This window comes from Salvelinus fontinalis, chromosome 4 (genome assembly GCF_029448725.1).
Source record: "Salvelinus fontinalis isolate EN_2023a chromosome 4, ASM2944872v1, whole genome shotgun sequence".
NCBI lineage: Eukaryota > Metazoa > Chordata > Actinopteri > Salmoniformes > Salmonidae > Salvelinus > Salvelinus fontinalis.
Genome location: NC_074668.1, coordinates 71,056,507 through 71,112,676, shown reverse-complemented (window position 1 = coordinate 71,112,676; position 56,170 = coordinate 71,056,507). Strand labels below are relative to the sequence as shown.

The window sequence follows — 56,170 nt, the reverse complement described above, 5'->3', positions numbered from 1 at the left end:
AAATACCATGCTGTTTAAGAATAGTGCACAACAAAACACTTATCACGGCAACTGGGTTGATACATTCACCTCTGAAGGTAAATAATGTACTTACATTCAGTAATTTTTTATTTTTTTATTTTACCGTTATTTTACCAGGTAAGTTGACTGAGAACACGTTCTCATTTGCAGCAACGACCTGGGGAATAGTTACAGGGGAGAGGAGGGGGATGAATGAGCCAATTGTAAACTGGGGATTATTAGGTGACCATGATGGTTTGAGGCCAATCTAGATGTGTGAAAGGTAGTGTATGATCCATGTATGACATTCCTGGGAGTGTGTAAACAAACATATTTTTTTAGTAACATGACATAAAAAATGCTATGTACTTGAAATGTATAAATTTACCAATTTGGCACATTTGGGCAGACTTAATGCAAAATATTGTGTAGTGAGGTAATTCCTAACTGGATCAATCTGAAACTTTGCATACACTCCTGCCATCTTGTGGATAAAATCTAAATTACATCTAGGCTCCTCTTAATGTATGGCCTTTCTCTTGCATTTCAAAGAAGACAAAAAACATGCGTTTTTATCTTTTACCAGATCTGTGTTATTCTCCTACATTCATTTCACAGTTCCACAAACTTCAGTGTTTCTTTTCAAATGGTATAAAGAATTTGCATATCCTTACTTCAGGTCCTGAGCAACAGGCAGTTAGATTTGGGTATGTCATTTCAGGCCAAAATGTTTTAAAAAACGGGTCCGATCCTTAAGAGGATTTATTAAACATATTATTGGACATGGTTTATATAGGCCTATTTCATACGTTCTGATATGTTTTAGATGTTTATTAAATCTTTGTCTATCCTAAGCGAGGACAGTATTTCTTGGCATGATCATCCATAAAAAGTTCATTTTTGAATGTTCAGTTTTATAACCCCAATTCTATATTTTTGTTCACCCACACTAATTGTCTCTGGCGCATTTGACCTCAAGAGAAGAGGCTCGCATTACAGACACTGCGCTAAAAGTGTTTAATCCTTTATTAGGAATTAGAATACACATTTTAATAGGATCTCTGAGTTAATGAACACCACGTATTTATATTTCATAACCGGCAGCAGTTTGCTTGCTAAATCCGTTCTGTGCATTTCACAGCTCTTCGTTAGCACCTATTTTTTAATCAAGCTACTTTTAGCTCATGGATAAAGTTTCAGGTGGACACGGGAGCGGTGATGGACGCGAAGGGGCAGGTAGAGATGTTCGCTTAGCACGCTATGTAAGTGGACCACTACTTGGCAAAGCGTAAAAGGAATCTGAAGTAGGGAAGCAAGAACGGATACAGGGGAGACGACAAAATTGCTTTGACAAAGACCGGTGTTTGATTTTGGTTACAGGAATGTCAAAAAACTAAGGATGATTGGCATAACTATTGCATTTCCAGTGAGCCTGGATAATAGGCCTAAAAGTGAATCTTTTTCTGAATCCACTGGATAGTTAGCATTTTTGTGGACTTCTCAAGCTACTTTTCCTCTATACTTCGAGAATGCTGCTAAGAATGCAAATATTTTTTGCTCTAAGCATCCTAGGTAAGTAAGTTAGGCTACTTGCATTCTGCTAACTTTTATACGATTACAATTATAAAGCGAATTTACATATGTTTGAGGCATGCTATGTATTTGTTTTTTAGTGTTAATGTTTTTATTCTTCAGCTTGAATGTAGGATACTAGTTGGTGTATTTTATTCTATTATAGGGATGGTTTGCGACGCCGCAAGACCAGTGCGCTCATTGTCACGCGCTGTATCAAGAAAAGGTCCCGCAGACGCCAGCAAGTTTGACAGAAACATAGAAGAATTGATAGAGCGAATACACGATTTATCCAACGAAAATCACAACGTTGATGCCAATGCCAGGGGCGGCATCAGCGCAGACGAAATTTTAGAGGACCCAAATGTCAGGACAGGTGGCACCGTGTTAGAGGGCATTGACGTGAGCGCTTATTATGGTGTCCTGGGCAAGGTATTTGCCATGTATAGACCACTAATAGAAGATGGGTTTATAGAAAACCTCCCTAAAACGTTTGTGTGCATTTTGTCTGGGAGAACGGACTGTGGCTTGGAGGCAGAATTGACAAAGACTGTATCACTTGAGCTTGGCAAACCGCTACTGTCGCTTCTATCATCTGTCAAATCTCAGACATGCACAAGAAGCAGTACAAGTTCAGAACCATCACTTTTTCAAAGATCCTACCTCAGAGTAGACGATTCCACGGTAGAACAATTCAGTGCTTTTCAGGAGATAATGACTGCTTTGTCACGTCTTTCCTTATCTGATAAAGTTATGTCTGCTTGGACTGGTCTAATAGACATGACATTTCCTGCGATAGTGACACATGGTTCAGAATTCATATTGACGTTTCTCCAAACCCCAATGGATTATGTAAAAATAGCACTGCAATTTGGAATTGCAATGCCCGCTCTGGACCAAAATGAACAATGTCAGCAAGGTTTGTCAGTTTTTTGTTTTCTACTTGCACTTTCTTTATGTTAAGTTATGAATGTAATGTATACCGTTTTTAGGCACTGTTTGTATTGTACATTTGCAGTATTTTATGTAATGTGTATTTAATGCCCTGTCTTTTTTGTATAGGGGATCTAAAGCAGCTCCTGATGTGGTAAGCTGACAATGATGTGTGGAACCTTTCCTCTGTGAAACCTTTCATATGATACCCTGAGATAAACATCATGGAAATGTTATGATGGATTCATTCTTATATTTCTTTCCACTGACAGAGGAATATGACCTCCCATATCCTTTCTAACTGACTGTTTTATTCAGGGGTATACGTCACAATGTGAGCTGGTCCTTTGGTGACTCCATCTTGGATATGTTCCTGGCTCCAGAATCAACGCTGTGCAGCTACCCAGGCCCAGACTGCCAGAGCCTCCCCACAGTCTCCTTCAGCCGTACCCTCAAAGCGGTAGAGGACAACCCCACTGCCCTGCTGAGGTGTGACCACGACAACCTAGCCCGTTTCAACGACACCCTGTGCGCTGACATCATCACAGTGGGCCTACAGAGCTCCTCAACACTTTCCACTTTCTGCAACGCTCTGAGCATCCTGAACCCCACTGAGGTGGAACAGGTGTGGAGTAACACCTGTCATGTTATCCAGGCTCTACTGTTGCCCATCCTGGAGGACAGGTCTGACTGCAGTGGGGACATCCCGGCCCCGCCTCCCCCAGGCCCACGGGTCTCAAGATCGCTCAGCCTCAGCCAGTTGCTGTGCAACTACGGCAACTGGACCAATGCTAGTGACGTGGACGCAGGCCTGGTGACACTGTGTAGTGAAAATGACAGGCAAGAATTCATCCTAGCGGTGTGCAGCAATATCCAGCTAATGCAGGCATTGATGAACAACAATCCTAACAATAGCTGGCTGTGGAATTTCTGTGTGAACTCCTCTGATGGATACATGGTGAGTCAGTTCTGTAGGTATCAGACCTGGACGGCGGAGACAGTCGACCCAACCATGGTGGCCGTCTGCTGGGACCAGGACAAGGAGAGGCTGATGATCCTCCTCTGTCAGAACCTGGACTTGTTCACTGTTGTGTTTTCCCATGTTGACAACAACTGGCTGCAGCTGAACTGTACAGAGGCCCCGACACAGCCAGATATAAACTCTCTGGTGGCGGCTTCCTGCCAGTACTCAGAATGGCAAAACGTGATGGAAATCACCATAGAGATGATATCCATGTGCATCCAGAATGATGACAAGGGTTTTGTACTGGAGGTGTGCGCCAATGCCACATTTCTGAATGAACTGCTTCATAATAGTGCTACTGTATGGGTTGGAGAATACTGCACTGTCTCCCTTAACTCAACACCCACCAACCCGCCTGTGGTGTTCAGCATCCCAGACTGGTGCAACTATGATAAGTGGAGCAAGGTGCTGGTGGACCCGTCAATGGTGGAGCTCTGCTGGCGACACGACCAGATGAGTTTTAATAAGAACGTGTGCTGCAACATGCCCCTGTTTGAGAAGCTCACTTTAGAGCCCCAGAACGAGTGGCTCATGTCGGTCTGTGTCGACAAAGATACCAAGGACATCCTGTCCCAGGTGTGCCAATACTCTGACTGGAACAAGCCCATCATTGTAGACATGACTGACCTGGCTCTCTGTGCTGAGCTGGACTCTCTGAACTTCACTCAGAAGGTGTGCACCAACACCACTGTGCTCCAGAACCTGCTAGCCAACCCTGACAATACATGGCTGTTGGCGTATTGTGCGAACCACACTGGCCCCGGCAGTGGAGGGGGACAGGGAGGAGGCCTGTTGGGGTTTAAGCCAGTAGAACAATGCCAGTACCACAGCTGGGCAGCGGCACTTCCTGACACCTCTCTCCTGAACCTGTGCTGGGACTACGACCAGGCCAACTTTGTTTCATCCATCTGCACCAACACTGGCCTCCTCTCCCTGCTCACCAAGGAGCCCTACAGCCTATGGGTGGGCACGCTCTGTACCACCTACACCAACTACACCAAAGGAAACAGCCAGGGCAAAACCAACAGCACCTCCACAGACTCCCAGCCCTGCCTGGTCAGAGACATTGTGAGGAGGCTGAACTGGACTTGTAGTGCAGACTTCAGCCCAGCCTGTCAGCCAGGCTCCAGTCAGACGCAGGCTCTGCAGCTGCTTTTGCGCTGCGGGGTGAAGGTCCTGCAGCATCGCTTGGAGGGGCTCCTGACCACACACATGGCCTCTGTGGTGGACCAGGCCACCAGTGTGACCGTGGTGCTGTTGGTGGCCCTGGAGGAGAGCCAGATGATGTCCCTACGTGTGACTGAAAACATCCGCTTCAATGTGCTGAAGTCTGTGGTGCTCTATCTAGAGAAGGAGACCAACTTTGACAACAAGAGGGTCCTGCTGCAGTGCTTTGGGGTAGGTGGGCTGGGCAGACTTGATCTGCAGATAAAGAATTCCAACATTGCGTGTATTGTAAACTGCTACATTGAACAGTCCTGAATGAATGGTGGTCATCTATACATTTCCCTCAGGTCACAAACCTGTTTTCTGCTGTTTTGGCTTTTTAACTGATTCATGTCTAAGGACATTTATATCGGACCCATTCTAGTTTAGTGGAAATGTCATATGACTAACTTAGAATCCGTTTTTTTCTTTTTTTTGAGGTAACTAATCATCTATATCAATTACCATGAGGGCTATTGTTGTGTCAACAGACGGTGTACACAGTTTCACACATGTCATTGATAGTGGACATTAAATCTCTTCCCCTGGATGAGATTAACTGACATTGATGTGATTGAATGACAATCCAACGCTAATCTCTAATCACTTGTGTTTATTATTGTTGATACTGTGTTGTTGCTGTTGTCCATCTTGATATTTTTTTTCTTTAACCATTCAAATGATAAGCTTGAAGATTTGTTTGTCCGTAACAGAAAGTACTGACCAGTTTGATGCAAACAGGAAGACATGGGAACAGTGATGGATTTTTCCTCATCAAGGTGACAGAAGTAGGACTGATACTTATTTGGTCCTTTTACATTTGTGACTGGTGATATAGTAACTAACAAATACACTCCCCTACGTATTTATTTGGACAGGGAAGCTAAAATGTTTAATTGTGCTCTATACTCCAGCATTTTGGATTTGAGATCAAATGTTTAATATGAGGCGACAGTACATAATGTCCCCTTTTTATTTTAGGTATTTTCATACATACTGTTTTACCGTTCAGAAATAAAAGCACTTGATGTATCTAGTTCCTCATTTGATGACAAAAGTTTAGTGTTTGGTCCCATATTCCTAGCACGCAATGCGTAGCATCATGGTAGAATCCACATTAATGCAGAAGTGTAGAGAAACATATATTCTTATTGACAATAAAGCGGACTCCAAAATGACACAATAAATTATTTACCACTCATTTCTATTGGGCACAACATAATCTGAAACACGACCAAAACAAAATGCAGATGCACCCAACAAGTGTGTAAAGTCAAAAGCTTGATGTTGTCATAGCGTGGAAAAATATGGCACCAAATGCTAAACTTTTGTCAAAATGTAATATGACCCCACCATCGAAAGGTGAGACTCTCACGAACACATGTTTTGCTCTACGACGCCCACAAGCTTCACATCACTCGTCTAAAGGTAACCCGGTACCAGTTTAAAAATGAATGATAATAATTTCCTGAGCTTTCTTATATCTCTCAGATATAGGACAAACACTTCAAAATATACTTCCTTTTGATAAACTATTTGACTCTGTTTTGCGGGGTATGAATATGTTATTCAATGTGTTTCTATGGGCTAATAGCAAAATGTAATGTTTCATCAAATGTTTTTTCAATATTTTTTGGGATACCTACAGGGGTTCTAAAATTCTAAATCAAATAGCTCAATGATCCTTGGTATGAACATCTTAAAAGAATTCCATAAATTAGCTTTGTAGACACCCAGCCCCAAGCACTTAGACCATAAGTGAATTTGTCCAAATACTTATGACACCTTCAAATGGGGGGACTAGATACAGAGTGCTTTCATTTCTAAACAGTAAAACAGATATGTATGAAAATACCCTCAAATAAAAGGTGACATTCTGTACTGACGCCTCATAAAATATCTAAAATGCTTGAGTATAGAGCCAAAGTAGAAAAAAATAAATACTGTCCAAATAAATAAGTAGGGGAGTGTAACTCTTAAGACATGTCTAGAGATGTCTCAAGGCGTGGTGATGGCTAGGTATGAGTTTTTGTAATGTAGAGATTTTAAGTTCATTTATAATTTATTGTTACTTGATGACAGTTTTTGTTATGATATTCTTGTCTGGTTAATGGGTGCTTGGTTTTAGTATGTGGTGTGATTCTGTTACAGGAGTATTTCCGTATCCCTCTGGCCAATCTGAGGGCAGTGCTGAGTGCAGTGGACATCACCACAGTCAGACAGATACTGCAGTACTTCAGCAGGAACCAGGGAACATTGCAGGTAATATAACACACTTCATATCAGTTGTCCTCTTAGACAGGTCTTCCATGGAAAATACTAAGATCACTTGACCTCAATGGGACAACCTGGTTGAATACATTTGATAAAATAATTAAGTAAAATGTAGCGAAACCGCTCTATGTTCACACAAGATAATCACTTAATCCCGCTCTCTGTCCTAGTTTACAGATGACTACCTAGGCACCATGGTATCTGTGCTTTTCCAGACCCACTTGGTCAGGGACGGGAGCCTCTTTCCTGAACTGGTACCCCTACTTGCCCTGGTCAATCCTGCAGACATCCAGTCACTGCCCCCCTTACAGACCAACCTCATTGTGTAAGTTAAGCAGGCTTCTGATACAAGTCATCATGAGTCATGATGTCCTTGTGTGTTGGTCTCTGCATTATAGATGTACGTATAGTACTGCATGGCTATAGAATCAAAGGTAATGGACTTAGGCAGTTAATTACCCCCTCTATTCAGACACAAACATACTCACAATATTGGAGTCTTTATCTATTTAAACTACTGCTTTGGCCTTAATTTAAATTGGGTCATTTGAGTCTCTGAAAGAGATGTGCTTTCTTAGTCATGTTTGGATCTCTGCTTTTTGTTCAGGTTAACAAGTATGACCTACATTCCTCTATGCTCTCTGTCTCTCTATCTTCAGGAGAAATACCATCAACAGCAACATCAGGAGCCTGTCGGTAGAGCAGCGCAGGGCCTTTGGGAGGTGGTACAGCCGAGCCCTCAGCTCCCTCAACATGACAGCCGGCGGCCCCTCCTTCATCAGGGACACTGGTAACCTGATCGTCTACCTGCCCTTTCACAGCTTCCAGCACCTCTCACCTGCTCAGGTAACAGACACGACACCTCTCTGTGAAACCAGAGCCTCCCCAGCCACAGCCAGGCAGTTGTCAGTGGTCTCCATTGTGTCAGTGGTTGTGGCCGTAGCCAATGTTCAATAAGTAAACATCGGAATGCATCAATTAAGAATGGCTATGTGAAGCATAGTGAGTGATCTTTCAATGCTTAAAATGTGAATATGATCGTTGCATGTAAAGTCAGGTCCAAAAGGATTAGCGCCCTTGATAAAGATGGGCAAAAAAGACTGTATAAATTAAATAATACAAATACTGAGTTATATTGTATACAGAATTTGTATTTATTTTATACTAATACAATTGCTCAAAGAAAGAGATTTTGTTTAATAAGTAATATTTTTCTTTCTCAAAAATAGAGATCAAAATTATTGGCACCCCTGTTTTCAGAACCTTTCAATGCCTAACCTTGGATAATGGCATTGAGCCTTTTTTCTCAAATATTTTATGAGATAGAAGAACACATTGGGAGGTGATCTTAGACCATTCCTCCATACAGAATCTTTCCAGATCTTTGATATCCTTTGTTTTCAATTATGGACTGCCCTCTTCAATTCAAACCTCAGGTTTTCAATGGGGTTCATCAGGAGACTGAGATGGCCATTGCAAAATGTTGATTTTGTGGTCAATTAACCATTTCTTTGTGGATTTTGATGTGTGCTTTGGGTTATTGTCTTGCTCACATATCCACTTGTGGCCAAGTTTAAACCTCCTGGCAGAGGTAACTAGGTTTTTGGCTTAGATGTCCTGGTCACTGGCCTCCCGCAGCTCCTGCAATAATTGGAGGAAATTAGCTTTAAAAATGCAAAATAGCATGATATTAGCTATTAAACTGCAACAAAAAAAATCTAATGTGCCCCATGGCAAAATGTGTTGAATTGGAGGAAGTTAGCTGTTTTCCCTCATAACAAATCCTCAGACCTTGCTGAGCACCCCGCAAAACTGCGGTACGACACTGGTTCTGGTACTGGGTTAAGTTTAGGTTTAGTTTATTAAGTCGTTTACCTTAAAGTAAAAAAAAAAGGTGTGAAAACGTGATCCGTGTTAGTTCCTGATAGTTGCTGGTTGAAAATGGGGTTACATTTGACCCCCCTTTTTGAGAAACAAATATAGTACTATTATAAACAATCTATTTCTCTGAGCAATTGTACTAGTATAAAATAAAATATATATACACTACCGTTCAAAAGTTTGGGGTCACTTAGAAATGTTCTTGTTTTCCATGAAAACATACATTCAATTAGTTGCAAAATGAATAGGAAATATAGTCAAGACGTTGACAAGTTACAATTAATGATTTTTAATTGAAATAATAATTGTGTCCTTCAAACTTTGCTTTTGTCAAAGAATCCTCCTTTTGCAGCAATTACAGCCTTGCAGACCTTTGGCATTCTAGTTGTCAATTTGTTGAGGTAATCTGAAGAGATTTTACCCCATGCTTCCTGAAGCACCTCCCACAAATAGGATTGGCTTGATGGGCACTTCTTACGTACCATATGGTCAAGCTGCTCCCACAACAGCTCAATAGGGTTGAGATCAGGTGACTGTGCTGGCCACTCCATTATAGACAGAATATCAGCTGACTGCTTCTTCCCTAAATAGTTTTTGCGTAGTTTGGAGCTGTACTTTGGGTCATTGTCCTGTTGTAGGAGGAAATTGGCTCCAATTAAGCGCCGTCCACAGGGTATGGCATGGCGTTGCAAAATGGAGTGATAGCCTTCCTTCTTCAAGATCCCTTTTACCCTGTACAAATCTCCCACTTTACCACCATCCCCAGACCATCACATTACCTCCACCATGCTTGACAGATGGTGTCAAGCACTCCCCCAGCATCTTTTAATTTTTTCTGCATCTCACAAATGTTCTTCTCTGTGATCTGAACACCTCACACTTAGATTAGTCTGTCCTTAACACTTTTATCAAATCTTCCTCTGTCCAGTGTCTATGTTCTTTTGCCCATCTTAATATTTTCTTTTTATTGGCCAGTCTGAGATGTGGCTTTTTCTTTGCAACTCTGCCTAGAAGGCCAGCATCCCGGAGTCGCCTCTTCACTGTTGACGTTGAGACTGGGGTTTTGCTGGTACTATTTAATGAAGCTGACAGTTGAGGACTTGTGAGGCGTCTGTTTCTCAAACTAGACACTCCAATGTACTTGTCCTCTTGCTCAGTTGTGCACCAGGGCCTCCCACTCCTCTTTTTATTATGGTTAGTGCCAGTTTGAGCTGTTTTGTGAAGGTAGTAGTACACAGCGTTGTACGAGATCTTCCGTTTTTTGGCAATTTCTCGCATGGAATAGCCTTAATGTCTCAGAACAAGAATAGACTGACAAGTTTCAGAAGAAAGTTATTTGTTTCTGGCCATTTTGAGCCTGTAATCGAACCCACAAATGCTGATGCTCGAGATACTCAACTAGTCTAAGGAAGGCCAGTTTTATTTATTCTTTAATCAGAACAACAGTTTTCAGCTGTGCTAACATAATTGCAAAAGGGTTTTCTAATGATCAATTAGCCTTTTAAAATGATAATTAGATTATCTTGGATTAGCTAACACAACGTGCCATTGGAACACAGGAGTGATGGTTGCTGATAATGGGCCTCTGTACACCTATGTAAATATTCCATAAAAAATATGCCATCTCCAGCTACAATAGTCATTTACAACATTAACAATGTCTACACTGTATTTCTGATCAACAAAAAACTTTCAAAAACAAGATTTCTAAGTGATCCCAAACTTTTGAATGGTAGTGTGTATATATATATATATATATATATATATATATATATATATATACACACACAAACTTTTTTTAATGCAATAAAGCTCTTTTTTAAAATTATTGTTTATTTTATCAAGTATTTGTTGCTCATCAAGGGTGACAATAATTTTGTACCTGACTGTATGTGTAAGGGGATGAGGTTGTACTGTGCAAAATTGTATGTCTATACAGTACAAAACAGTATATGTTTAGGCCAATAGGTTTTCATTGTCTAAATTTAAAACGGTATACAGTACGTTTTAACCATTGTGCACTGTCATTTTTAACCAGAGTTGTGTGGTGTTTCTTCTCTCCTAGCTGTTGGCTGGAATGGATGTGTTGCTGATGAACACCCTAAGCCACCTACAACAGCAGTTTGTGGCTGAAAGCCTCATAAGGACCTTCAGAAATCTAACAGTGGAACAATTCAGGAGGTCAGTGTCACAATATTTGATCGATGGTTGGTCATGTATCCTGTCTTACAGAAACATTCGGTTTCAAACATTAATCTGATTTGAGTGTATGCGTTTTCAATAAATTACTTTCCGTAGTCCTATGAAACGCAGCATTCTGGTAGACACTGAAGTAACCAACTGTTTGGGATCCAAACGTATTGTTGGATATACTTGAGTAATTATCATCTTTGTATCCCTAGGCTTGGCAACCTGACGTGTCTGTCAGACCCAAAGGACCTGCAGGTGTACAGAAACACAGAGGCCTTCTCTGTGATTCAGGACAACATTAGGGCATGTGTTGCCCAGGGCCTCAGGGGCCCCAGTGACATGGTAAGTGGAGCTGTCACAGACAGAACTACTTTCTTTTTCACCGTAAAGTTGAAGGTGAAACTCATATGGGTATGAGTGAAGTAGACTAATCTATGGGTTTAATTTCTTGTTTGCACTTTGTCTTGATTCCTGTGTAAATACACTGCTCAAAAAAATAAAGGGAACACTAAAATAACACATCCTAGATCTGAATGAATGAAATATTCTTATTAAGTACTTTTTTGTTTACATAGTTGAATGTGCTGACAACAAAATCACACAAAAATGATCAATGGAAATCAAATTTATCAACCCATGGAGGTCTGGATTTGGAGTCACACTCAAAATTTAAAGTGGAAAACCACACTACAGGCTGATCCAACTTTGATGTAATGTCCTTAAAACAAGTCAAAATGAGGCCCAGTAGTGTGTGTGGCCTCCACGTGCCTGTATGACCTCCCTACAACGCCTGGGCATGCTCCTGATGAGGTGGCGGATGGTCTCCTGAGGGATCTCCTCCCAGACCTTGACTAAAGCATCCGCCAACTCCTGGACAGTCTGTGGTGCAACGTGGCTTTGGTGGATGGAGCGAGACATGATGTCCCAGATGTGCTCAATTGGATTCAGGTCTGGGGAACGGGCGGGCCAGTCCATAGCATCAATGCCTTCCTCTTGCAGGAACTGCTGACACACTCCAGCCACATGAGGTCTAGCATTGTCTTGCATTAGGAGGAACCCAGGGCCAACCGCACCAGCATATGGTCTCACAAGGGGTCTGAGGATCTCATCTCGGTACCTAATGGCAGTCAGGCTACCTCTGGCGAGCACATGGAGGGCTGTGCGTCCCCACAAAGAAATGCCACCCCACACCATGACTGACCCACCGCCAAACCGGTCATGCTGGAGGATGTTGCAGGCAGCAAAACGTTCTCCACGGCGCCTCCAGACTCTGTCACATCTGTCACGTGCTCAGTGTGAACCTGCTTTCATCTGTGAAGAGCACAGGGCGCCAGTGGCGAATTTGCCAATCTTGGTGTTCTCTGGCAAATGCCAAACGTCCTGTATGGTGTTGGGTTGTAAGCACAACCCCCACCTGTGGACGTCGGGCCCTCATACCACCCTCATGGAGTCTGTTTCTGACCGTTTGAGCAGACACATGCACATTTGTGGCCTGCTGGAGGTCATTTTGCAGGGCTCTGGCAGTGCACCTCCTGATCCTCCTTGCACAAAGGCGGAGGTAGCGGTCCTGCTGCTGGGTTGTTGCCATCCTACGGCCTCCTCCACGTCTCCTGATGTACTGGCCTGTCTCCTGGTAGCGCCTCCATGCTCTGGACACTATGTTGACAGACACAGCAAACCTTCTTGCCACAGCTCGCATTGATGTGCCATCCTGGATGAGCTGCACTACCTGAGCCACTTGTGTGGGTTGTAGACTCCGTCTCATGCTACCACTAGAGTGAAAGCACCGCCAGCATTCAAAAGTGACCAAAACATCAGCCAGGAAGCATAGGAACTGAGAAGGGGTCTGTGGTCACCACCTGCAGAACCACTCTTTTATTGGGGGTGTCTTGCTAACTGCCTATAATTTCCACCTGTTGTCTATTCCATTTGCACAACAGCATGTGCAATTTATTGTCAATCAGTGTTGCTTCCTAAGTGGAGAGTTTGATTTCACAGAAGTGTGATTGACTTGGAGTTACATTGTGTTGTTTAAGTGTTCCCTTTATTTTTTTGAGCAGTCTATGTGTGTGTGTTATGCTTGTGACCATCCCTCTTCAGATCTCCAGCTTGTTCCTGAATGGGAGTGAGCTTCAGTCTCCTGGCTCTCTCTCCGCCGGCCGAGTGTTACAGCTGGCTTCCTTCTTGCCCTGGCTGGGTGTGGACTTCCTGCAGAAGCTCAGCCAATCCCAGCTCAGCCCTGCGCTGACAGCCCTGGTCTCTGTGCCCTTCACTCCTGCACAGGTAGAAGATCATCATCAGCCGTCCAAGCATCCTCTCATCAGAGAGAGAGCTCTAATGGAGCACCTTCTGTTTGGTTTTCATACCTGATTGGGTTTTCTCAGTGCTGCACGGCTCCAGTAACAGAGGGTGGGGATGATTATGGGGTTAGAATGGGGGTTGGTTAGTAGGGGCTTTGTGACAGCTGACAAGCGGACAGTTTTCAGCAGTCTGACCCCAGGTGAGGTGAGGGGGGTTCTGGAGGTGCCTTGACCCTTTGATTACAGAAGCACAACCAGCCCCACATTTTCAATGTGTGCCTCACGGCTGCTGCCTTTCATGTGCCATAAGGGGCCTTAGTCAATGGAATGGTAGGGTGGGGAAACAAAAGCAGAAAATAAAGCATTTGTTTTTGTCTTGAGCCCAGTGGGCTTTTCTTCATTTTCCCAAGTAGTTTCCATTTTCATAATACAGATGTTAATAAAACAGAGTTAAGACCAGTCATAATGATTTGTTCCATCTTCTTTTTGTGATGTTGTTCTAGGCCAGTGTAATTGTGGACAAAGTGTCTCTAAACAACAGTGTAAGTATTATTTCAGTTTTTGAAGCACATGCCTTTCTGTTGCAGAAAGGGATTGTAAACAGGGTTGCGTATTGTCTCAGATATGGTATGCTAGATGTTTGAGAGTGTCTCTGTTTCAGTCTAATGCTTCTGTGCATAGTAATGGTCCATTCTGAGCCAGCTGGCCCAAAGCCTAGTGCAGCCTGGCCAGGGGTGACTCAAGGACAAATACTATCACCATGGCAAACCACACAACCCTGTCAAGATGTGTGTTTCCTACTTCATTATACACCAGATGACACTCTCTTCCTGTATTATCTTAGTATCTAATGGCTGTATAGTGTTACAAAGAACAAGAACAATTTGTTAAAGGTATCTTTTGTATCTAGTTTCATTTAACAGATGATTTTTGCATTATTAAGTGTTTGAATGATGAGTTAGAAATAGACTATCCCTCTTTCTTTCTCCATATCTTCCTCCACCCCCCCCACTCTTTCATATCCCCAACCTTCCCCTCTCTCTCTCTCTCTCGCTCCTGCTCCCTCCCTCTCCCTCTGTCCCTCCTTGTGTCCCTTCTAGCTGGCTCTGCCGGGGCAGCTGCAGAAGCTGGGCTCTCTGGTGAGTGGGGTGAAGGTTGAGACTCTGTGGAACTTGCCCTCTGACATCCTGCTGTCCTCTCTGCCTGACATCGCCCTGCACACGCCCGGCCTCAACCCCTCACAGGCCAACACCATCACCACTAAACTATGGGTACGGCCTTAGAGGGACTCACCAACACTGACACCCATCCTCACAAACAGCGACATGCTCACTCATACTAAATGAAGACAATCGACAAGGTACACAGTAACATGGCTTCGGCCGAACGCTGCTACTCTTGGCTCAGTGGGAGGTATGTTTACAAGGCTCTGTGAGTATGCATGTATGACCATAACCATTGGAGAGGGAACAGAGTGGAGGAGAGCAAGGTGGAGTGTGGAGGGGGACCGCAGCTGGCATGCTCAGGTGTACCCAGGCTCCTTGCCCTGCCTGGCAGTCAGATGGGGTGATGTGGCCCTGTGCCAGCTGGAGCTGTATGCTCCATAAGGACCAGAACCAGGGATAGACTGACACACTGGGCAGGCTCAGTATTGGGCTGTTTCTTAGAGAGGAGGTGCCAACTATGCATGAATTAGGTCACTCTGACACATTTGTAATTACTCCTCTTTTGTTTGCCTGAGTTATTTTTTATGGTTTGTGAACATGTATTTACATTCCACCAACATATTGTGTGTAACGCTCAGAAGCCCATTTAGTCACCATTGAAATCCACTTTATAGCTGCGTGTTTATCTTTTGAATTGGTGTTGTTTAGTCACTATACTCTATGTCTGTGTTGTGTTGACCTTTGTCCAGGACTCACCAGAGGTGACTGGCTGGTTGGATAAGGTGGAGCCTCTGCTCCCCAGCACCCCTCTACTCAGTGTGCTGACCAGGGCTAGTCTGCTGTTGGCCAACAGGACCTTGGCAGGAAGACAGGCCTGGAACACTCAGCAGGTAACATCTATGAGCTGACTCATGTCCTCTCTGCTCCAGCAATACCTGTTACCTGCAAGTCATTTTCAAGGGGATACAATTCATGCATATCAGTATAGGAGCATCTACCTATCCCTAAATACTTAGTGATTTTATTCACCCAATGATATTTAGAGATTTGAAAAGGATTTCTGAGTGTGTGGCTAAAGATGTCAGCATGTTACGCAATGTGGGTCTCTCCTCTGTCATGCAGAGGTGTGTATGACACGGTCTTGATTAGATGTTAAATAATTAACCGTCAGTGGAGAGGTCGGCCTGTTGTATAACCCCTGCCCTGACTGTTTAAATAGGCTATTCTATGTTCTGAACACACACAGCGTATCTGTGACTGTCAACACACACACACACACACACACACACACACACACCAGGTCCCAGCTATCACAATGAGGTGGTGTCTCAGACGCACTGATGGCCCTCTCCCTCCTGCTAGCCTAGTGCTGGTCTGGTCTGTTTCACCACACTGGCCAGGAAAGCTGCCCTATAATCCCCTGTCTGCTGCTACTAATGGGCCTGAGGGCGGCCTGCCAGCACCATTAAATCACAGCTCGCAAATCCTGCATGTTAATGCGCACTATGTGAAGTGGCAAAGCACAACAACACTGTGCTACTGAATTTACTACACACCGCAAAACTGTATTCCAAAACTGCCAATCACCTCTATAGCACTGTGGGGTATTCTCTCTCTGGCTGTCTCTACGTGTGTTGGGAGATGGTTTGTGATCAATACTAATGATCGCTTCTGGTTTCTTTTCCCAGGCTAAAACTCTTTTTAAAGAAGCAGTGAAGACCATGCCCAATCTTTCCACTGAGACGTTTCTGTGAGTTCATATCTATGTCAACATGGCTGCAGTGGATTTATTACTAACCTCTTGTGAATGTGCTCCCATTCATATTTGTAATCTATTTTGTCTCTCTGGTTATACAGTGCCCTTGGAAGCATTGCTCGAGGTGTAAGCTGCACAGCCCTGCGACAGCTCTTCCGGGACAAGCCAACATTTTCCTCAATGCGGAGTGTCCTTGCATTCATGAATAAGCAGTCTGTTCCTCTCCATTCCTCACTGGTAGATGAGCAAATACTTAACCATATTCCTTTGAGCCAGTAAATTGAGTTAATAGTGGAACCATGCCATATGTCAGGTATAAAGATAGCTGTTATATAAGCGTAATTGACGACCCTCATGCTTTTGTCTTGACTTACAGAAAAAGTGCATCATCGAGGAGCTGTACTACTTTGACTTCTTCTCTGAGCTGCTGGGAGAGTTTGGCGCGCAGATCGCTCTGGCCCTGCCGTGAGTCGGTCTTACTGCCATTAATCCTCACTACAGATGGTTTGAACATCAACAATGCATCACTGTCAACGTTGTGTGTGTGTCCCTGTGTGCGTGTGTTCCTGTGTGTCCCCGTGTGTGTGTGTCACTGTGTGTGTGTGTGTGTGTGTGTGCGTGTGCGTGTGCGTGTGCGTGTGCGTGTGCGTGTGCGTGTGTGTGTTTGCATGCTTGTGAGTGTATGCATTTGTAGGGTGAGCACTATTAAGAAGTTCCCTGCCGACATGATGGACACTCTCAGGAAGATAATTGTGAAGGACTCCCATCACTTCCTGCTCCTACCCAGTACAAAACAGGATATTCTGGTGGACAAGATGGTGCAGAGACTTGTCAGTACCCTCTCCTGTACCCCATTACTGCTAACACATTCAGCATGGGGTTTAACTTTGGTGTCTTCGTTTTTAAATCTTTATGTTGAAAATTATTTACAGGTATAAGTTGAAAATGTTCTCCCCCAGGGCATGTACACGGGGGAGTTCACTGAGGATGAGTTCCGTTCACTGGGCATCATGGCGACCTATGTAGTGGATGAGGTGTTTGTGCAGGTGGTGCGGAGCTTCTTTGTGGAGAGCCTGGAGTTCCTCCGGGAGTTCTGCTATAACAGCAGCAAGAGGGACATCGTCGCACAGATCCTACAGGAGCCAGGCACTTTCGGGTACTGTAGCATCCTCTTAAACAACCACCCCACATTACAGCACACACCCCATTTAACCTTTCATTATAACTCCTCTGCCTCCTCCCGTCACATGAGAAATGAGCCTTTCTGTGTGCTCTTAGCCCCGTTCAGAACTGGACCCCTGAGACACTCAATCAAGTGGACAGATTCTTATTCTTCCTTCCCAAAGAGACGCTGCAGCAGATTCCCCAGGTACGTTTCCTGCTCTACTTTTCCCTCAGTCTTTAACACATCCATTTCCATTATTTATTCAAGGTTAGTTCCTTTGCAATTGATTTGACCATTGTCATGATTCATTTATTTGGGTGTCCTTAAAGTTATTGAGAGGTGTTACAATTGCTACACGACACCAGGAATCAGGAAAGGATGGATTTGTAAAAGAATCCTGCAGGTGTCCACTGACAGGACTCCTAGAGGTGTCAGGTGCTATGCTGCCCTGGCCTGTTGGCCCCTAGTCAGGCTGTGTGTGTATGTCCTCAGGCCCTGATGACCCCGGGGCGTATAGAGAGGCTGTTTCTGAGTCAGCACCGGTGGGAGTCGGGTGCTGTTGGGGCCCTCTGCATTCAGGGCCGGGACCAGGTTGAACAGACACAGCTGTTTGAGAGGCAGCAGTTTGTTCTTCAGAACTTCCTGGGTTTTCTCAAAGTGGGGCAGGTCAAACGTGAGTGCCACTCTGTCTCACATTGAGACTTCTGTCTTACTCCCCAACCTTACTGCCAAAACAGATGAACATAAGACTCTTTTGTGAAATGTTTACATACATTTCCCTCTGTACAGTATTACCATCTGTTTTTGTCCATTTGTCTCTGCCCAGCTCCTGCATTGATGCCCACATGTGAAAAGCTGCATGCAACACAGCCTTCAGCCTGGAGCACAGACAGCTTGACAGGCATGTCGCCTGCCGCCTTCAGCTGTAGTCTAGAGCTCTTTGGCCAGGACCCCTTCTTTTCATCATACCAACAGAAACTACTCCTCCAGAAAACTAAAGAGGTACATATTTTAACAAGAAACATCACTGTAGTTCCTATGTAGAAATCACCTTCTACCATATGCAAAATGGGTCCAGTGTCTGATTGATCCGTCTTCTGTTGCTGCTCTGGTTGCATTAACTAACAGAGGCTGTGTCTTTGTTCTTTTTCTCTGTGTTGTCTGTAGATCTATGGAGCAGCCCGCTCCTTCTCCTCGTCTGTGATTACACAGCTGGGTCGTATAGCCTCCCAGCTTTCAGTGGCAGAGCTGAGTGTGATCCGGCTGTCTGAGCTGAGCACCATCTCTGCACTGGGGGCAGTCAGCACCTGGAGCAGCAGACAGGTAGCTAACAATCAGTCTGACAATCTGGTTCAATGTTTTTTGTTTCTATGTGTGTAGTCTGTGTAGTCCTGATGTTTTTGAATGTCGGTAACACTTTACTTGACACCTGGTGTCATAACATGTTAAGAACAAAAATAGGATGACAGGTTTGTGAATCCTGAGCGGTCATAATCATGTCATAATATGTCATAACGGCTGACATAACTTGTCATAACAATGTCATGACCCATATATTTACACCTGTTGTGACATATATTGCATTATTTTATGGCTGGTTATGACACCTTCATAAGAGTGTCAAACCCCATATTTACTCAAATTAGTTTTTTCCCTGCCAAGAAGTTTTATTTCAGGTTGAAAGTTTTTCTTAAATCCTTTGTTGTTGCAATGAATTCTTTACGGTCATGTTTTTTTTTCATATTTGAAATAACTTGTAGAATATGGACTTTATGACACTGTCAAGAAGCATTATGACCGTCCATAATCATATAAGGCAAATAGGCCTATCACGTACATGCCTTTATATCAGTCATCAGTAAAAAAAGAGGGTGTCTTGTCCTCCTCCTGAAATCTGCTCCTGCGTTCATCCCAGTCATCTGCAACAGAGCATTGGGGTAGGTGCATGTCTGACATCAATGTGTGCGTAATTAGAATGATAATTTAATATGGTCAATTTTGATTTAAAAAAATATATAACATAAACATACTGTTGACATGTAGGTTATGGTGTAATGGAATGTGTTGCCTTGTGTGGTAGGTTTTGTGCATTTTGACACTCTTATGTAGGTGTCATAACCAGCCATAAAATAACGCAATGTATGTCACAACAGGTCTAAATATGTCATGACAGTGTTATGACTATATTATGACAGGTTATGTCAGCTGTTATGACACACAGTATTACTGCATTGTTATGACCGTATCATAACGCTTTATGACAGTAAGTGTCAAGTAAAGTGTTATCTGAATGTCTTACCTGCTTTGGTGTGCCCTTGTGTGTTTGTGGTGCCTTTTGCAATCCTTGTCTCTCCTGTCCCAGCTGGCTGTGCTGTCCTCCTCTGTGCTCAACTCCACCCAGCTGGGTCCTAGTCAGCTGGACTCCAGCACCCTGGTGGCTATGGGACACATACTGTGTGGGATCAAGGACTCAGACATGCGCTCCCTGAATGCAGTGGAGTTCAGGTGAGATTAGAGACCTACTCAAATCGGTGAGAGGGACCCACTTGAGAGAGGGAGTGTTATAGGTGCTGTGTTTTTACCCTTAAAAAGAGTTCACATTTACAGTTTTCATGTGAAACCTCCCATTATGTGTCTTCTTAGCCTTTATCTAACCTGTTTCTCCCTCCTGTCATTCTACATGCTGTAACCAATGATGTACTGTATATGGGGCATTCTATAAGTAATGGGGCCAATGTGTGACATTGGATCAACATTTCAAAATGGGTTGAAACAAAAATTAAAAAGGATTTTCATGCAGTTCCACATGTGTACTTAAAGGAATAAAAGTAAATGTATGCAAATTGTCCCGTAACTCCACCTATAGAACAACATAGGCCCTTTATGCAGGGTTCATACAGACATTGGCAAGTAAAATTCAAGGGCATTCAGGGACTTTTTCAAGCACTTAATTGTAGTTTTCAAGGACCTCAATGTTAATGTAGAAGTTATATAATTGTACATGTAGGGCCTAATATAGAACTTCCCCCAAAAGGCATGCAAAAAGTGTCAAAAAACGAAGCCATTACCACTAAGAATAATGCAGCCTATGTGACTGACGCAGGCACACAATAAATCCATGAATAGCGGTATCATTAATCTCATCATCGCTGTTTTTATGATGAGAAAGTGACCAAAAACCGAAGTTCCCTTTTCAATGGAAGGATTTATATGGAAAGTCAAATTGGGGCGGGGCAGAACAATTTTTGGGAGCCTTGCTACAGAATGCCATATTGGTCTGCTGATACAGGACTAGTAAAGGCTCAGTGCACTACTTTTGTGAGAATATTTTATGAATATTTATTTTCAGGTTTGCCCTGAGGCTATGATGCCTCAGGAATCTGAGCTCCATGTTCAAGTAGGCTACTTCAAGCCCTTTGTATTGTTTACAATTGCAGGTCTAACATGGGAAAACAAAATGTATTTGTCATGTTATTTCGTTCCAAGATCATTGTGAATAAGCCCACTAGACTATGTAATTTGTTGTCATTATATCCAGAATCATTCATAGGAATAGCGTTGGGTGTTGTGCAATAGTCTATCCTACACAATTGCGCACAGTAGACTTGGCTTCCAATCTGAGGCACAAAAACATATGAAAACATGAACTGTACCTTGATGCTTTCTCTGTTAAATCTAACAGACAACAAACAGATGATCAACATCAATTTGCTAGAGATCGTGGATCCAGGCTCAACTGTCTTCACTGGCGTAACGAATGCGACACAAATATTCTGGACATTTCTCACAAACACCTTTTTTCCAGCACTTGGTCAGTTGCATCGCATGCGCATTGCTATAGCTGTTCATCACTTGACTGTCATTTGGAAAATTCCTTCCTGGATCTGATGATGATGTGTGAAAATATCATGGCGTAACTAGTCAGCTGGACACCAAATGTGCATCCAACAAGTATTGTGCATAATTACTGAAGAACCCACATGAATGACCGCATCAAATTAGGTTTTAAGTATCTAGGTAAGGTGAATCTTTCGGGTTAGAAGCCTTTCGATTTTGTAATGCATACATTATTTTGGATTTGTGTGCCCATGAAAACTGTTTTCACCTGCAACACAAGGAGATACTAAATGTTACACTGCATTTCTGAGATCTCTATACAAAAAACTAGCCAACAGCTAGATACAGGGTTCAAGTTCAATGTCTAATTTAACTGATTAATGCTTCATATATAATATAACAACAACTTATACTGCCATAAATGCAAGGACAGAAAAGTCATGTTTTATGTCACACTATTTTGGATAAATCAGTCAAGACACCAACCATGATAAACATACAGTAGGTTTTAAATAAACTGAATTGTATTGAATATATCTATTTATTGCTGATGATATGTATTGGCCAATGAGCGGCTTTGAAGCCACAGATCGGCCATATTAGCACTCCCCAGAAGAATCAGTCTTCCTTAGGAATGAATGGAATTCTAAAGTATTTCAATTAAATGTTTCATGGACAAAATTACATGTATTTTTGTTGTTGATGTGGGGACAGCAACATTTTGTATTTTCTAAAATGTATACTTTAATGGATAAAAACTATATATATATATTTTTTTTAATGTTAAGCTCACATACTATAATTTAAAAGTATGCATTAAGGTGTCTGTAATAGAATAAACATGGCAAAAATAAACGTAGACATTAAATGCATTTCTATAACTTCCAAAACATTTTTTACTATGATGGGAGTACCAAGATGGGGATGCGGTGGCTTCAAAACACTGCCCTCTGTTAATCATCTAGTGTATATGTAACATATGTAAATCGTACTCTCCTTGCTTTGTGTTTTGTTCAAAGAAATCACCCCAGCCAGTGGTCCCAGTTGAGCCTTATTTATTATCTGTTGTTAAATAGGAAACAGCACCTTAATTGTGCAGGGCTTAATAATGTTGATGGCTGTCGACGGTAAAATCCCTTGCATCACATTTTCATACTGGGCATAAACAAAGTACAATACAAAATATAACATGTGTAAATACCTGTAATTAAATAGGAAACAGCATGTTAGTTGTGCAGGGCATAATTATGTTGATGGTCAAATCTATAGCATGAAAACAACTGTGTGCATATGTGACCATTACACCGGTGCATGCTAGCTAAAACACTTATATACCCCAATCATATACCAAAGCACATCCCAGAAAGTCCCTCAATCCCTAACAGGTACCACATACGCACACATGTATAAATCAGCAATGTACAGCAAACTTGTACACATTGTAAAATATAAGAATAGAATCCAGTCTTCAGAACTCGACCTACCCCTTGCATCACATTTTCATACTGGGGAGACCGGACGTTCGCGATCTCCCCCTATCTGCAAGCGGGGCCAATAACAACACGCCTTATTGTCATCGGAATTGAACCAATCAATAAGAATGCGTGAACATTAAATACACATTTCCTACAAGGCAAGTGGAAACAACCAACCCTGTTACATATATATAAATAATTGTCTGTAACTCACCTCTCCCCCCTCCTGGCTACAGTAAGGCAGTTCTGTGGCTGGGCGGTCTGCGGCTGTCCTGTTCAGAAGAGCAGCAACAGGCTTTAGCGGGACTGCTGAGCCATAGCCTGGCTTTTGGACCCATAAGCTCCTGGGGCCCTGAGGTCTTCATTGAGGTTGGAGCACTGTCAGGTACATGACAGGCCTTTTGTTGTTTTGCTACTACAAATATGACTACTGCCTGAAATTAGTTTCAACCTCTTACAATCTGCAGCTGGCCTCCCAGATATGGCCATGTCTTCTTTGGTGAAGGAGCAGATTGAAGGATTGACACCTCTGGCTGTGTCCCTCATCCGGGCAGACAAGTTTGCTGTAAGTGTGAGGATTCAAAATGCCTATGATTTCAATAACACATGTCAGTTTATCCTCAATGTTTTGTATTGCCCCCAATGAAATTGTTGTTTTTCTATGTTGTGTTCATGTGAATTATCCGTGTCTCCTCAGGTCGTGTTTGACCCAGCCCAGATCAGCATGTTCTCCTATGAACAGGCCAAAGCGGTGACTGAAGCCCAGCGCTTGCTTTTGTCCCCTGTGCAGCTGACAGCTATGTCTATGGTGCTGACCGTCTGGGATGACAAACCTGTTGACTTCCGTGGTAATTAACTTTCACCTGCTGAAATGTTTCAAGTGTACACCATTTCCCTAGATGATTTTCATTTGTGTGGCGGCCTCGGGAAACCCTTCATATCGTGAAATGTTTCTTTTTTTAAAAGCTACCTTGAACAAATACAAAGTAGATGCAGGTAGTAAAGGCCTGGTAAGTTTTTTTATAAAGTCTAGCTAATACGTTGTGTGCTTAACGAGCTAACTAACTAGCGTAATATATTGTACATTGCTTTCTCCTCATTGAAGATGCTCTCATCTCTCCATCCATGATGAAGTGACAGAAGATCATAAAATAATTATTGATTACCTGTAATTCAAATAATGGTTGATTACCGGTAATTCAGAGCATACTGGCAGGTTTGCTCAAAGTAATGACAACTATCTAAATCAAACAACAAGCAATATCACTATTTATCTGAGAAGTCGGCTTCAACGATGATTGATGAAATATATTTAAATTTGATGATTGACTAACTACAAAAAGGAAAGAATGCTACAATGACAGGAGCCCAATCCAATGTACACCCCTTCTCCCCCAAAAGAAAAGCAGTGGGGATTGGTATAACTGTGTTGGTAGATAATTAATCTACATACACCTATCCTATTTTACATATTTGAGGGGAGTGAAGGTGAGTGGCCAGGGCTATTAGAAATTGGATGCAGCTCAAAATGACAGATAATGACAGCAAGATGCCTCTTGCTTCCACCAAGTTTTAGAATAGGATCTCAATTGCTTTGTTACTTAAAATCAAAATAATTCTGAACTGCTGAAATTACTGCAATACTGTTTATATATTTTGATCCCTTTTCATGTAATTTTGGCAGCTAATAGGACCTACCCACTGATCAAGCAACATCGGAAGAAAGTGTGAACTACTTTTATGAAAGTTTGCTCCGGCGTAGACTACAGCTACTTACACACAAATGAAAATGGGAAATTAACTATTTTACTTAAGTAATCAAACAATATGTTTTACATTAGAATAAAGTAAAGGGTTTAAAGTATCCAAAACAACCAAAATCTCAATTTTCAACTATGTGCTTTTTCCCAATAATGAGGGCGTGATATCCAGTATCTAGTTGAAGGAGGACAGCTCAAGCAAAGGTTTGAGGGAGTGTTGGATGTAGGATGCTTGTATTGTTGATGTTGAGTTTGTCTCCATACAGTTAGTGTTGCTTTTGTGTTTGTGTGTCCCCATGCAGGCAGGTCACCAGGGCTGGCACTGTGCCCTAGTCCTCTCTGTCACCTTCTGGGACTGCTGATGGTGCTGTTAGTTTCTGCTCTGTAATGGCCTCCCCTTCTGATGGATAACCTCCTCACTCCCAATGGGCCACGAGGACTCTCTCCCACACAACTACCATGTTAAACAATAAGTGTAATATATTTGTGTAGCCCTGCAGGCTATTGTAATGTATGATTTGATAATGGGTGGATATTTATTTCTATCAGCAAATCATATCAAATTGGTCACACACATATTTAAGAGATTGTATTACAGGTGTAGCGAAATGCTTGTGTATTTCAGCATTTTATTGCGCATTGCTGAGTTGTAGTCGTCAGTTTAGGCTGACAATTATTTTGTTAGGTTTAAGGTTGAATAAAATCTTATTTTATTGCTTAAATGTAATTGTTTTAAATAGAACCACATGATTACTATTCTCTTTCCATCTCAAAGTGCAGTGATGTTTTCTATTATTTGACCATTATTATGTTTTTAAATCCTTGTCTATCTGTAAAGTATTTCGTCAACAATTTACATGGTGTACTTTATAAAGGGTCTGTTAATGGTTTATAAGTAGCCCAGTAGACTCCTTTCTAAAGTTGTGTTAAGTGTTCCCAATATTTCTGTAACACAAAAATAATCTAGCCTATATAACACTCTCATTGCAAATCTTTTTGGGGTATTTATTCCATGTATTGTAATTGCTGTGAGATGTGTTTTGTGTGAATACTCGGGCATAAATATGTTGCTAATAAAGAACTTCTACATTGTATTCCTTTTAATTTGATATTTGTGTAATCAAAATGTTTAACTGAAAAATATGTTTAATATCGAGCTGTCAGTCATCTCACAGCTTCATCTAAGTTTCATAAACAAATTGGTAGGGTTGTGATGTTAAAATGACAGATTGTGCCTTTAATTAAATATTTAATATTAAAGATTAACATGTAAGATTGAGGTACAGTGCGACTTTTTTTTACTCAATAAAAAGCATACTCTTCCATGAAGGGGCTTTCCTTTCTTGAAAAAAAAGAAGAGTGCAGCAACTCCTAGCATTACAGAGCGGTAAAGCCTCGTCTACTTGCTCCATCTGCTTTACCGCTTTCAGTTCAGAGTTCTATCATACGCGCACACACATTGCCAAGATGGCGGATGACGACGATTGGGGTGAGAACAAAGTTAGAAATGATATCGTGCGACAGCTATATTTTGGGTTTTGTGAAAGATGGATAACACTGTGATTGATATTAGCTAGTATATCGTTTTGAACGTTCAAGATAACGGTTAGTTACCATTATAATATGTATTTATAGACGCTGACAACTTCGAGCCGGACGTCGCGCCGATCAAAAAGGCGGTAGTGTTGGACAAATGGGAAGGCGAAGACGAAGATGAAGATGTGAAGGTAACCATACAACTAACTAACTAGCTAGCTAGTTACATGATGAAGGCCATCTTACACCTTACTTTCAAGTCATAATTAACCCATTAGTTGTGTCTAACACAACACGCCCTGCTAGTTAGTCTGTGGACATTAGCTGGCTAGCTAGCCGCCAACTAGCATAGCATTATCCACGGTCTACTAGCTAGTTAGCTAACGGTAACAGATATATATTAGCTAGCTCGATACTGTACAAGCTGTGAGGCCGCACATGTGAACTGTCAGCGTGTGTCTCCTGGTTCGAGTTGAGACTCATTATCTGGCACTTTTGTTTTTGAATTGGTCTACGTTAGCTGTGTTTTTTTTTTTGTCTAGTTAGTAACTACTGTCTGTATATTTGTTGCATTCTGAGTTGGGGAGATTCAATGGTGTAACGTTACTGACATGTAAGTTAACTAGCTAACGTTAGCTACTGAACTAGCTTTTTAGGTTAGGAGTTCATTTAGCTAACGTTAGTTAGGTCTGAACTAATGTGTTGACTGGCCAGTTTTAAGATAAACATTAATCATAATCTGACTGCGATTTGTCATTCAAGTCCGTTTAAGGCTTTGTTTGTGTTATACATTTAACAAACACTTGAATGTAAGCTAGCTGGCTAACGTTAGTTGCCAACGTCATTATTTTGCCCTGATGACATCAGATGATTGAATTGAGCCTTACTACTAGATGCTTCCAACTCTGACATATGCTGAAAGTAAAGTGTATTTTCGAGAATCCTCTTCAACAGACTTTTCCCGTTGATTCATTTTCACCATTTGTCTAGAAAGTCAACCGAATGTTTAGCGTTACTGTGGGATCATACAGTTGTGGAAAAGGCTAGCAAAGCAGTTTCAATTGTTGACCATAGTTTCTGTGGAATATAGGTAGTGTTAAATTCGTATGGTGTTTTCATGTGCCCAAAGCAAACCTTGATCAGTACACTAGGCCTACAGTTTATTCATTTAAATGTAACATTTATTTAACTAGCCAAGTCAGTTAAAAACAAATTCTTATTTACAATGACGACCTACACCGAGAGAAACGTTCTGTGTGTTTTGGATAAGGCTTGAGCTAGGTACTTGTTTTATCCATTGAGGCCCTAATAAGGGAATATGACACATTTGCCAAATATTGGTTGAAAGGCTTTACATAACCACTTTTTGTGATAATGAGGTGGCTGTGACTGGTTCTGACATGTTTTCTGATGTTTGATAACGCAGTTGGTCTCATAACCTCAATCTAGTGGATTTCCTAGAAAATTAAGTCAAGACCTACTCTAGACAAGTCCCAGAACCAACTACTTAACTAACCAGTATTATGTAGTCACATCATTTCACTCATTCCTGTCAATTCTCCCACTGTAGGATAATTGGGATGATGAAGAGGAAGAGAAGAAAGCAGAGGCAAAGAAAGCTGGTGAAGAAATATATAATTTCCAACCAATGGTTTGAGAAAGTAGTGGCTGCAGCCTGTTGTAATATAATATATGCTGATTTGCACATACCTGTATATATTTTTGTGAATATATCATAAAAATGTTCCTGCATCATACTGGCTGCCATGTCTTTTATTATCAAGTACCTGCTTAAATAATGTACAATTTCAACTTGATTTGATGGTTGTTTTTGTTCCAGAGATTTGCTATAACATTATTTTTTTGTTTCAGAGGCCAAAGTGTCTGAGAAGAAAAAACTGGCCGAAAAAATTAAGGAGAAAGAAAACCGGCTAAGGAAAAAGCAACAAGAGCTGAAAAAGAACGTGAGTTTTTGGAAATGTTGGATTAACTTTAAGATCTGAATATTTTCTCTCTTATGAATCCTATACTTTTTTCTTGTTGATAGTTGGAGGAGGAGGAAGAGCTTACACCTGAACAACAGCTAGCAGAAAAGTTGAAAGTGCAGAAGATGCAGGAGGAAGCTGACTTGGAGCTGGCAAAAGAGGCTTTTGGTAAGATCCTGGAATATCCTGTCCGGTTTAACCCAGATATCAAGGATGTTATTTTCCCAGATTTTTTAAATGTTTCTCTGATACATGAAACATACATTTTAATGTGTACCCACTAGCCAGCCATACTTATTGTGTGTTCTCATTAGTTTTTGTCCTTGTCATTTCAGGAATTTCAGGGGGTAGTACCACAAACAATGTTTCTGGAATTGAAGCCATGTGCCCATCTTCTAAAGAGGACTTCACAGAGTTTGAAAAGCTGCTGAAAGTGAAAATATTACAGTATGAAAAATCAGTGCATTATTCAAGCTTCTTGGAGTCACTGTTTCGGGAGCTCTGTATTTCATGTGAGTTCAACATCCTACATAAATTATGGTACATTATTTAATATTCAGTGTGTTTTAGGTTTGTGCACTTACTCCTTTAAAACAAATGCCAAAACACATGTTATAAATACCTCATGTTGAGATATATATATATATATATGCCATTCAATAACGGTTTGACTTGTCATATTTGGAGTTCACTAACGTTCAGGCTCAACCGTTGTTATAACGTATTAACATGTCTAAACTAAATGTTCTGTTTCTACACAGTGGAAGTTGAAGACTTAAAGAAAATTAGCTCTTCCCTGACAGTGCTACTTAATGAAAAACAGAAGCAAGAAAAGGTAAGTTGTTTCTTATTCATTATCAACAAAAATGATGTCATCCTTCTAGAGTTTTCTTCATGAATTGTAGATCTCTTTACAGTCAGTGGAGGGAGCCCTCTACCAGTACCTCCATATTGCTTTTCATTGGTCTCTGCTCAAGGAACTAACTTACACCCTGGTTGCGCCATTTACATGAATATTCACTCAATTCACTTTGAAGAACACAGAGTGTTTATTTGCAGAAATGGTTCAAGTTTTGTTTTGGTTCCACAGGCAATCAAAGGCAAAAAGAAGAAGAAAGGAGTGGTACTTGGTGGCGGTATGAAAGCCAAGGGGAAAGATGACCTTGCAGACTATGGAGAATTCGATGGTGGCTACACCCAAGACTATGATGACTTCATGTGATGACGGCTATATCCCCACTGCCCTTTCACCCTTTAACCCTCAGAAATGCAGCTGTACTTCTCATGCTATCCAGTGTCATCCTGGAAAAACCTGAACAATGTGTCGCCCTTTCATTTTGCTTCAATGATCCGAGGGACTATACAGGGAGCATCCAGTACCAACACTTCTGTTAATACATAATGAAATTGCCTTTTCTCTCATTCAGCCTCCAAACTTCATAAAGATACAAAACACAGTGAAAAATACTTTACAAGCTGTATGTGATTTGTAGAGCACGTTTTTGATTTAGAGAAATTATATGCTCATGTCAAATTCCAGTTGCTACTGCAGTGACATCTAAACAAATTAGGTTCTATGCAAATAATTTCACCCAGAATGTCTATAAATATTATAGGTATTTCACTTTACCTGTCGATGGGTTTCTTACAGGAAAGTATATAGTATCTATAACGGTTGCCAAATACACATGTTATCTTTATCCGTCGAAAGTTTCATTGTTTGTGCTTTGAAACTGACACTACATGTTTAGTAGTTGATTTTACAGGGGGCTTATGCATTCACTGTAAAAATGGGTAGACTAGTGTAATGCATTTTAGAGTTGGGCGCTATCCAGATTTTCATACCATCATACTGGTCCTGAATGCACAAAACACATTTAAGCAGCGGGGATTTATCCAGGAGGGACTTAATTGTCTCTGCTGTAACCAAGAAGCTTAATCTTGCAAGCGAACCACTGATCTAGTGAGTTAGTAAACCCAATGCATAGCTGGAGATAATTTATTTGGCATGTCTAAGATAGTTCTAAGCAGTTGTATTGAAAATCAAACTGTTTCAAAATTATATGGTATACAGCCCAAGCCTAATTAATTTTACGATAAGATGTGACCAAACCTCGTGGCCATCCTAGATATATCTGTGGAATATCCTTGAGCAGTTGAAGCAAGAGTGATTTTAGGTATTTTTTTTGTGCGTGACAAACGAAATTTGCTCATCAATTGCTACTAATGCAGATAAAATTGTGATCTAGCAAGTTTCTCACACAACTGGTCTCCTTAACATTGCTTCTGCAGGCTTGTATCAAGTGAGACAAGGAGGGGGATTATGGGCTGACCTTATTGTCTTCATAATGGTAGAAAGGGACATGTTTATTCCTATTTTCTAACATTTGATAGTTTTCAAATTGTTAAGGAAATTGAATGTGGTGTACAATATAACGTAAAAGATGACCAGGTCTTCAGTGTTTTATATGCATCTAATTTAATAAAATCACTGGTCGAAAGGATAAATTATCCAATTTCTCAACTTTTTTTTAACCTGAGTTCACTGACAGTTGTGTTATGGCGTGAGGTGATTAGAAGTAGCTTGTCCGCAGTGTGCGCTTTACAATGTCAACCACAGTTGTAGTTGGAAGTTTACATACACCTTAGCCAAATACATTTAAACTCAGTTTTTCACAATTCCTGACCTTTAATCCTGGTAAAAATTCCCTGTTTAGGTCAACACTTTATTTTAAGAATGTGAAATGTCAGAATAATAGTAGATCGAATTATTTATTTCAGCTTTTATTTCTTTCATCATATTCCCAGTGGGTCAGAAGTTTACATACACTCAATTAGTATTTGTTGGTAGCATTGCCTTTAAATTGTTTAACTTGGGTCAAACATTTCGGGTAGCCTTCCACAAGCTTCCCACAATAAGTTGGATGAATTTTGGCCCATTCCTCCTGACAGAGCTGGTGTAACTGATTCAGGTTTGTAAGCCTCCTTGCTTGCACATGCTTTTTCAGTTCTGCCCACAAATTTTCTATGGGTTTGAGGTCAGGGCTTTGTGATGGCCACTCCAGTACCTTGACTTTGTTGTCCTTAAGCCATTTGCTCACAACAATGGAAGTATGCTTGGGGTCATTGTCCATTTGGAAGACCCATTTGCGACCGAGCTTTAACTTCCTGACTGATGTCTTGAGATGTTTCTTCAATAAATCCACATCATTTTCTTTCCTCATGAAACCATCTATTTTGTGAAGTGCACCAGTCCCTCCTGTAGCAAAGCACCCCCACAACATGATGCTGCCACCCCCGTGCTTCACGTTTGGGATGGTGTTCTTCGGCTTGCAAGCCCCCCCTTTTTTCTACAAACATAACGATGGTCATTATGGCCAAACAGTTCAATTTTTTTTCATCAGACCAGAGGACATTTCTCCAAAAAGTACAGTCTTTGTCCCCATGTGCAGTAGCAAACTGTAGCCTGGCTTTTTTATGGTGGTTTTGGAGCAGTGGCTTCTCCCTTGCTGAGCGGCCTTCCAGGTTATGTCAATTTAGGACTCGTTTTACTGTGGATATAGATACTTTTGTACCCGTTTCCTCCAGCATCTTCACAAGGTCCTTTGCGGTTGTTCTGGGATTGATTTGCACTTTTCGCACCAAAGTACGTTAATCTCTAGGAGACAGAACTCATCTCCTTCCTGAGCGGTATGACGGCTGCGTGGTCCCATGGTGTTTATACTTGCGTACTATTGTTTATACAGATGAAAGTGGACCCTTCAGGTGTTTGGAAATTGCTCCCAAGGATGAACCAGACTTTTTTTCTGAGGTCTTGGCTGATTTCTTTTGATTTTCCCATGATGTCAAGCAAAGAGCCACTGAGTTTGAAGGTAGGCCTTGAAATACATCCACAGGTACACCTCCAATTGACTCAAATAATGAAAATTAGCCCATCAGAAGCTTCTAAAGCCATGACATAATTTTCTGGAATTTTCCAAGCTGTTTAAAAGCACAGTCAACTTAGTGTATGTAAACTTCTGACCCACTGGAATTGTGATACAGTGAGTTAGAAGTGGAATAATCTGTCTGTAAACAATTGTTGGAAAATTTACTTGTGTCATGCACAAAGTAAATATCCTAAACGACTTGCCAAAACTATAGTTTGTTAACAAGAAATTTGTGGAGTGGTTGAAAAATGAGTTTTAATTACTCCAACCTAAGTGTATGTAAACTTCCGACTTCAACTGTATGTTGTGAATGTGAGCCAACAAAGATTTGTCTAAGTTTAAGTGAATCAGCAATCCAACATGTTCTTGTTTTATTTGGGGTGTGGTGTCTTAATTACTGGTTACAATCTTGAATGGCATGTGTAATAAATATCCCATTATTTACAATTTCAAGTAGTAAATATTCATCACAGTACAGGTGAAGAAAATACAATATTTGCTGTAACATTAAAATCTCCACCAAATGTTCCCTGGGAGATACCTGTGTTATAGATAACCATAAATTCATAACTGAACAAATATTTTGTTATGGGCCTTACTCACAATCAAAAAACATATTTCAATAACAAATCAAATGTTATTACAAACAGTACATAATGAAGAAAAAAAACTTGGGTATCTTTACTGAAGGGCTAAAATATAAATTTGAATCCCATCACCAAACCCACTTTCTTTAGTAATTTACCAACATGTCTGATGTGATTGTGATGTGGAGACCCTGATCTGTAGTGCTGTGCTTTAGCCTGAGGTGCGTGTGGCAGTGGGATTCCGAGTACTGCGTCTACGGCTGTTGCGGAGTGCGTTGGCTCCTGCTCTCTGCTTCCTGCCTCGGCCATCCCTCACTGCGCTCGCCAGGGACTGCCCGGGGGAGTTCTGCAGAGCCTGGAACACGCTTTGACGGGTCACCTCACGGTCGCCACAGGTAAAGGTAAGTGCCACTCTCTCGTTGCTCTTCATGACACGGGAAGTACCGTCAGAGGTGCCATCAAAGCAGCGTCCCAGTGCTATCTCTTTGGCAGTGCGGGGGTCCTGGTCTGTCACTGTGTAGATGCCATAGTTGTGGCCCAGAGGGTCCAGTGGTGCCAGCATTGTGAACTCATTGGTGTCGTTGTTGACAGCTAGAGGCAGGTGATTAACCAGGTACTCTTGAAGCATGGAGTTAACATTGTCCCTCTTACAGCTGCCCTGAGGGATCACCTTCACCAGAGTGCGGTCCACTCGGTCCTGGTCATAGAGCATGCCGCTGCACTTGAACTCCAGGCACACAGCAGAGACGGTGGACTGGTCCATGTCGCGGATGCTGCGGGTGTCGCGGAGGCCATACAATTGGCCAACGGTCTTGGGGTGAGTGCCGCCCTGGTTTCGGGAGCGCATGTTGATCTCATGGGGACCATTGATCTTGACCTTGACATAGCAGGCTCGGTACTCCATGGGCTTGGGCCACCAGCTCAGGTAGTCTTCGGTCCAGCTCATAGGATCGTCTTCGTTGAAAGGCACTGTGTTGTAGTCGTAGCGATCTCCCTCCACTCTGGTAAAGCGGAAGTGGCCTGCAGTAAATGGGGCTTCCTCACACTCTTTCAGTTGGTCAAATGAGTACACAGGTCCATTGAGCTCTTCAGCTGTGTTTGGGCTGGGCTTGGCCACATTGATGCTGAAGGCTGTTTTCTTTAACCTGGAGTCATTGTGGTCTGACCGTCTGTAGTTCAGCTTGCCCAGGTACGGCTGAGGAACTCCAATGATGTTGGGGTTAAACTTGGGAGCAGATGGGACTGCCTCGAGTTCTTCTCCTCCCATGTTGGCCATAACGTGGGCAGAATATGCGTCAGGTTTCTGGTCGTCGCAGAAGGCAGGCAGACAGGCACCATTGGGGCCAGTGATGACGCTGTCAAAGCGTCCCCAGGCACGAGGGTTGGAGGAGTAACCTGCAGTGGGCTCCATGTTGATCAGGGTCACCACCACTCCCTCTACCTGCTCACTGGGCATGAAGCGATCGCTGCGGAAGCCTCGCACCTTGATGTAACACCTCCTGTTTTCTGGGACGTCCAGGTTAAACAGCCTCCTCTCTCTGATCTCCATGTTCCCAATGAGGAAGGTCCTCTCTTCCCTTTTACCACGTTGCTTCTTCTCCATCTGGAAGATCCCCTCCTCCTCCCACAAGCCTGTGTCAGGGTTCAAGGACCACAGCTTCATGGTGTCTAGGTGCTCAGGCATTTTCACCTGTGTTGAATCCATTTTCACCTTCACCTCTCCGGCGTTCAGTGGTTCTCCGGCCTCCTCGTCCCTGAGGTCAACTGAGAACATACCGTATGTTCTCAGGGGCAAGGTGTCACCCTCATCTCCTATGAAGTTGAGGTCACTCTGTGCGGCTGCTGCTGTGGACACGTCTCTAGCGTCCAGAAAAGTGATGCTAGCCTTCACATTACCCACAAATACTTCTCCATTCTGCTTGTAGAAGGAGTTGGGTGGGATCTGGATCTCAGCAATAGGATCCTGGCCCTCCACCTCTCCCAGCTGAAGAGTGTTGAGCTCTGTTGAGCTGATGGTCACTGGTTCCTTCTTCCTCAAAAGCTTGATCTCATGGTAGACGGCGCCCCCTTTGGTGTTGAATGGAAGAACCTTGGTGGTGTTGACGAACTTATCCATGTTGTCCACAAAGGTCATCACCAGCCTCTCAGTGTCAAGGGGGACCTGGATGGAGAAGGTGCCTTTGTAGCCTGTGCGGCTGACTCTGGCTCCATTGATATAGACGTGACCAAATCTCATGGGCTCCCCAGTGTCTGCAGCCACAGCCCGCCCACGCACAATGACTTTGGTCTCCACACACTTCTGGCAGCCACATTCGGTCGCCACCATGGTGGGGAGCTCATAGCCCTGGCATTTCAGTTGTTTCTTCTCCATCTTTGCCACCCCACAGCAGTATGCCACTGAGTCTTTGCACCTGATTCCATTGTCCAGCTGTCCTGCACAAGTCCCCGAGTGGCACTTTCCTACGTCGTAATAGAGTGAGTCGGTGCTGTTTTGATAGCAGTCATGAGGTAAGCGAATAAGGTAGGATCCGGGTTTTGGGTTACATGAAGGTTGATCTTTACCTGTGAGGAGAAAGGGGTAGAAAACAGACCAACACATTAAAAGATTTACAATCAGTTATTTTATGAGAAAATCAATACCCTTTCATTCTCCCTCTGATCATTGACTGATGTCATGCTAATGGCTGTTCACATAGTAAATATGAATGTGTGAATATCAACCGCGGTGCTTTGTGATCAGACCTAAGACTGTGACTATGGCAGGTTTGGACTTGATGGCCCCAGCCTGGTTGCTGGCTCTGCAGTAGTACTCCCCAGTCTGCTCCATGCTCAGGTTTCTTAAGACCAGCGTGCTGTCATAGTTCAGCTGCTTCCTGTCCAGCAGGCTGCCGTTGTGAAACCTACCGAGTCACAGATGACTGTTGAACACTATACCCAGCCAATACTGTTTGATTTTGATATGGTAAATATATAACATTTTCCAAGCTGTCATTGGCTTACCACTGGTAATCTTCTGGCTCTGGTAATCCACCTACTTTGCAGCAGAGAGCAGCTGTCTGGCCCTCTCTTCTGGCCTTGTTTTCAGGGTTCTTCACCACATGGAGCTTCTCTGAGGGATCACATTACAGTGTCTGAGACCAATGTAAAACAGAGAAATGTAACAATGTTAGCTTTCATTTTTTTTGTGTGGCCATTTTACCTGCTCTATTCAGCATGATACTGAGGACAGAGGTGTGTTCGGTGCTGTGGTGCACGATGACAGTGTGAGGGGCGTGGTTCCGCAGCTGGACGGTCAGTGTGGCGTTGCCGTCGGGACAGATCCCTGGGATGCGAAAGTGTCCATTGTGGTCGGTGACGGTGAGGAGTTTGGAGCTGGGGCCGAAGCGGAGGATGGTGGCCCCTGGGGCAGGGAGACCTCCAGAACTGCGGACAGAGCCCAGTACAATGTGGTCCTGACACATACAGGTGTCACACTCCGCATTCACCCTACCCATCTCACAGTGCAGTGTGCAACCTGGAACAACAGCAGCAATACAGTTTAACATGTCAGACAGTGCCTTTGTACATTGGTTTAGTTATGACCATTTCTAGAATTAAATGCAAATGGTATGCAAATAGTACTGTGACATTACAGAGGTTTCTATCATATTTAATAGCTGTAATGGAGATGTTGAGAGCGACTCACCAGTCCCAGGGCATTCAGGTCCTTTGCAGGCTCTACCCTCCACTGTAGGTCCGCTGCACTGCTTATCCCACTGCTTAGGCTGGGACTGGCATTTCCTGGAGCGCACCTGCATTGCCACCAGACCACACTTGGCAGAGCAATGACTCCAGTCTGACCAAGGACCCCAGGCATCCAGTATGCCTTCTGACCCAGTGTTGCCTGATTGAAAATAGGTTTTCACTCCATTACAAAAGACAGATATAATTGATATAAGCTAGAAATATTGCTTGGAAGATAAATGATGGCTTTCACTATTATAGAACAGTTTTATTTGACATAATACAGTAGCTACTTCTCAACTGTATTAAAGTAAGGCTCCCAGCCACACCTTTGGGGCACAGGAAGCGCACAGCGTAATTGGAGCAGTTGCGGCCAGGGGCCTGCTCAGCGTTGGCACACCAGAAGCCCAGGGTAGGGTCTGCGTGAGTCTTCTCCCCCGTGTTGCGAGCAGGGATCCAGTCAGTGGTGCGAGCCTCCAGAGCCTGGGGGGCATCACACACCCGCGCACGGTAGTAGAAACGAATAGCATCCAACTGCTCATAGTCTCCTCGACCTCCAGGGTGGTCCACGTTGAACCAAGTGGTCCACTCATAGTTATCTGGACACAGAATGTCGCACAATGAATACTACTTCAGAATGTTACAGTGTTTCCTATTTGGCCATAAAACAATGGCATTACATTTTTTTAGCTCTTTTCTCTGCTGCTGTCAACACTGATGCCATTGGGCTGTAATTCTGAAAGTTATAGTTCTTCATACCTGTAACGGCTGTCGCTCTCCTCATCCTCGGATGAGGTGAGGAGAGAAGGATCTTCAGACCAAAATGCAGCTTGAGGGAAATAAGCCATCTTTTTATTTATAACGCTGATGGCAACACGAAAAAACAAAACACTTTAACAAACTTACAAAATAAGAAAACGACGTAGACGAAACCTGAACATAAACTTACATAACTAACACGTAACACTTACGGACAGGAAACATACTACATCGAAACGAAACGAAACCAACAACCGAAACAATCCCGTATGGTGTAAGACATAACACAGACACAGGAGACAATCACCCACAACGAACACTGTGACAACGCCTACCTAAATATGACTCTTAATTAGAGGAACGCCAAACACCTGCCTCTAATTAAGAGCCATACCAGGTAACCCAAAACCAACACAGAAACAGAAAACATAGAATGCCCACCCAACCTCACGTCCTGACCAACTAACACACATAACAACTAACATAAAGAGGTCAGGAACGTGACATTACCCCCCCCCACAAGGTGCGAACTCCGGACGCACCAGCACAAAGTCTAGGGGAGGGTCTGGGTGGGCATCTAACCACGGTGGTGGCTCAGGCTCCGGGCGCGGTTCCCACCCCACCATAATCCATCCTAGCTTCCTCCCTCCAAAAATGTCCACCCTCTTTTTCCCCCCACAAAATCATCTTAATAATCTACCTAATAAGGACAACACCGGGACAGAGAGATAAATCAAGACAGAGGGATAGATAAGAATATAGAGGTAGATGAAGATAGAGAGGGAGATCAGGATAGAGGGGCAACTCCGGACTGAAAGGCAGCTCCGGACAGAGAGACAGCTCTGGACTGATGGGCAGTTCTGGGTATCTAGCCTTTTCAGGCTGAAGGGCAGCTCATGGCTGACTGACGAATCTCGACGCTCATGGCTGGCTGACGGCTCTCGACGCTCATGGCAGGCTGACGGCTCTCGACGCTCATGGCAGGCTGACGGCTCTCGACGCTCATGGCAGGCTGACGGCTCTCGACGCTCATGGCAGGCTGACGGCTCTCGACGCTCATGGCAGGCTGACGGCTCTCGACGCTCATGGCAGGCTGACGGCTCTCGACGCTCATGGCAGGCTGACGGCTCTCGACGCTCATGGCGCTCTGACGGCTCTGGCTGCTCATGGCGCTCTGACGGCTCTGGCTGCTCATGGCTTTCTGACGGCTCGGGCTGCTCATGGCTCTCTGACGGCTCGGGCTGCTCATGGCTCTCTGGCGGCTCTGGCAGATCCTGTCTGGTTGGCGGCTCTGGCAGATCCTGTCTGGTTGGCGGCTCTGGCAGATCCTGTCTGGTTGGCGGCTCTGGCAGATCCTGTCTGGTTGGCGGCTCTGGCAGATCCTGTCTGGTTGGCGGCTCTGGCAGATCCTGTCTGGTTGGCGGCTCTGGCAGATCCTGTCTGGCTGACGGCACTAGCGGCTCCTGTCTGGCTGACGGCACTAGCGGCTCCTGTCTGGCTGACGGCTCTGTAGGCTCATGGCAGACGGGCGGCTTTGCAGGCTCATGGCAGACGGGCGGCTTTGCAGGCTCATGGCAGACGGATGGCTCAGACGGCGCTGGGGAGACGGATGGCTCAGACGGCGCTGGGGAGACGGATGGCTCAGATGGCGCTGGGGAGACGGATGGCTCAGATGGCGCTGGGGAGACGGATGGCTCAGATGGCGCTGGGGAGACGGATGGCTCTGGCCGGATACGGTGCACTGTAGACCTGGTGCGTGGTGCCGGAACTGGAGGCACCGTGCTAATGACAAGCACCTTCCTACTAGTGCGGGGAGCAGGGACAGGGCACACTGTATTCTCAAAGCCCACTCTATAACTGATGCGTGGTACCGGCACTGGTGACGCCGGGCTGAGGACAAGCACATCAGGATTAGTAGGGGGAGAAGATACAGTTTGTACAGGGCTCTGGAGACGCACTGGTAGCTTAGTGCGTGGGGCCGGAACTGGAGGCACCGGGCTAGATACACGCACTACAGGGAGAGTGCGTGGAGGAGGAACAGGGCTCAGGATACGCACTGGTAGCCTAGTGCGTAGTGTAGACACTGTAGGTACTAGGCTGGGGCGGGGAGGTGGTGCCGGAAATACCGGACCGTGGAGGCGTACTGGCACTCTTACTCCCGGTTGCCCGACCAGTGCGGGGAGGTGGAATAACCCGCACCGGGCTATGTAGGCGAACCGGAGAAACCATGCGTAAGGCAGGTGCCATGTATGCCGGCCCGAGGAGACGCACTGGAGACCAGACGCGTTGAGCCGGCCTCATGACACCTGGCTCAATACCCAATCTAGCCCTCCCAGTGCGGGGAGGTGGAATAACCCGCACTGGGCTATGCACTCGTACAGGAGACACCGTGCGCTCTACTGCGTAACACGGCGCCTGCCCGTACTCCCGCTCTCCACGGTAAGCCTGGGAAGTGGGCGCAGGTCTCCTACCTGCCCTTGGCCCACTACCTCCTAGCCCCCCCCCAAGAAATTTTTGGGAATTACTTACGGGCTTTTTTGGCTTCCGTGCCAGACGCGTTCCCTCATAGCTCCGGTTCCTCTCCCCGGTAGCCTCTGCTCTCCTCAGTGCCTCCACCTGTTCCCATGGGAGGCGATCCCTACCAGCCAGGATCTCCTCCCAAGTGTAGCAACCCTTTCCGTCCAATACATCATCCCATGACCATTGCTCCTTTCTCTCCTGTCCCTTACTCCGTTTAGTTTTCCCTTGCCGCTTGGTCTTAGCGTGGTGGGTGATTCTGTAACGGCTGTCGCTCTCCTCATCCTCGGATGAGGTGAGGAGAGAAGGATCTTCAGACCAAAATGCAGCTTGAGGGAAATAAGCCATCTTTTTATTTATAACGCTGATGGCAACACGAAAAAACAAAACACTTTAACAAACTTACAAAATAAGAAAACGACGTAGACGAAACCTGAACATAAACTTACATAACTAACACGTAACACTTACGGACAGGAAACATACTACATCGAAACGAAACGAAACGAACAACCGAAACAATCCCGTATGGTGTAAGACATAACACAGACACAGGAGACAATCACCCACAACGAACACTGTGACAACGCCTACCTAAATATGACTCTTAATTAGAGGAACGCCAAACACCTGCCTCTAATTAAGAGCCATACCAGGTAACCCAAAACCAACACAGAAACAGAAAACATAGAATGCCCACCCAACCTCACGTCCTGACCAACTAACACACATAACAACTAACATAAAGAGGTCAGGAACGTGACAATACCATATTGTTTCATAGACATTAACCAGACTTAAAGCCACAATCCGGACTTAAAGCCACAGCCGTGACAATTGTGTAAAGAGATGTATTTTGGGATGTTAAATGTTACCTTCAGAGTGGTACACTGCAGGGTTGTTTTGTCTCGCATCTCTTAAACTGTCTCTCCTCCATGTTCCTGTAAAACATCACACACACCTCATGATGACTCAGGATTGACCTGTTGTGACATCACTGACCAATGCCTTAATGCTGACCAGACTGGCCAAACCTTGGACTAGACAGACCAAACCTCTGGCTATTTCTTCCTAGAGTAGTCTGACCACCCGTAAAGCAATGGGAAAGAATCTGTATCTTTCATATCGTTCAACTATACTCTGAGTCATGGAACAGTATATTTCGAGTTTGACTCTAACTTTATGTTGTGCCACACTAATCTCTTTCTGGTGATTTGCCCTGTGTACTTTGGAAATAAAATTAATTGCGCCAACACATAAAGCTGCCAATAGCATTTCAAAGTGGTCGAGGAAATATGTTGTGGACCAACAGTGAAAAGGCTACAAGAGTTTAGTTATTTTCCATTTATGTCCCATCGTTACTCTCAGCTGCAAACAATCAACTGCTTTGTACTGTAATGTCACTGAAACCAAGAGATTGATACTCATTATTCATTCTGCTTGCTGTGTAATTTACAGAATTACATTTGTAGTGTACAGTGTTACATAATGCATATTTGGACTTTTCCCAGACCATTGCATTTACAGTACCCACCAAACGCTATAATCGTTCTGAGTTCACATTGGGGCTCAGTATAAGCATGCTACTGGCACGTACTTGTGTGACCAATTGCAGACAGGTGTCTCCTTAGCCTGGTGCTTATACATATCCCGCCTACTTAAGGTTGTAGAGCAGAATCAGTAATGGGGACATGCAACAATATACCTCTGTTTACTAATGGTTTGGGAGAATATGGAGCAGAGGCTTCTGCAGAGTCAGAAGATCACCAGGCTGCTGTCTATGTCCAAAGGAGACCTCTGTTCTGACTTCTCAAATTCACATTAGATAATACACTCAACTTTATAATGAAATTATCAATAATAATCGAATTTCCACATACAGGATATCATCCTGGTTTACGTTTTGACACATGTTGAAAAAAATGTAAATGTTTCCCAGTTGAAATAATAGTTACAATTCCCAAGCTGAGCCTTGTGAATGAATTATGGCGTTACAACTGCCAAACCGAGCTGTGTTTGTGTGTTTGTGTGTGTGTGTGTGTGTGTGTGTGTGTGTGTGTGTGTGTGTGTGTGTGTGTGTGTGTGTGTGTGTGTGTGTGTGTGTGTGTGTGTGTGTGTGTGTGTGTGTGTGTGTACTTGTTAGGGGTGTGTGTGTGTTGGGGACAGTAAGGAGAAAGTAAATAGTAACTGCTAATGTAGACCAACCTTGTGCCATAGTGGTGACTCCCAGAGCTAAGAGGAGAGCCCATGTTGATAGGCAGCACATCCTGGCACAATGCTGTTGCCTCTAACCTGTGACCTCTGACCTTGTGGTAATGACCTTCACACGCCAGGCACGACAACACGAAGAATAGTCCAGCCAACACCTCCAGCAACTCCTGTAGAGGGAAAATGTAAATATTTAGCCAGATTCATTGCTGACAGATTATCACAAACAAAAGCAGTATTGTAACTTTGTGTTCCACAGTATTAAATTAAATGCTTTTATTTTCTATTGCATATGATTCCCTGGATGGAATATTAGAGGAGGCTGGAGGGAGGAGCTATAAGAGGACGGGCTCATTATAGTGGCTGGAATGGAATAAATGGAAAGGTATCAAACATGGAAATTACATTACAATTACAATGAGACAGTCCTCCTATAACTCCTCCCACCAACCTCCACTGATCTACACCCCGGTGACAGTTATTAAATGCATTTTTTTCACTGAGGAGATCAACAGTCATTTAAAAAACATACAGTATATTGGTGGTTAAATGTATTTATTTATTTTATTTCACCTTTACTTAACCAGGTAGGCCTGTTGAGAACAAGTTCTCATTTACAACTATGATCTGGCCAAGATAAAGCAAAGCAGTGCGACAAAAACAACACAGAGTTACACATGGGATAAACAAACGTTCAGTCAGTAACGGAATAGATTTTTGCAATTTGTTCCAGTCATTGGCAGTAGAGAACTGGAAGGAAAGGCGGCCAAAGGAGGTGTTGGCTTTGGGGATAACCAGTGAAAAATTCCTGCTGGAGCGTGTGCTACGGGTGGGTGTTGCAATGGTGACCGGTGAGCTGAGATAAGGCTGGGCTTTACCTAGCAAAGACTTATAGATGACCTGGAGCCAGTGGGTTTGGCGATGAATATGTAGCGAGGGCCAGCAGAATGACAGATTTATCAAATAAAACAATAATCACTATTTTTATCCTTCTCACGCTTTGAGGTCTCTAGGAGGGATACTAGAGGCGGGTGCAGAAACATACAGAATGAAAGAACATTATGGATGTGCAGAAGCCCTCTCAGATGACACATCTGTGCTAGCCATCACTTGGTTTCAAGGGAACACTAAAAAGTTTCTGCATCCATTGACCAAGCACAGGGCTACACAAGCCAAAACGAAAACACATGCACGCGCACACGCACACTGGCACGCACACGTGCACACACAAATGATATCCCATGAAAAGCCACGCACACACTCTTACTTATTTCCATGAATAGGCTACCTCCTTGCACAATCACACACAAACACTCATAGCTACACACATGCAAGCTGAAACCTATTGTCCGTCAATACGTCAAACTGTCTTTCAAGTTCACACAGACTAACGAGAATGTCTTTCAGTATTTTATGAAATGTCTGAACTCACAAATGTGCATCTATTGAACAGTTTTATATCATCAATAAACCAACACTCAAAGAACAGAAGCTGAACTTGCATTCAGCACCCCCAAATCGTCTGTAAAAAATATGTCTGTTGAAAGAACAACATTAACAGTATAGTTCAAAGATGGGTCAACAGGGAATGAGAGGGAAAGAGAAGGCGACTATGGATCTCAGTCTTACCCTGTGAGTATCTCTGTATAGCAGTGTTCAGTAGTCTCTCTCCTCCCTGTATGCAGGGTGCTGTGTCTGTGCTGACTGTCTTGCTGCTCTCTCTTATACAGCTCAGTGCCGAGCCCAGGGGTCGGCTCCGTGCCATTCACAGGAAGCCAGCTGAGAGCGTGAAGACTGGAGACCACAAGTACGACTGAGCCCACTCTCTGCTGCTGCTTCTGGGAAGGTAGGGGGCTTACTGTAACCTTCTGCTGTACCTCTGTGTCTATAGATGAGGATACCCAGGTCTAGACATAAGGGAGAATTGACCTCAGTCAGATGGGTCATCATTTTAAGGGGACATGGAACCTAGTTAAAGCTGGAATCCGTTGCCCTTTACACTTCTACCAGTCTACGGGTTGAAAATGGCAGGTTTGGGCACTGATAAACGCCTAAATTGGAATGCAGTATCTTTACAGTAACATGCTATACATGACATCAGAGCTCTGGGTCTGCGCTTCACACACTTTGGAGAGGTGTGACCACTTGGACACCAGTTAGTTGTCCCACTCAACCCCTTGTCATTTTGTTGTCTTATGTTGCACCTACCCCACATTTTTCAGGAATTGTTTTACTATGCTACTGAATGTATCCAGAGTATTTTCAGATGTCGTTATCAGCAAATGCGGCGAAAAGTACAGTAAATGTAAAATGCACAAAATCAACAGTGTAATGTTTGAATTCAGTCTTGTCATGTGTACTTTCGTGTCCTCACCTTTGGTCTAATAATTTTACCAATAATCTCTGAACTGTTCCCGTTCTTTTTTGTATTTTATTTTTACCCCCGCAAAAATATATATTCTAACCAAATACAAACATGCTGTTCCCTTTCAATTGCTACCATGGTTATGCATATGCTTTTCATATTTATTCTGTAAGGAATATTTCAATTTACCCCTATCCATATAGGCCAATTCCCACAAGTGATAAGGGTTAATGGTGAAACAGCCATGTCCTTTTGGGATATTACAACAACAAAGAAGTTACTGCAAACAACCAACACTGTTTTACATCATTTTACACGTGAAAGATGCTGCGCAACGCTCCCCAGCTCATCAACAAAAACAATAACAACTGTGGCGGGGCGGCCAGTGGAGCTGTTTCACCCTACTTCAGATTCCATCTTTAACCACCTGATGCACATGAGATGGATCATCTGGTATTTCCTGCCCTTATATTGGAGTAGGTCCATGTCAGTATTCAACTATACAAAAAGAGAGTAGTAACTGTGGTAAGTATAGTGAGAAAGAGAGTAGTAACTGTGGTAACTATAGTGAGAAAGAGAGTAGTAACTGTGGTAACTATAGTGAGAAAGAGAGTAGTAACTGTGGTAACTATAGTGAGAAAGAGAGTAGTAACTGTGGTAACTATAGTGAGAAAGAGAGTAGTAACTGTGGTAACTATAGTGAGAAAGAGAGTAGTAACTGTGGTAACTATAGTGAGAAAGAGAGTAGTAACTGTGGTAACTATAGTGAGAAAGAGAGTAGTAACTGTGGTAACTATAGTGAGAAAGAGAGTAGTAACTGTGGTATCTATAGTGAGAAAGAGAGAGTTAAAGACCTTCCAACACAGACAAGAACACAACACACCCATTCCTAAACGATTATATTAGTGGTCCCCAGTTGAAATGCCAGCAATAGCATCTAATGTGAATTGGTAATTACAATGGTTTCATCCCATGTGGGATTGTCTTTTGTTGTGCAACATCAACACACAGTAACATTTCTCTGAAGCTGCTCCCATCAACAGTTTAGATTAGAGGCCATGAAAACAGTTATCACGAACGACCCCACATTATGACAGTAAACACACAGACTCATGGCCTTTATTATTAGTGTTCATTTATCCAGACTTTGATCTGTTGATAAACAGTGTCTTTGGGATTTTCAGTAATGGCGTGCCAACAACAATACACTGACTTATGATGGCACTGAATATAGAAAGTACAGCTACATGTGTAGCCCAACTTGAGGTCATAGCGATCCCACATCTAGCTAGTTAGGAGAGAAGATGTGACTGTTTAGATTCTGAACAAAGGTTAAGGTTAACTAAGAATTCTCCGGTTATAATGATGAATATAAACGTAGGTACTTACCAATTTTTGTAGTCTGTTGCTACTATATACGAGTAAGACAACATTCAACTTGACATTATTCAACAAATGGAGTGGAAACATTCATACATTGATTCACCATTTGCGAGAAGGTGAGTCAGAACAGAATAGGCCCTCATCGGTTTAATCATGTGAATCCCATTCTACTAACATCCCTCTCACCACCAGACTACCCTGCACTGTCGACACCAGAAACCCGTCACTTAGAACCTGAGCACAGTGTGGCATTAGTGTGAAATTGTATAACAGCTGAATCCAATTTAACGAGTTTGTGCCTTTACGTAATGAAAATGTAAGATACTCACGATGTCTTTAAACAAGATAAATTAACCTTCAAATCCACTATAAAAAAAAATATATTCATAGACACAATCTCATTAATTTCAGATAATGTAATTATGGGAACATTAGCTCAAAGCCCAATAAAAGGCTATATTTATACAAGTCGTCATGCTGTCACTCACTCTTCATCATCCACTAAATCACGGTGAAACCAAACATTCACCCTTAATAGAGATTAATGTTGACCATCTTCAGGGATCCTGTATGAGACTTTAAACCCCATCTTCTCAATCATATTATAGCAGGTTTTGAAGCGCCTCTGAGACACAGGCCTGCACAATATTGGAAATGGAATGGCAGTAGTGTTCACATTAGTCATTTACATTCATTAACAACTTTATAGATAGGGTTCTTATGAAATGAAAGTCTATTTCATTATGTTTGCATCATGCAATCATTGCGTTCACTCGTCAATTATTGGTCATCAGTAAAAGGACATGAGGTTTTCTCATGGGTTTTCTGGGATTGATGAATTCATTCATTTCATCCCCTTGGTTGAAAAGGCTGGTAGGTAGACTGGCATTTTTAGGAACTGTGGAAACCTACTAAAAATACCTGGTCAGCGTGACTCTACTAAACGGTCCTGGACAGTTCTCAGTCTGATGGTTTTCCACACGACCCTCATTAACTTACCTCATCATGTAAATTACAAGGCGTGGTGTGCACAGCAGGAGGAGTGGATGGATGCCACTCACCCGCTGGCATAACGACAGAACTGGAGTTCTGATCAAATGGACACCAGTTCTGTCGTCTTACACACAGGGGAAGTGACAGAGAGATACCACAGCTCTTTTGCTGCATGTTGTTCTTTATATAACCTCACTGATAAATACTGATATTAATGACAGCTTTGTGTTTGATGGTCACCGCTGGTTTTAGATGTTGACATTGATAGATTATAGATTATGTGAAATAAACAGATGCAGACCAAAGCTTGTTGAAGTCGAAAAGGAGGTTCCTACGGAGTGGCCCCGAGAGCCATGTCCAAATGGAAAAGCCTGCACCGTCCTTAAGCAAAATCTTACCTCATGTTTACTAGCCACCAATTACTGCATTTCCTGTGCAGTGATTTGCTTTGGTGTGAGGTCATTAGAATAGTGAAATCAGTAAGTAGTTTGGAGCCTGGCTCTGAGCCAGACACATGGTCCACGGATCTGAAGCTCTTTCCAGACAGTGTTCCACTAGATTCCTTAACTCTCCTGTACTTTTCACTGATAGCCAGTAATGAAAGAGAAATACAGAGGAGGGACCATTAATTAGCAGAAAAATGCTATGGCAGGCACAGACCAGTCCAGTAGCTTGGTGGACTTCACATGGTGTGTTTATATGGAAAGCTTGTTTCAACGTATAAAACATAATGTATTATTTAACATTATGAATGTATCCTGTGGATTGCAGTAAACTGGGACCTGAAGGAAGAGGACCTTACAGAGCATTATGCCCTGAACAGTGGTGGTCTTAGATGGACTCTCACAGGGCTGGGTGACATGCCCCCATCAGTCACCTAGCTACCTACATTTCCCATGCCACTGTACTGCCAGCTAAAACAGGCAGACAGCAATTGTCTAAGGTGTATTTTACAAACTGTACAATTTACAGGCTGTTAAGAGGGGATAACTTTATGACATTCTGTCGGTCTTCAAAGGCAGTTCTTTCTCACTAAATAAGGACGACGGGCTGGAGGGGAAAGGGAAGTGGGAGAAGGACAGCAAACACGTAACGTTTCCAGGCAACAGTCTGGGGCATAGGACACCATGCCCCACATGGTCTGTCCCTTAGTTGGACTCCAGACAGGTCATGTTTATGACATCAGATAACACTGTCCAGTTTTCCCAAGTTGTGTCCAGTTTTATTTATTGTTTTATGTTATTCTGGTTTAGCAGAGTGACAGTTATTATCTCACTGTCTGTATGTATAAAGTCATTATGTAGAAGTCAATGGCTGGGATAATTCCTGCAGCTATACAGTTCCTGATAAAGAAGTGTTTCAGCAACAGTATGAGAGCAAACATTGTTTCTGTCATGGCAGGATGGAAATAGACGAATTGAAATTGGTCTGTATGCTTTGTTTTGGGGCCAAGAAAACCATAATCTGGAAATGATATGGCTTCCATACAAGTATAAATGACAACAAGATAATCAGATCCTTAGAAATAAAATCTGGCAGCATGGTGAAGGATAAACTGTCTGCGAACTGGATTTATGAACCAAAACATGATCCATGACTCCTGATTTTACATAAAGACATTAAGAGATGACTAATTCTCCCATGATAAGAGCGATATAATCAAAAACTGTTCAAGTAATACGTTTCTGCAAGAGTTTCTTCAATTCACAGTCTGACCCTATTTTCACAGTGATATTCACCTCCAAGATCTAGTTTTGCTGAGGCCCAGCCAAGCATCAACAGTAGTCGTCTCCCTGAAGCGTTGTGGAGTTGAAACCATACCTAACCAGAGCAGACAGGAGACTCCAGTGGTTTGTATCAGTGTGGACTGGGGGGGGGGGGGGGGGGGGTTAATGGGGAACCTGGGCTTAATGACTCCACCAGAGCAGCTTCTGTTTCTGTCGTTAGGGGCCCGCATCCCGGGAGATGGACATGGAGGAGGAGAAATAGTTTCTTCTTCTTCCTGACATGCTCAGAAAGACGTCGCCGTTCGCGGATGTCAATGTGTGTACGTTTAACTCTTGGAAGGAAATGGATGGATGTAGGCTACAGAAATGATGTCAGTAATGTCAGCGGACAACGTCTCCAACTGTGAATAGTTTTTCTCATTGTGTTCTTTGTAGTCTCCCCACTGGTTTGCAGATTAGAAAGTGAAAAGCCAATGGATGGGAAGGTTTAGCTTCGTACTCTAGGCCCAGCAGAGACTCATGTTTGATTTCAAACGTCTTCCAGAAGTACGCCAAGATGATGTGTGCCACTGGATAAGTCGTCTCTTGGCCGTTTCACTAAACACCGAATAACAGTATCTTGGCTCGTTCGCGATCATCCTTATTTCAGACTAAATCAACACCTGCTATTAACACTGACAGACCTATAAAACAACGTTTTTGTCTGCTCGTCAATGGGAAAAGTGTTGCTGGATCCCAACAGTTGGGACAGTCTGTGTGCCGCTGAGAGACGGGCATAATTAAGAGCTGAGCAGAGACAGGGTTTAGAGAGCAGTCTCTCCCAACTGCCATGTGATGAAGCGGGACTGGTCTTTGACAACAGTCCATCGGATCTTTCAAGATTTCTCTCAGGTTGAGTAGGGTGCTTTTATTAAAGTGAGGAAAAAATAATTGCTTAAAAATGTGCATGTCAGCACTTATTACGTAATAATAGGGCAATAACGTTTCGAAGATGTCATTTAGTGTAAGCCTTTCAAAAGGATCAGGCAAAAAACAATGCCATATGAATTGAAAGCAGTAAAAAGGTGTGATGAAATAGAAAGGAGTCAGAAAGGAAACTATTTGACTGAAAAAGGAAATGGAAAGTTTTCGGTAATTAATCCTCCTCGGGCTAAACAATGATTGATTCAAGATATATAAAAAAACATAAAAACCTCATCTGATTTAGCCTCTACTATCCCAGTGCAAGTGGGTCTCATTGTGACTTTCAGATTTCATAGTATTTTGAGAGAAAAAATCAAAGGTGAAATACATTACTGGACCCTAGTATCTAAGGTTAAAATCATTAAAGACCTAGTATTCCCTAGCCAACTGTGGACCTAAGCACGTCAACTCGTCACGCGTCAGAGATCCCCGTCCACAGCTGTGTAGGAAACGGAAGTGTAGGTCACATCTGCTCTCCTACAGGTTGCATGATCTCTCCAGCAAACATCACAAAGGATTTACGGTGCACTCATTGGCATGCACGCACACCACTAAGTGCAAACCTAGTTCCACTTACACCACTATAAAGACTCTTTACCCGAGCACATGTAGTTGAGGACATATGTTTCACTTTCCCATGCGAGTAACACGTACACCCACACATCATTTAAAGACCACAAGTAAAGGCTCAGGCACATCCTCTATGGTGCTAGCCAGCCCGGGCCTGGCTCACAGCTATAAACCATGGAGGCATGTAGAACGGATGGCCAGATTAAAAACACGTGGGTGACCTGAATTACGAATGGTATGTGCTTCATGAAATCAGCAGGACAAGGTCATCCATCTTTTGCACACTCTTGTTTGCCAGAGACCCCTGAGGCCTCGAGCTAAAGGTCAGGAGAGATTGACTCACTCCGGAGAAGAAAAACGGAGAAAATATGTTCTCTTGAATTTAGAACATTGCACAGGTTTCTCATACTGCATGTTCTTTATTTGATCCTATTCCTTACAGATATGAGAATATCACTCTTACATTCTGAAGCCCTCAGAAAGACTTTCCTCAGTTAGAAGCAGGGAATAAAGGAAAATCAGATCCCAGAGCAGCGATGCATACATTTAAAATGTGTCTTATCTTTAGGAGAACTGTAACTCATATATCAATAAAATAAGAATGGAAAAAAATTAAGATTTCTGAGAGAACACAACCTACACCATGACTAATCCTTTACTCTGTCTCCATTCCAAGACCACTAAAGACAGGAGCTTTAGACAGTTTGAAGAAATGGGAGAGGGTCGCGAATGGCTCCGTCTGGAGCCCCATCTAGGCTTGAAAGAGCCGGGAGTAAGCAGGAAAGAGAGGGATCCCCTCAGGGAGCATTGTGAACCCTGTTCCCCGAATCAGATGACTCACTCTCACAGGTCCTTATGAAACCTGGTCTGGAGGGAGCACCCTATCAAATATGTGTGTGTGTGTGTGTGTGTGTGTGTGTGTGTGTGTGTGTGTGTGTGTGTGTGTGTGTGTGTGTGTGTGTGTGTGTGTGTGTGTGTGTGTGTGTGTGTGTGTGTGTGTGTGTGTGTGTGTGTGTGTGTGTGTGTGTGTGTGTGTGTGTGTGTGTGTGTGTGTGTGTGTGTGTGTGTGTGTGTGTGTGCGCGTGCGTGGGTGGGTGGGTACACGCACAAGTGTCTCTCAGGGCCCACTGCTTCTCCAGCTTAATCCTTTTACAGTACCTGTATTGTCTGGTGATCTGAGCCTGAAAATATGAGCACAAAGACAATGACATAAAGATTGTGGTAGATGAGGTTTACGATACTGTCATAGTTGGCATCCCTACAATTGAATGTGTTTCAAGTGGACTCCTTTAGATACCAAAAATAAAAACACTGTACCAGAGAAAATAACAGTGAAAGGAAAACAATTACCGACCGAAATAAAAAGTGATATGTACACAGTGCTCTCACACTAAAATGTGACAATAAAAGACGGTCCGGAATCGTCGAAGAACAAAACACTTATAGCTTTTCAACTGGCTTCACTGGCAAGGCAGCAGACATAATGAAAAATTAGAGTGGTGAATGTTGTCAAAAGGCTTTGGCCAATGTTTTAATGTGGAACAATAAGTGTTATTACAGGGTAGTCTGTGAGGAAGTGATGGAAGTGCGCTATAACACAGTGTCTTATCCAACAGGGATAACCACTATCATAGGCATATCATTAATGAAGCACTTTCTAAAAAATATTATTTACAATCTATCTAGATTAGTATGTTCATGACAAGGACCAACAATTAAACAACAATTCCTCAGACACTTTTGAGCCGGGATTCAATCCAATCGCGCTTTGATGACAATGAACCTTCTGAAGGCAACGTTCCCGTGTTTTAAAGTGTTAAAGATTTAACTCTGTTGCAGTGGTCCCCATTCAACTCATTTGAACACTTATTAAAGTGTTCAAATGAACTAGATTGTGGTGTTTGCATAGGTCTACTGTAAAATTATATGCAACACCTGTGTTGTAATTCATAATACTTGATTTAGAGTAAACTGGAGTCACTTTGCTTAGTGCTGACGTTGCGGCAGGTAACCTAGTGGTTAGAGCATTGGGCCAGTAACTGAAAGGTTGAATCCCCGAGCTGACAAGGTGAAAATCTGTTGTTCTGCCAATGAACAAGGCAGTTAACCCACTGTTCCCCAGGCGCCGAAGACGTGGATGTCGAGTAAGGCAGACCCCCGCAACTGACTAGGTATCCCCCTTCCCCCCTTTCTCAGTGTAAGAAATTAACATCTGTAATGTTACAGTAAATCGATTTTGGGTGTTGTTTTAACACTGTATGGTGTAAAGCCTAATTTGAATTATTCCCACGGTGCATTTTCTTTGAGTGAATTGTAGAGTTACCACCAATGACTATGTTAGTGACAGAGACATGGTTATCAGGTTATCCTTCTAAAGGTCTGTGGCTTTCACCAAGTGAGTACCTAGGCGAATGCTATCATAAAAATGTAACTACGACAATACATATGTCATAAGGCCTTACTTTGAAGGCCTAATTTTACCCTAACCCAAAGTGCTATGTAATTCCTACTGAAATCCAGCCAGTTAGGATATTCAACAGTTGGAATTTTTAAATCACCCACAACCTGTATTTAGAATAACTGTCAGGGTTAGGAAAGTTTGTTGATAAGACTACTTAAACCGGAACAACCATTTCAGTAATGGGTGCAATAAATCTAACTAACTGATTGGATAAGTTTACAATGTACATGCAAAAACACAGACATTAAAAATAATCCTAAAAAAATCTACCTGCAGTAGTAGAGCATGCTGGGAAATATGATAATGATGGGCGTGGTTTTGATGGGCCTGTTTTACTTTCCAAAGTGTAACACAATAACACAATTATTAACAATTATTAACACCAACACTTGGGGTTATTTGACTCCACTGAGTCTTACAGAGGGAATTTAACTCCTGAATCAACACTAGAAATGATACACTGAAACATTTACACTGGCCAATTTGCTGTGTGAGACTTGTGTGGTTGCTCAATATAAACAGGGTAGAATTGAGATCTTGGTTCACTTTCCCATAGATGTGGTAAAGAAGTCAATGGAATGCGACCAAGACAATGGAAATGCCATGGAAACACCTGGGGGAAAGATGGCTTGGGGGACAGATCCCGAATCTCCTAATTTCTCCACAACAAAATGAGCCTACATTTAGGCTATTGTTTATATGTGTATTTCACATTATTTTGAGGTATAAATCTGAGTACGGATGTCAATCCCAATATTCATGTAATCTTCACCAATCAGCTGCATTACAGTTAAAAACGACTTTGACTACCATGCTTAAATGAACGGGAGTTAGCATTCAGCAGTCATATCTTCTAAACTGTAAAATGGACTACTTCTAAATGTAATGCAGCAAAAACAGCCAAATATATAAAAAAAGGACTTTAGTAACCACATTCTAGGCCTGTAACAATACATCAATCATGACGGATTTGATTAATATCCACTTTGTTAGATCAGATTGGTTCAATGTGTACCAATCCAGTGTCCTTATATTCCCACAGTCTGTGTTCCATTGACCTCTTTACCGCATATATCTGATTTGATATAAGATCTCTCACATAATGTATGCCTTTCCTAAGCCGCTTTTCCTACGGACTTCTCAGTAGTTGATATTCAGACTTACCTTATGTAGGTGCGTGAAGGGTTTTGCAGGCTTGGTTCCGTTGTGCGCGCTGAATACAGAAAACCCTCCCACTTGCTGGCCAACATATTTTCTCATTGAGTTTTCATTCTATCATGTTTCAGGTAAGAACCAAATGCAGACTGTGTTGAAGTAACAATGTTTATTACAGCAACAGGGGCAGGCAAACGACAGGTCAAGACAGGCAGAGGTCGATATTCCAGAGTGGTGGGGCAAGGGTACAGGACGGCAGGCAGGCTCAGGTCAGGCAGAGGTCGGTAATCCAGAGTAGGGGCAAAGGCACAGGACGGCAGGCAGACTCAGGGTCAAGGGAAGGCAGAGTGGTCAGGCAGGCGGGCGGGCTCAGAGTCAGGACAGGTAAGGGCCAAAACCAGGAGGGCAAGAAAAAGAGAGACTGGGGAAAAGCAAGAGCTGAGACAAAACACTGGTTGACTTGAAAAACAAGACTAACTGGCAATGGACAAACAGAGAACACAGGTATAAGTACCCAGGGGATAATGGGGAAGATGAGCTACACCTGGAAGGAGGTGGAGACCAGCACAAGGCCAGGACAATTCAATATATTCCAGAAATCCAAAATCAACTTCGTAGGTTTGGCACTATACTAGCTTGGGTCTCCAAATTTCCTCTAGAAATTATAAGGCCAGCATCTCGTAAACTTTACAATCCCCTTACCCAAATGGCTTAGCCTTTTACCTCCCACTGGGCACACACTGGTTGAATCTACTTTTCAGTTCAATGAAATTACGTTGAACCAACGTGGAATAGACATTGATTTGAAGTCTGTGCCATGTGGGCTAGCTCGTATCAATAGCTCTTATCAATTTGTAAATTACAGTGCATGGAGAATGGTGTTAATTCTATCGGAAAAAGAAAGTAGATGTTGTTCCACTTGAAACCGGCAGGTTGCTCAATCGTTTTCAGCGTTTCATAATGCGTAAACTGTAGCGGATTTAGATATGGGCGACATGGGCAGCTGCCCAGAGTGGCATCTTGCCGGGGGCGGCACGCGGCGCCCGCACAAAAAAATCGTAATGGTGACATTTGCGCGATTGGTTTCCTATCTCTCATTTGTACGTCACGTCAATGATATCATGTCACCGTGTGGGACTGTGGGTCAGTTAACCTAGTCGGGGTGGGCGCCCTGATTCTAGTTTGTGAGCTAGGCAGGGTACTGCCTGGGAAGGTCTCCCACTCAGAAGTACGAGATGGTGCGGGGGTAGGTTGACCTCAGGTCTCCCCACTAGAAGCCCGAGGTAGAGGGAGCGGGGGAATCTATCAATTAGCGCACCTCTAACTTTGTACAGTACTAATGCAATTAGTAAAATCAGTCACACTACGAAATGCTACCAAATAAACCACAATTCATTCATAATACTGTGAATATATAGTTTCACAGACATATTGTTACCTTTTTTCTGGTTTGTGCGAAATTGTTAAGAATAATATTAAACCAGTCTGCACACCACCAAGGTGAATTGGTTCAGTCTTGACTCTTTGTTGACAGTGTTGGGGATGGGTAATGTATTGATGCGCGAGTGCCAAATTACCACAAATGGATAAGAAAATATCTAAGCTATCAGGTGCCCAGTTTAGGAAAAAGAGGAAAGAAGAAGAGGAGAAACGCGCAAAAGATAAAGGTATGCAGCTATGTCATCTCTTTATGAGTATAATATTATGCATGTCATGAAATAGGCTAGTATAACAGTTGTTTTTTTTGGCCTATGTTGCTATGTTGCTTGCTATGCTATTACACATAGGTCAACAATATTCCGTTTTCTGTCCAACTAGCTTACATAACATTGGATATAATTTCACACAGTTTCATCATGATACTGTGTGTAGCATGCAGCAAAACGATTACAACCTACTGTAACTAGCACATTACTGATTTGGTTAACTTTCATTGAGGTGACATCATAAAGGTTTTGTGTGATTGTATTGACTAGGTCCTGAGATCAGTAAGGGTAATTTACAATGCTGTAGGTTACTTAAAATATGTCTATATTATGCTGATATTTTGTATCTTTTGTGGTATATTGAGTCTTTTGGGGTGTCTTATGCCTAGAATTAGCCAAGGAGGTTGTATGGTTCATTTGGTTCCTATTCTGAAAGTTTGTGTCAGGTTGTGCGCTACAGGTATAGAAGTCAGGTGCAGGAGAGCAGAGAGTTGTGATCAGGCACACACTTTATTTGGCAGAAGCAACAACAGACCGATGCAACTGCGTCAAAAAACCTCCAGCCAATGGCAAAAGTGAAAAGTGCGACAACAGTCACAATAATGCAAATGTTTAACAATTAAACATACTTCAGGTTAAACACAGTACCCGGGGAAAAACCAGCCTGGCGCGTCACACGAAACACGTAACAAAACAATTCCACACAAAGACATGGGGGGAACCGAGGGAATATATATGTAGTGTGATTAGGGAATGTAAACCAAGTGTGCGGGGAAACAAGACAAAACAAATGGAACAATGAAAGTTGAGCGGCGATGGCTAGAAGACCGGTGACGTCGACCACCGAACACTGCCCGAACAAGGAGAGGAGCCAACTTCGGCGGATGTCGTGACAGTTTGATACATTTTGCATAATAACATGTATATTTAATTGTGCAACAAATGTATTTAGGGTGTCAGACTCATATACTGTATTTCAATGCGAATTCAAGGGCACTTCTGAAATATTTTGGAGCACCCTCTGGCACTGGCCAGGATGAGGAGCCATCTACCTCCTCAGCCAC

General features: G+C 43.0%; 3 protein-coding genes across 5 annotated transcripts; 2 read left to right on the top strand and 1 right to left on the bottom strand.

Annotated features, from left to right (window-relative positions):
* Positions 1 to 1,022: 1,022 nt before the first annotated feature.
* Positions 1,023 to 25,633, top strand: strc1 (stereocilin 1). 2 transcript variants are annotated; one of them, XM_055921207.1, is made up of 28 exons: positions 1,023 to 1,572; positions 1,739 to 2,491; positions 2,635 to 2,659; positions 2,824 to 4,927; positions 5,449 to 5,514; positions 6,887 to 6,997; positions 7,180 to 7,334; positions 7,669 to 7,855; positions 10,956 to 11,071; positions 11,293 to 11,422; positions 13,181 to 13,363; positions 13,884 to 13,922; positions 14,481 to 14,651; positions 15,296 to 15,436; positions 16,235 to 16,296; positions 16,404 to 16,539; positions 16,679 to 16,767; positions 16,997 to 17,132; positions 17,262 to 17,458; positions 17,581 to 17,671; positions 17,960 to 18,140; positions 18,294 to 18,469; positions 18,635 to 18,790; positions 19,830 to 19,972; positions 23,016 to 23,164; positions 23,247 to 23,344; positions 23,477 to 23,627; positions 24,842 to 25,633. In XM_055921207.1, the coding sequence occupies exons 1-28, from the start codon at positions 1,530 to 1,532 to the stop codon at positions 24,925 to 24,927; spliced, it is 6,075 nt and encodes a 2,024-aa protein (XP_055777182.1). In that variant the 5' UTR covers positions 1,023 to 1,529; the 3' UTR covers positions 24,928 to 25,633. The 2 variants fall into 2 exon arrangements, with proteins under 2 accessions (XP_055777182.1, XP_055777181.1); XM_055921206.1 differs by having other exon boundaries at positions 5,449 to 5,523.
* Positions 25,634 to 25,919: 286 nt separating this feature from the next.
* On the top strand, positions 25,920 to 30,571 carry LOC129854311 (eukaryotic translation initiation factor 3 subunit J-A-like). The gene is made up of 8 exons (XM_055921211.1): positions 25,920 to 26,028; positions 26,175 to 26,266; positions 27,646 to 27,697; positions 27,948 to 28,039; positions 28,123 to 28,228; positions 28,396 to 28,572; positions 28,822 to 28,895; positions 29,151 to 30,571. The coding sequence occupies exons 1-8, from the start codon at positions 26,007 to 26,009 to the stop codon at positions 29,280 to 29,282; spliced, it is 747 nt and encodes a 248-aa protein (XP_055777186.1). The 5' UTR covers positions 25,920 to 26,006; the 3' UTR covers positions 29,283 to 30,571.
* Positions 30,572 to 32,332: 1,761 nt separating this feature from the next.
* LOC129854310 (cartilage intermediate layer protein 1-like) lies at positions 32,333 to 43,610 on the bottom strand. Of its 2 annotated transcripts, XM_055921208.1 has the most exons (9): positions 43,413 to 43,610; positions 41,781 to 41,953; positions 40,451 to 40,516; positions 36,629 to 36,898; positions 36,262 to 36,459; positions 35,776 to 36,090; positions 35,577 to 35,685; positions 35,319 to 35,476; positions 32,333 to 35,138 (listed from the first exon to the last, which is right to left on the bottom strand). In XM_055921208.1, the coding sequence occupies exons 2-9, from the start codon at positions 41,839 to 41,841 to the stop codon at positions 32,788 to 32,790; spliced, it is 3,528 nt and encodes a 1,175-aa protein (XP_055777183.1). In that variant the 5' UTR covers positions 41,842 to 41,953; positions 43,413 to 43,610; the 3' UTR covers positions 32,333 to 32,787. The 2 variants fall into 2 exon arrangements, with proteins under 2 accessions (XP_055777183.1, XP_055777185.1); XM_055921210.1 differs by lacking the exons at positions 40,451 to 40,516; positions 41,781 to 41,953; positions 43,413 to 43,610 and adding an exon at positions 37,059 to 37,722.
* Between the last annotated feature and the right edge of the window lie 12,560 nt (positions 43,611 to 56,170).

Excerpts from the sequence above, each read along its gene's own strand:
- LOC129854310 (XM_055921208.1), bottom strand. The coding sequence starts at position 41,841 with ATGTGCTGCCTATCAACATGGGCTCTCCTCTTAGCTCTGGGAGTCACC. Across the intron at positions 36,091-36,261 it reads ACCTGAATGCCCTGGGACTG|GTTGCACACTGCACTGTGAG; the intron begins GTGAGTCGCTCT and ends CTGTTGTTCCAG. Across the intron at positions 35,139-35,318 it reads TGCCATAGTCACAGTCTTAG|GTAAAGATCAACCTTCATGT; the intron begins GTCTGATCACAA and ends TTCTCCTCACAG.
- strc1 (XM_055921206.1), top strand. The coding sequence starts at position 1,530 with ATGCTGCTAAGAATGCAAATATTTTTTGCTCTAAGCATCCTAG. Across the intron at positions 6,998-7,179 it reads GGAACCAGGGAACATTGCAG|TTTACAGATGACTACCTAGG; the intron begins GTAATATAACAC and ends TCTCTGTCCTAG. Across the intron at positions 15,437-16,234 it reads AGGCCTGGAACACTCAGCAG|GCTAAAACTCTTTTTAAAGA; the intron begins GTAACATCTATG and ends TTCTTTTCCCAG.
- LOC129854311 (XM_055921211.1), top strand. The coding sequence starts at position 26,007 with ATGGCGGATGACGACGATTGGG. Across the intron at positions 26,029-26,174 it reads GGCGGATGACGACGATTGGG|ACGCTGACAACTTCGAGCCG; the intron begins GTGAGAACAAAG and ends ATGTATTTATAG. Across the intron at positions 27,698-27,947 it reads AGCAGAGGCAAAGAAAGCTG|AGGCCAAAGTGTCTGAGAAG; the intron begins GTGAAGAAATAT and ends TTTTTGTTTCAG.